This window comes from Populus alba, chromosome 10 (assembly GCF_005239225.2).
Source record: "Populus alba chromosome 10, ASM523922v2, whole genome shotgun sequence".
Taxonomy (NCBI): Eukaryota; Viridiplantae; Streptophyta; class Magnoliopsida; order Malpighiales; family Salicaceae; genus Populus; species Populus alba.
In genome coordinates, this window is record NC_133293.1 from 1465631 (window position 1) to 1537719 (window position 72089).

The window sequence follows — 72089 nt, forward strand, 5'->3', positions numbered from 1 at the left end:
CATAACTAACATTGTGGCTTCTCTGAACTGATTAAATTATGTCTTCCATTTTGTGTATATTTTACCATATGACCACGGCCTCTGTATTTGTAATTGCTTGCATTTAGAGTGTAGCTTGTGTAGTTGTGCCCTCTACTGCCATTATATTTCCTTCCACCACCCCTGTTATTAAAGGAATAGGCATAATTGGCTGTCATTATGGAAATTTGATCTTCTGAGCTTTGTTGCTCAAGCCGATTTTCAAATGCTAAAAGCATACTGTGAATAGCTTCGACTAAGATTTTATCATCTCTAATGTTGATAGCAGTTACTACTGCATTATAGTCAAAACTAAGTCCTCTAAATAGATTCATGACTTGATCTTGTTCGAATATAGGTTCTCCAATGGTTGCTAGACTATTTGCATCTCATTTCACCTTCATGATGTAGTTTATCATAGACATAGATCCTTATTTGTGGATTGCAGTTCAAGCCTTAGTTGCATTATTCTAGCTCTTGAAGAAGAAGAGAAGTTCTCTAATGCATTCCAAACAGACTGAGAAGTAGTGTGTCCAATGATTTGTGTCATAATAACTGGTGTGAGAGACGAGTAGATCCAGCTAAGGATTGTGCGATCTTGTCTCCTCCAAGCAATAAAGGCTGGATTGATTACACCTGCATTTAATTCCTTCTCTGGACAGATAGAGTTACCATCTATGAAGTCCTCAAAACCATTAGCAAAAACAATATTATCAATTTGAGATTTCCACAAAACATAATTGGTTCGATCAAGTTTTACTGGTAATGCATGGTTGAGCTGCTAATAAGATGAAGTGAGTGCATTTGTTGTCATTTGCCCAGATCCAAGAGGACTGGAGGTTGAGGAGGACTGACTTGAAGCAGAAATCTTGGCTGGATCAAAGAAAGGAAAGAAGTTTCTCTTTGAAGCTCTCATACCAAGATAGAATTTGAGAATTCCTTCTCTTCTACTGATTGTATTTCTTCTCAATGATTCTATACATGCACACACCATATATATATATATATAGTCTATTACAACTACAGACTGTCTTGACAACTGTCATAACTAACAGCCTGTCATGGCAGTTAGAGTTAGTTACAATATAGTTAGAGTTAGTTACAATGAGAAGAAGAGATAATTAACAGAAATCCTAATGTAACAAGTTCTTCTTCAGCTCTTCTTCTCAGCTAACTCTCATGTAACTAATTCTTCTTCTACCGTTGGTTTATCAGGCTTTGTTCAAAAATTTTCTTTCTAACTAAAATACAAAGCATTGTTGTATCTAAAATAATTTGTGGATAAATAAATAAAAAAACTAATCTTAAAAAACTTTGGTTAACAAAAAAAATTAACATAAAATATAATATCTCACATTCAAATATTTCAAGTATATAGTGAAACCTAGAGAAGTGAAAATTGGATTCATAAAGTAGCAAAGTTTTTAGAGGATAAAAACTCTAGGCTATATAAGCTTTGAATTTAAACTACAGGTGCGAGCTAGATTTATTCTCATTATGTGTTAATTTTAAAATTATTTTTTATCAATTCAGTTTTATGAATAACATGTTTGATTAGTAACCTTCCTCCACTGAAATATTTTTTTAAGGAGAAAACTATTTAATTTTATATTATTTCAAGGGTAGGTTTTTAAAAGTTAAAAGAACATGAACTTAATTTTGGTAATTAAAAAAATTAATTATGCACTAATTTTAATCTAAAAAACCATAGATAAATTTTAGGGGGCTAATTGTATTGAGATCATTTGTGTTAAGTCACAGGCAATAAGACAAAGTGTGAATCTTTGATAGTAATGTTTCTTTATTATAATGGACCACAGATTTTTTCAGCAATTAAGTACATCTTTATTGCATATTTATTGTGTTTGTAATTTAGTGTTTATTAAAAAAAAGTTATAATTTTTAATTTAAATGAAATCAACCATTAATTGATCTGTAGAAGCAACATGCTGAAACAAGTTCATATCTTGTACTTGCCTAGCTAAAGAATACAAACATGTCACCTACGTCAAAAAGAAAACGACTGGACCCCAAACTTACGAATTTAATTTTAATTGTTTGTTAAATATTTTTTATTTAGAAATATATTAAAATAATATTTTTTTATTTTATAAAATTTATTTTTGATATTAAATATTTAAAAACATTAAAAAAATTAATTTAAAATGTTAACGAAATCCAAATTTAAAATCAATATCAAACACCTCCTCATTGCATTGGACGATGTTCATGATAGTGGGGCCCATGAAGTACAAAAATGACCAATACTGACATAGATACGTAACTGCAAGCCTTGCCAGCTAAATTGACTTAATTCAAATCAATGCAAAAAGAAAACATAATAATAATAATAATAATAATAATAAATAGAGGAAACTCCTTTTAATATCACTTGATTTGGTTTAATTTTTATTAAAAAAAAAATTAATTAAACAAAAAAATAAAAATCGATTCAAACTTACTCGTTTCGGTTCGGTTCGGTTTTATTTTTTAAAACAAAAATCGGTTCAAACCGATTTGGCTTAGTTTTTCAATTTGACTTGGTTTTGTCTCGTTTTTTTCGGTTTTGCTCGATGTTTTTCTGGGTTTAACTTAGTTTTTTTCTTGTATTGTTCTGTTTGGGTTCAGTTCGATTTGGTTCGATTTTTGCAATTTCAGGCTTATAAAATCAAAATCAAACCGGTCGGGTTTTTTAAAATTCTAATTGGTTTAATCGGTTTTTTTCATTATTCAAATTTTTTAGTTATTTTTTTTTATTTTTCGGTTTAATTGATTTTTTAATTTTTTTTACTCACCCTACTTGATTCGCATGAAAATGAATATGAGAAATCCATCCCCCATTACAATTAGTCGAGAATAGGTTCACACAACTTTTTTAGAAAACCTTGTGAATTAAAAAAATTAAAAAAATATATGTTTTCTTTTTCAGTTTTTTTAAATTTAAAATTTAAGAGTAGTGTTTAAGATTATCTAGAAAACCTTGTGTTTAAGAGTAGTGTTTAACATTTCTTAAATTCGAGTAAACGTATCAAGTTAATGTAAAAATGTGTTCTTAAGATTATCCAGAAAAAACTCCCGTGTGTATATATATATATATTAAAGAACTCTAAAAGGCGTGGGGAAAGCATTGTAGCTTCCCCACGCCTTTTAATTATACTTATATATAATAATAATTATTATATTATTATATTATAATATTTATTATTTTTTGTTTTCTTTTTTTTTCTGTATTTGTTTTGGTTTTTTATGCCTTCATGGGTTTTTTTTTTTGCTTCTTTCTTAGTTTTTTTTTCCTTTTAATTTTTTTTGTTTAATTTAATTTGTTAATTGATCCCGAGTTTGACGGGTTAACCTGGTTTGACGAGTTAACTAGATATTTTATTTTTTTTGCTTTTTTTCTTTTTAATTAATTTTTTTCATTTAGTTTAGTTTATTAATGTTAAATTTTTTTTCTATTTAATTATCAGATTTTCATGACACGTATTCTAAGCTTGACAGGTTAACCCAGTTAATTATGGGTTAACCCGTCAAATTTTTTTTTCTATTTAGTTATTAAACTTTCATGACGCGAATTAAGGTTTGACAGGTTATCCTGATTTGAAAGGTTAATAACAATTCTAAAACGCGTAACTTTTCACTGTAGCTAAAGCTCTTTTTTTTTTTGCAGTTTTTTTTTTTTTTTTTCTTCTGTGGCATTTTTTTTTTTGTTTTGGTTTTTTTTCCTGTAGCAGTTTTTCCTTTTTTTTTGTTTTTTTACATGTTTTTTTTTTAAAGCGTGGGTTTTTCACTGTAGCAGCTTTGTTTTTTTTTTCCTCGCTTTTGTTTTTTCTGTTTTTTACATATAATGTATCACTGTGCACACAGTGAAACACTTGACTTTTTTTTTTCATTTTTGTTTTCCTCCTTCTTTTTTCTTGTTTTGCCCATGGGTGTTTTTTTTTTTTTTTTTTTGCTTTTTTTTGTTTTTTTTTTTTTAATGAATTTTTTTTGTTTAATTTAGTTTGTTAATGTGAAAAAAAAATTAATTTAGTTATCATACTTTTATTACAAGAATCTCGGTTTTTTTATATATTAAGCTGGTTGAGAACTTAGTTTTGTAGCTTTTTAAAAAAAAAAAAAAAAACACTATGGATTACTATAGTGTTTTTCCCTTATATGATTTTTTTTGGCTGCAGTGTTTCCCCCACATGTTTATTTTTTAAATTATCTTTGTTAAATTTATTTTTTTAATATTGAGTTAGTTGAGAATTTAGCTTTAGTTTTCCCCACGTTTTTTTATTATAATTATTATTATATTGTATTATATTATATGACTGTTTTTTTCTTTTGTTTTTTTCTTTTTAATTTTTTTTAATGAATTTTTTTTGTTTGATTTAGTTTGTTAATGTTAAATTCTTTTTTATTTAGTTATCATATTTTCATGATACAAATCTCGGGTTTAATAGATTAACCTGATTTGACGAGTTATTTTTTTTCATTTAGTTTAGTTTGTTAAAGTTAATTTTTTTTCTATTTAATTATCAGACTTTCCATAACACGTATCTTGGGCTTGACGGGTTAACCCGGTTAATTCTAGATAAACCCGTCATTTTTCTTTCTATTTAGTTATTAAACTTTCATGACGCAAATCTCAGGTTTTACGGGATAACCTGGTTTAAAGGATTAACCCAATTAATTCAATTTTTTTTCTTTTTCTTTTTCTTTTTCATTAGTTTTTTTTCTTTCTGTTGATTTTTTTTTCTTTTTTTTTAATTAATCTATTTAATTATCACATTTTTATGACACGACCTTATAGTCAGATCCACATCTAATATTCTTGGGTCCGGTGTTACAGTCAGGCTCACTTAAACTTGGATCATGCAAGTTTAATTTTATTATTAATATTATAAATATTACTCTTAGGTCAAGCGTTGCAGCCAAACACAAATTCTTGGGTATAACTTTGCAGAAAAACCCAAGATTTTTATTTTTTTTAAATATTTTTTATACAAAAAAAATGACCCGCAGGCATCGCGCTGGTATCAAAGCTTTTATATATATATATATATATATATAATCATTGTCAAGCGGACGAACAACATCACCATGTGTATGCTAGCTAGCTAGCTAGCTAGCTAGGTACGTAGTCGGCAAGTCCCAGCACTCTATTATTATTATTATTATTATTATTATTATTTCTTTTATAGCCACTCAAGTGGCATTTGGTTGTTAACAAATTATTTTGAGGTTAAGTAAGCAGATCGATCGATGTTGGAACCCTAAAAGAAAAAGGGAAATCCAGTAAGTATTGATTGCATTATGTGCATGTGAGGATGGTCCTACAGCATCTTCATTAAATTTTAGTTATTCGGTGGAGAATTAAGTAGATAATAATGATGCTGGAGAATTCTCAAAAAATGATGGAGAATTATCAAGTTTTTTCTTCTTCTTCAAAAGCAGCCCTAATTAATATTAATTTCTAGCAGGGTGGGGTAGTGTGGGGCATAAAAAAGTATTTTCATTGTTGATAGTTCACTAATATTTTTAATTTTATAAAAATAAAAAAAAAATCCAACATATTTTAAATATGGTATATTAAAAGTGTCAGTATTTTTTATTTACGCAACCAATCTCTTCCCTAAAATTTTTAAAAACTAGTTGGGATTCTTGGTGATCATAATAGTACATTGTAACTCTTGTCCAATCAAAAACCTCTCGAACCCATTTAGAAAGGGTCGCCATGACATTGAGCTCTGGTGAAAGGATACGACAACCTTCACAATGAGTTTTTTAAAATTATTCAATGGTTTTTCCATGCATGTTTATTTTTATTTTCTTTTAGTTAAATAAAAAAAATAAATTTAAAAAAATAATTATTATACCCATCAGTGTCTATGACTCGAGTCGCAGATCTAGCGGGTTAATCCTAGTTGATTTGAATCAATCCAAAACATATTAATCTCAAGATATTAATAAAAAGAGTTACAATGACACCTTCTTAGGAAAAAAATCTTGAAACCAAATTGGGTTTTAATGGGTCATATTTGGACTTATTTCAAATCATTCAATTGTTTTGTGTTTTCTCCGGTTGCTTTTTTATTTTTATTAAATGAAGAGCATAGAACAAAAGGGTTATATTTCTTTTAAACAAAGCATGAAAGGAGGAATTGTACTAGCAAATCATTTAGTTTATGTGGAACGTCAATTATAAAAAATTACTAGCTATATACTTAAATAAAATACTTTTAAAGAATTCCCTAAAACACGAGATCAAGTTTTATATTTTGCATCTATATCTTAGTATTTTAATTTTAGTCTTAGTTTTAATAAATAAAAAATTAATATTTATTGACTCATATAATTCTCAATCTATTTTATTACACATATACATCAAATTTTAACTTTACAATTTTTTGTTTTCTCCTTAAGAACACATTATTAATTCCTAGGTTATTTTTATGTTCAAAATTCTTTTAACCCCGATCCATAGTAGCTGCAGAGTGCAGATCACTGACTAGCAGCAGTATGAAATGCTATTATTATCAGTTATGAAGTCATAACATTGTTTTGTCGTCATTTAAATGTGTGATAGTCGTAATAGAATTTGTTGGCCTCAATAACACTCAACATTAAAAAAAAAAGTTAAAAAATATATTTCCATTCTATTTTTTTTAAGAAAAAAATAAAGATCATGAAGCAGCTTATTTTCAAGACAAAATAAAATTGAGTTTTTTTATTTATTTTATAATAAAAACATCTTCAAATTAACCAGCTTGTACAAAATTAAATGACAATGTGACATTAGTATGAATTCTAGAAATAAAACCAACTTCTTTTTATCATCAAGTTGAACAATTAGTGCCTTATGATGCTTCTCCTCTACTTTATAAGTTTTGGTTCTCTATTCAAATGTACAAACATATCATTCAGATTATCCTTATTAATTTATATAAATTATCTCTACCAAGATTTATCAATATCAAATTATATGCATAGATATCTACCTCGTCATAATAAATCTTATCCATATATTTTCTAACAGAAAAATACTTCACAACATTGGGTTATTTTTATTTTTTTTAGTACTTTAATCCATCTAATTTTATATGATTTGGGGTGTAGTTCTAATGATAATTTTAACTTGTCAATTCTATGTTCACTAATAATATTTTTACAGCTATTATTATTAATAATCAAATCAAACATGTTTTTATTTATGGTTTATCTTATATAAAATAACTTTTTTCATTGCAAATCTTCGACAACTTTTAGATCTAACAATATCTTCTAAAAACGTAGATATGCTCCTTTCATCGTCATCATCATTGTTGTAACCTAATTTTAGTTCATTTGTTTTAATTTAATTTTAAGAAGGTTAAAATTTGAAATCAAAAATGATTTCCAATTAAAGATGTAATTTATCAACTTATAGAAAAAATTAAGGATTGTAATGTATTTTTGTTATTCTCTTCTCAATTTTCAGAATAATGATAGTTATTTTTTTTGAAATTTGATTTTGAATTAAATTTAAATTTAAAAAAAAAATGTTTGAGACTTTGTTAATATATATATATATATATATATATATATATATATATATATATATATATATATATATATATATTACGAGACTCCTGTATTTATTATAAATACGCATCTCAGTACATAAAAATAAAAAAGAGAGAGGGGAAGCATTACAAGAAAAACTAGGGGAGCACAATACAGATAAAAAAAACCTAGCAGCCTCCATCTCTACCATTGAAGACGTCAACGCCAGCCAAAGAAAACACAAAACCCCTCATCCCTCTACTGTAAAACGGCCATTGTTGTTTTCAATTCCTACTCCTAAGCTTCCTCGAGAACCCGAACTTCCAAAAAAGGAAGACTGAGACCGAAACTTCAAAATTTAATTCCTTTAGTTCGTTTGTCTGATATGGCATGATGGCATAGTACAATAATGCATGTTTTGGGTTTATGGGCTACATCATTTATTAACAGGTTGGGCTTACGTTTGGACTTTTTTTTTTGGGTTGACCTTGTTTGTTTGGACTAAGTGCAATATTTGAGCTAATGGGTTTTCGGGCTTTAATGGAATGTTTTATTTGTCAATTTCCTTTTTATTTATTTTTTAAAATTAATCAATGAGAGTTTTTTTTTCATCAAAATTTTATTTCAATAGCCAAACTAAAAAAAAATCATTGCTTTGCATAATTTAGCATAAAACAAATACCAGTAGCATAAAAAATATATATTGTTTTTGCATGTATTTTTTTTTTTTTTGGGCTTGATAGTAAATTTATGGAGTCTATTAAAAAGCTTAACCCAAAAATAATAGTCCATTGAGCCTCCATATAAAATGCCAAAAACTCATCTCTTTTGAAAGGATCCAAATCTCACATTTGTCATTCTTGCGAGTCAAATAGCCATTTTAAAAACTCAATTCAAAAGTGTTCGAGAAAAGTGGATTTACGACAAGTATCAATACTAGTATTTAATGATGTCAAAGTCAGAAAATATAAACTCTGAAATTTATTATGCTAGAGTAAAAAATATTAAATACAATATTTATTAACATCAAAGTCAGGAATATCATACCTTTTCTTCACATAATATTTATCAATGCTAAAGTTAGAAATATTTGTAGTCGAATATTCACAAGTGACAGAGTCGGGAATATTATAAGCAAACCATCAAAAACAAAACAAACCCTTAACAATTTAAGACAAAACTAGCAATGCATTATACCTTAGGTAAGACGCTTAAGGGGTAATAATATTTTTCATTTTGCGTAACCAGTCCTGTAACATAGAATCTCTGTAAACTAGTTAGGGTTTCTAGTGATTTTAATACTAGATGGTAATTTCTTAAACAAAACTTTTTCTCTCTGAGAACAAAATGCTAGATATATGTTCTTTTCACATTGAAAATTATAAAGGTTGCCACAATATCGAGTGCGACAATCATCATCATACTTATACAAATCTTCTTTATCATCTCCATCAGGTTCGCACATCTTACCCTTATTTTTGGAAGGTTCTTGCTAATACTACCCTTTAATGATGATGATTGATTTCTATCTCTCGAGTTATGATGTTCTATCTTGGTCAGAGAAGGCTTTATAGCCATTATAAAGTTCATCTTCACCAATAACCTCCATATATAAAAATAGTTATTTATGTGGATCTTCAAGAATTAGTCTGGAGTAAGGCCTATCCCAAGATAAGTCTCTAAGTACGTTTATCTCCTCTTTGCAGAACATATTTATACCTCTTATTATCTAAACTAAATAGTCCAAGCTATTTGATGTTGTTGTCATTGTTAGCTCCAAACAATTTAGCTTATGCTCATGTGCCTACAAAACTCCCTAGATAGCATTTATTTTGGCGCTCTAGGGTGAATCGTTTCTATCATCTTTTTCCATAAAAAAGAACAACTTGATCTGATATTAATTGACATTGCATGTAACATGAATTAAAAAATAAGAATGTCAAGCTTTAAGGTTACAACTCAAAACTATAGAGAAATAGGAAAAAAAACTTTGATATTTTCTAAAAAGTTTTATAATTCAGTAATTTTATATGAAAAATAGTCTCCATTATTGTTTAAATACAATAAAAGTATTTTAATTTTGTAAAATTTTAATTAAATTAAAAGTTTTATTTTAAATTATCTAGAGGGAAGAAATGGAGGCAGTGGCCCCTGTGTCACCCACGGTCAACTCAGCCTCCCTAGCCATCCAGCTGTTAGCCCTAAGTCAAAGAAAAAGAAAAGGAAACAAGGGATAAAGTGAAGGGAATTTTGCAAGTTATTAATTAGGCGTATGGTGAGCATGTGCTTCAAGTTTGGCGAAATTTAAAGTGTTTGGAAGTGTGAGTAACCTTTTCAAATAGTTTTTCATGCCGAAAAGCATGTCAATAATATTTTTTATTTTTTAAAAATCATATTAACGATCTAAAAGCGCCATATTGATCTAAGGTTATTTTTATCAATTTATTTTTTAATATTTAAGTTAATTTAAAATTAAGTTTTTTATTAAAAAAAAAATTATCACTAAGAGTTTAAGCCTTTCAATCCAAGTTAACTTAAGTGAATTAAATATTTTTTTTTTATCTCAGTATTATATTAAAATTTTATTTAATTGATAGTTAAAATCAGTTTTTTTTTTAGAAAAAAAAAAAAAAAGGCATGTTTTATATATATATATATCCTAAAAAAATTATTATGACCCGTGGTATGGTTTAAAACTAACCCGGTCCAAGAACAGTAGAAAAAAAAAAATTTAAGGGTCATGGGTTTTGGCCTTCACCCGGAAAAGTTGTGTCATGTCATGTCATGTTCGAGTGGGCCTCGGTTCCAGTTTCTTATAACGAGGCCTCACCTTCTATCATTTTATCATGCGTACGTGGCGCAACGACTGCTCATGATTCAAACCTTCCAGCAAAGATGGCCATTTCAATTTGGGACCCACGAATAGAGGGAGCGGGATTCAATTGAGTTGTAACTTGTAAGTGGTAAGAAGATATTCCTAACATCAAGATTCATGAGAATGAGAAGGATTTATTGATTTTAAAAATATATAAAAATATATAAAAATATTTTTTTAAAAAAAATAATATTTTTAACATCATTTATTAAAAGATCAAATAACATTAAAAAAATTAAATTTTATAAAAGATAATTTTTTTAGCAAAAATAAATACATACTTCATCGATACTATGATAGTTTTATTTGAAAAAATAATTTAAAAAGATGTTACAAATTATAATATTTTAAAATTCAAATTTTTATTATAATTTAAGATGAGAAACAAATTTAAAGCAACGAAAAACAAATAATTTTTTAAATTATGAGTTTAAAAACAAGTCAACTACACCAGACTATAAATACCAAAAACAAAGTAGAAGGTTATTTTTTTTTAAAAAAAAAAAAAAAACAGGTTAATTTTATTATTTAAAATTATGTATGTATAAAGTATTTCAAACAGAAATTCTACAATGATAATGATAAGATGTAAATACTAATATTTATAATATATAAAAAAAAATAGAAGTAAAAAATGTGATTTTCTCTATATTTTATTTATCAGAAGTGAAAAAAAAGTAGGTTTAGACAAATTAAATAAAATACAAGCCACATGCCTGAGATTTTCTCAACACCCCTCGTTTCATCGTAAATACTATCTTTGGCTGGTGGATTACAAGCTATGCATCCTCCAACAACTCCACAAAGCAATCTTCGTCCATCCTAATTCGCTGCAAATAACAGGTTTAGAGTTGGGCATGAAATGTGTTTATAGTTATTTTTTAAAGTATTTTTTATTTAAAAATATATTAAATTAATATATTTTTTTATTTTTTTTAAAATTTATTTTTAATATCAACACATATCAAAAATATTTAAAAAATATTAAAAATATATTAATTTGAAAATAAAGAAAAAAATAAAAAATATTTAAATCTTTTTAAAAATATATTTTTAAAATACAAACAGAATCATGAGCTCACATTAATTGGATCTTCAAGCACAATCATAAAGACGACTTAAGGAGATCAAACCTTTATTATTCCAAAAACAAAAGCACCACCACAGCTCGTCCCTCCATGCTCAACCACTCTACCACCATCCCAAATACAAGCATCTCCACCTTAAACCCAAAAAAAAAAAGCCCTCCAATATTATGACAAATAAAGCTAAAATTCATCCTTATTTTACTTTAAATTGTATACAGTATAATCCACATGAGCCATGACAAAAAAAATAAACACGTACTTTTGGAGTAGAACTGTATTTTCATATATTTAATGTATAGTATAATTATTTTCATGCCCTTAAAAATAATAATAAAAAAAAAACACGGCTAATATCTTAAAGACATTTTTAGATTTTCACATCTTTATACGATGTAATTACCATATAGCCCATGTGTCAACTCTTTTGTCAAAGGTCAAGGGGCATTTAAGTTTTTTAATCTTGATTTTCTTGGAATTATTCTATGAAATTAAGGATATTATGATCTTTCTATAATTAAAAAAAAGTATAAGCGTGCTAGTAAGTTGGAGGTGCTCGCACCCTTCAAGCAACATGTGTGGGGCCCCTCGGTGGCCGTTGGTAGTCTTCCACAACAGCGTCCAAAGCATCACGCCATCCTCTATACGATGGACCGGTACGTGTTGGTCTCCATGACAAAGAAGAGCTCTTTCGATAATTTTTCTTCTCCTCCCTCTTTTCTCTCTCCTCCACCTCAAAAGTGTGCTAAACTTGTAAAGTAGTCCTCAATCACTTAATTGTATCGAATTTGATTATTTTTTTTAATTTCATCTATTGACATTTGATTTTTTATATATTTTTTAATCAAATTTAATCCTCGTTCTTTTGATTCCTGTTTATTTTGCTTTTAATTTTTTTTATTGGATTTTGTTTTTTGATTTAATCTCTAATCATTTGATTTTAATTCTTTTCTAATTCTCATTCTTATAATTACAATTTCTTTTATTTTGAGTTATCTTCTTGATTAATTGTTCTTTTTTGTATTTTCATCTCTTATTGTTTAATTTCATTAAATTTTCATATCATATTTGGTGCTTATTTTTATCATGTTTTTAAAACCTGACTTGAGAGCCAACCCAATATGTCTTGCGTCACGATTCAAGTCAAATAACTGGGGTTTTATCGAGGTCAAACAGATTTTTTATTGTGCAGGAAGTAAAAATGACATTATTTTTATTAAAAAAAAATTAATGGTAAAAGCAAAATTAATGGGTGTTAACATGATTTTTTTCCTAGCCAATCACTTGATCTTTTATTCAACTAGAAAGTAAAAATGGTATTATTTTGATTAAAAAAAAAAACATAATGGAGAAAAAGTTGAATTATAATCTTCTTTGTTTTTATTGGTCTTTCTTTGTTTCGGATTTTTTTTTAGGTTCTGTTTTTCAATTTTATCCCATTCAATTTGATTTTGTTTATATATATATATATATATATATGGTAATCATTTTCTTTATTGTTGCTTTTTTTTTAATTTTTTTTGGTATTTTTTTTCAATTTTAACCCTCAACATTTTATTTCATTTCTTCTTTTTTTTTTTTAGATTTAGTTCTTATTTTTTTAATTACTTTTTTTTTATCATTTTCTTTATTTGTTTTATTTTCCAAGTTTATCCCTTATCATTTTATTTCATTTGTTTTTTATCCAATTTTGGTTCTCATTCTTTTAATTGCTTTTTTTTTCTTTTTTTTATTCTATTTTTTATTAAGTCCCTCATTATTTTCTTTCATTATTTTTTATATCATATTTGGTTTTCATTGTTTTGATAACTATTCTTTTTTATTCTATTTTTTTTTATGATTAAGAATTTTGTTCAAGATTTTTTTTTTATCTTCTGTATGGTCATCTTGGTCTCATGACTATAGTTGTTGGTTTCAAAGATTAGTCTGATTTAACTTTGGTTTTTTTTTTAATTTTTTAATTTCATCCTTTGACGTTAGGATATTGACCATGAGCTATCTATTTTTTTTCCCTTTACTTCCTCTAAGGTTATCTCAGATAGTGAATTAGTCAAGTTAACCCAAGTTCACTCAAGTTATCTTCGATGGAATATCTTTTTTATGTTAGAAAAAAAATTGATTCACCCCGTAGCTTAGCGCAAGCAAAAAAATCTAGTAAGAATTACTTAAGAGATCAGGGTTTTGCACAGTACACTCTTATTGTGCACTATGCACTCTGGTTTTTTTCATTTTGATTATCAAATATTTTTCTCTTTGATTGCACTCTTTTATAGTCAATTTCTTATATTTTTTTATGGACCGAAATAATTAAAAAATAGAGGAATAAAATATAAAACATGGCAAAATATAGTCGCTAGGTTTCAAAGAGAAAAGAGAAAGTCACCGAAAAATGATTAGAGAGAGAGAGAGAGAGAGAGAGAGTCATTGGTTAGTCATATTATGATCACAAAAATATTATTTTTGGTGTCAACGGGTTTTATTTGATGAGATAAATTTCATTGAGATGAGTTTGTTACCTTTATTTTGTTGGGGGAAAAATCAATGTTGACAGAGAATTTTTTCTTTTGGTTTGATTGTGTTTTTAAACATGTTTTTTTTTGGTGTTTTGAGTTAATTTATTAGTTTAATGATGTCATAAGGATGTTTATTAGTGTTTTAGATAAAAATAAGTTGTAAATAATATTTTTTAGGTTAAAAACACCAGACTAATTTTCTGACCACCTATTCGATGGTAAAAAATTGAGCAAGTAAGCAACAAGTTGTTTGTCTTTTTTTTAAAAAAAAGCAGGAAGTACAACATATCATCACCGTTTTTGCCAACACAAAAAAAGAAGAAAGAAAAGAAAAGGCTAATTGCACAAGCATAGCCTTGCAAGCCCATTTTTTTTATTATAAATAAGTTCATTCCAAATAGCAAATTATTAAAAAATAAAGAAATAAAATTATTAGACATAACTTGTTCAATAGCCTTTATTGCAAGATTAAATAATTTAATCTATATTTATCTCTTCATTTTACAGTTTAGTCTTTGGTAATCATTAATGAGTTTTTATCTATTTACTAGCATAGATAATTATTAATTTATTTAATTAAATACATGCATTATTTTTTTTTATTTACGAGTAAATTTGTTTCTTGATATAAAAAAATAAATTGAAAACATCTATATATATTTTTTTTTGTGTCAAATGTTTTTTGATCCATTCCACGATATAGCTTGGCCCACTAACTAGTTTCATATCTATATGCCATGTAACTATTATTTGGAGATATGCTGTCAAAGTAAAATAAGAAGGGCTTTGAAAATAGGGCCGTTCTTATTTTATATCTTCTTCTCTCCTCTATTTTCATGTCTACTCTATCAAAAAATACAAAGTGGTTTGTCATATTTTTTTACGTTAATTTTAATCCTTATTATTTTGATTTTTATCTCCTTTCTTCTTCTTCTTCTTCTTCTTTGTCATTTGAGATTTTTTAATCACTTTGTTTTTTTTATTTTTTTAATTTGATCCTTTTATATTAAATTAATTTAAAATTATTCTTAGTGATTTTTTTTGGCTGATTTAACATGGCCCCAGCACTATATCAGCAATAGGTCTTGATGTCAAGTCAATGCTAAATTTTACAAAATAAGATTAAGTTTTATTTATTAAAAAAATTAAAACTTTTAGAACCTGATTTTAAACTAAACCTTCATCATAGGAAATAAGATTCATCAGGCCTCCGGGATGTTTTTATAATCATTATATGAGATTACCAATCAATTTATTACGGTCTTTTGGGCGTTTTATAGATGTTTCCAGGTAAGAAGATGGTTTAAAAAAAGGTTTTTGTGTCAATTTGATCGGAGGCTAGCTTTTCACCCACTTTGTAAAATGATTGTACGGTGCTGCTAAAGGCGCAGGCTCCGTGATCATCCCACGCCCCTTTATCAGTAAATATATGGCGATCATAGCAGAAAATGGGGCGCTGTCGACCGCAATTGTCTACCACTGCGCATGACAGGATGGCTTATTTGTTTTGAAAAACACTTTAAATATTTTATATAAAATCTTTTTTTAAAAAAAAATAAATTCATTAAACTCGATTGAACCTAAAACTTTAATTACAAGTCTTATTAGTTAATTCCAGATTAATTTAATACATAAATAACTCAATATTTACAAAATAACATGTTAACATTAAATATTTTTTAGTAAGGCCAGATTTGTATCAGGCCACGAGGCTTAAAGATAGACAACATAATCAGATTTTATGGAAAAAAGCACATGGGTGTTATATTAAAATTATAATTATTATAGTTTTTTTTATTAAAATTTTCTTTTGAAATTACGAGTGATGTTTTTCTTACTCCTGGGAATCACGCTGATAGTACTTAGATATTTTCTTACTAAAAAAATTAAATCTAGCCAGCATAATAACACATGGACATATCTAGTTGAAACTAGAATATTAAAAAATATATATATATATATATTATAGTTTGGATCCAAATAGCAAATTATTAATAAATAAAAAAGCACACCTCTAAATTATAAGACCGATCTCTCAACAAAGAATTATTGGAAAAACTGTTTAGAAAATATGGTTGAGATTATGGTTGTGGTTGATTTTCAAAGTGTTTTTTATATCAAAATATATTAAAATAATTTTTTTTTATTTTTAAAAAATTATTTTTAAGATCAGCGCATCAAAATGATTTAAAATAAAAAAAAAATTAATTTTTAACAATTTTTTTTTTTAAAAATATGAATACAATCACATTTCTAAGCTATCTAGTTTAGACAAACTCAGATTTTTTTCTTAACAAGAATGAGAGAATTTCATTAATGAAATGAAATGTACAAGAAACCTTAGTACAAACTGAAACTAGACAAGACCAACTCCCACATTAGGAAACTATTAGAATTCTAAATTTTTGTTGCAATGTATCATCGAACTCTTTTTGGATACGGGAAAAATATAAATAAGTTCATTCTTAAAAGATAAATAACCAATATTTTTTATTATATCAATTAATTTAATTTTAAAGTTATTCTTCCAAATAAATATTTATAACACCTCGCTACATCAATAATCACTAAACTTTTTTGTTTTTAAGAACAAGATTTACAAAAATGCAAAAAATTTAGTGTTGAGGAGTACCTAGTAGTATCCTAGTTACTATTATTTTTGAAGAGAAAAAAAAAGAAGAAGAAGAAAATTAATGACCCATTTTAGAATTTTTTTTTCTATTTGTTTTTATTTTTTTATTTTAAATTATCCAAAAAATAATTAATTATATATTATTAATTACTTTATAAACACCTTAAAATTCCTTTCTTTTTATGCATGCTTTAATTTTATCAAAGACAAATTATTCATAATAATACTAAATAGTTAATTTTATAATAAAAAAAATTATTTTAACTGTTGCCAATATCATCATCTTTAAAATTAACATTATTTTGAAAAGTCTTTTTGTTTAAATTTAATTTTTTTATTTTTCTAGATTATTTTGATGTACTAATATTAAAATATTTTTTAAAAAAATTTTATTTTAATATATTTTAAAATAATTTTATTTTTTTATAAAAAAAAAAACAACCATAATAAAGATTGATTGGGCAGACAGGTGGTACTGCTGGCAAGATCACTGGCTTCAAGAAAAAGAATCTGTGCTGAGCTGTGAAATTGTTGAATCGTAGCAGCAGCTAGGATATCTGCTCTGCCGTCTATACAGCAACTAGCCGTATGTATGAACGACACATAAGCCTGGAAAAAAGTGATGTCCTTTTTTCTTGTTTATTAGCTCCATTCTGCTGCAACGTTTCATCCTTCTTTCATGTCTATCTTTTATTTTTATTTTGTTCTTTTCATAGTTTAGGAGGTCACTTGCTTGTGGAAAACATCAATGTCTACTACCTCGCTGCTTTTACCAAGCATCTCTTGCTGTTATCATTTGTTGTCTTTTTTCTCTCCATCCAATCCGGAAAGGAAAATTAAATCATACTTCTTTCTTTCTTTTTTTTTTTTATTTAAGAAAAAAAATTATTTAATTTTTATAATATTAATTAAAACATATACTAAAAATTGCTCAGCTTTTCACTGTAACAATCCACAGTGAAATGTTGAGCTGTAATTTTTTTGTTTATTTGTTGAGCTATTTTTAAAAAAAAAAAACTATTTTTTTCTATGCCTTTTAGTTTTTTTTTCTTCTTTTTTTTATTTTTCTTTTAATATTTTTTTTAATTTAGTTTGTTAATATTGATTTTTTTATTTAGTTATCAAACTTTCATAACACTGATCTCGAGTTTAACAGGTTAATTTGGTTTCACGAGTTAAACTAGGATTTTTTTTTTGTCTTTTTTAAATTAATTTTTTTCATTTATTTTAGTTTGTTAATATTAAATTTTTTTCTATTTAGTTATTAAACTTTCATAATACATATCTCAGGTTTCACGTTTAACTTAATTATAAACTAAAAAAAAAAAGGTTTTTATTCTACCTCTTCTTACAAAGCACTATTCATTAGAATAGTGCTTTGCTTTTTTTTTTTTTTTTTTAATGGGGGTTAATTACTTTAGATACAATAACTTCATCTAAGCTAGATTTCTATATGTTCTTCCTCTCCTCCTCCTCCTTCTCTATAGACAATTTTACATTCAAGAAACACGTAAGCATATCGATAATTTTTATGGGTTTTCTTCTTAATGACGGGTCAAATTTTGTAATTGCCCATAGAAAATGAAACCTTTATTCGATAATCAGGTAAGCTCGTTCTTTCACTTCAAAGATATTTCATTTTCATGACCATAAAACTGACGTGGCTTCTTGAATTAGGTGGCGATAATCTTCTTTCAGAGAACAACTGGCTGAGTACGTGTCATGATTGCAGACATTAATCAACTTTCGATAAGCATGAAAATGAAGAGTAAGAGAACAGCCTACTGTGTATTAATGTCGTGTGTGCATGGTTTAGTATTCTCTCATGCAATGCTTTCTCTCGTGTTAGTCTATGACAGGTTAGGTCTAACTATGGGATAAAAGTTGGAAAAATACACAAAAAGGATTGACCCATCGCTGGCTATTAGGGTTCGATAGCGTGTGCTGCCTCTCCCGTGCATGGTCAAGATTAATAATAGAGCATACAATAAAAACAAAAACAAAACTATACTTAATTAATTCATAAAACAAGGATTGAAAACGACGTCCTTTTAAAATTAATAATCTCTACGAATTAGATGCATTAGTGTGACGAAGAAAATTAATAAGCAACATTACAAGAGAATTAGAAATGTATTTAACGCCTTAATGGAGTTAGAGAGTTCTCTGATTTGATTTTAATTTTTTTGAATAAATATTCTAATTTTTTTTTATCGTGAATTCTAATATTTAACCTTCTGAGTTTGAGTTTCCATCAAACTCTTTTTTTATTATTTTAATTTTGATCATAATTATATATTTTTAAAATAAAATAAGTATTTTTTATGTAATTAATTAATCATACGTTACTACATGATTTGGAAAGCACCCTTTACATGTTTTATCGCTTTCTTCATGTATTTTTTTTTTATTAATGTGGATGTCCAAGTTGATTTATTCACATCTTAACTTAATCTCATCAGTTTTAAAATTAAAAATTATATAAATCTCTAATGATATGAGAAGACTCGAACTTATAACTATTAAAAAAATAAATTTAAGATCTGATCATAATTATTTCTAAAAATTTCCTTGTATCTTTATCATTATTACTAGTCCCTACTAGAATTTTATAAGACATCATATCATGAACATGAATTGTAATAGAAATCTATGAAAACACCCTTCATCCCTATCTCCATGAATTTATCCTAAAAGTAATGTCAAGCAAAGTTAATGTAGTATATATAGAATATTATCATTATCATTATTATTATTATTATTATTATAAACACAATTCGGGTACGGAGATCCGTCAAATTTAAGGATACTTTTTATCTACTTTCGTGATGAGTCTATCCCGGTCTCAGCCTTTATAGACATAAAAATCATTTTTTACCTACCCTCATTCAAACAAATGAAGGCTAGGCCTTATGAACATAATTGCAATCCGTATTCGTGAAGCCCGTCTCTATAATTAACAAAAATAAAAAAATTACATTAATCAGAATTGTGACACTAATACCTAAGTGTTTGTTTAGTAATTTGATTGAAGATGATTTTATAAAAGTTTTTTTTAATTGTTAATATATTTAAATGATATTTTTTAAAAAAAAATTTATTTTTTATAAAAATACATTAAAAAACAAAAAAATATATTAATTTAATATATTTTAAAACAATAATTTTAAATAACAAGCTTAATAACTTTACCAAGATCAAAATAAACGAGTTATGACACTTCCGAGAGATAATATTAGTGTTTGAGAATGAATTTTAATTTATTTTTTGTTAGAATTTTAATATATTTTTAAATTGTTTTAATTTTGATGATTTTAAAAAATATATTATTTTAATATTGTTTCAGTAAAAAATAATAAAATAATAAAATAAAACACCTTACTTTAACGTACCCTCGAAAACTGAATGGTGGCAGTAGAAGCAGTAAATAGGAATTCAAAATATATCAGAGTAGGTCCAATAAAACAGAAAAGGCCAAAAAAACAAACGATAAGAGAAGAGTAATAAAGAAAATGGAAAATGAAATGGAAACTAGAAACAGGTACGTGGCAAATAACGAGCACTATAAGTCAAATCGTCCTTGGTACATCTTCTTCTTCTTCTTCTTCCTGGCTGTGAATGGACCCGCCAATCCATCCCTTTTTTACCATTCCCTTCTATTTATTTCCCTAAAATCTCTCCTAAATTAGAAGGAAAAATGAAAAACACTTTCCTGTTCCTTCACCTCCACAAAACCACAATCCTTTTCTGAAGGTTGATTTTATAATGAGATATGGTGGGTTTAAGCATAGTTTTGGAGACCCCGGAGAGTGGTAGTGCCCTGCAAGTCATCAACAAAGTTACCATGATGATCAACAGCAAACCTACTTCGCCTCCTCGTCTTTCTTCTTCTAGAAATCATTCCCCACGCTTCTCTTTTCCAGTCCCCACTTTTCTTGATCGGTGTTTCTTTTGTGGACAGAAACTCTCGCCTGGCAAGGATATCTACATGTACAAGTAAGTAATGCGCTGGATCTTGCTGGTGTGTTTATTAACCTTCAAGACTTCATATGTTCTTGTTTCTGTACAGAACCCAGATCTTTATATCGTTTTTTGATTTGAATTTATTCTTGATTTGTGGAGTATAGAGGAGACAGGGGGTTTTGCAGTGTGGAGTGCAGGTGCAGGCAGATATTTATGGATGAAGAAGAGACACTGAGGAAAGAGAACTGCTCATTTGCTGCAATGAAACCAACTGGTGCTTCTGCTTCTGCTAAAACTGCTTCTTCAACTGCTGCTTCCCGTCACCGCAAAGGCACAAGGAACCGAGAGGGTGGTTTTGCGTACTGATGAAAGCCTTGACGATACAGGTCTTTTGTTTCCAGTTTTGCCCTTGTTGCTTTTTGTAATGACATTGCTGTCCCCTGCCGATTTGCTCCAAGCACAGGAGGGTATGTAATTATAAGTTCTTAGCCCCCACGTATCTATGGATGGAGCCCATGGGTTCCTTGCCCAGAAAGTAAGGACAGTAACGTATTTATGGCCATCTAAACGTGATTAATTGATACACCGAGTTCTGGTTTTTGAATCAATTTTTCATATTTTATTAATTACCAAGGTTAATTAGATTTTTCATTTTCTTGGGACAAAAACAACATATATTTGAAAAGATAAATAGATTTATCTTTTTAAAATCATGTTTTTTCAAAATCACTTGTGTAGTTAACCTGCTAAAACGCAAATGACTCAATATTAAAACCTGAGCGCAATTTGATCAAGTTTTTTTTTAATTATTTTTTAAAATAATCTTAGTTCTTTTTTTAAAAAAAAAGATGTAGTTTTGAATAAATATTTTTTTAAAAAAAATTGACTCCAATCATCTTGCTAATTTATATGTTAAACTCACTCATTATTGATGATATAGACATCAATAATTGTAAAATACGTGATTATCTTTCTTACGAGTGATTAGTCTTGTTTTAGTGTTTAAGATGTCTTTCGATTTCTTTGACAAGAGCTAGGATAAGAGAACAATGGAACTTAGTTAAATTATTGGATTCTTCTGATCGGATGCGCATTTTAGTATAGTTGTAGAGGGGATACAATGGATTACGCACTGAGAGGGAACAATTTTGTAGTATGTGATAATGCTGGTGGATCCATTCTTGGATTTCTAACAAAATATACATATACGATAAAATGTTAAATTTAAAATTTATTTAAGAATTTCAAAGGTGTTGATAAATAAATCTAGAATTGTTTAAGATTTATATGAAAATTATTTAAAGATTATATGTTCTTTTTATCTTTGAATGATTGTTTCAAGCTTAAGTATAGCAAATCACAAATTATTCAAATCTTCAGCATCTAATGGTAATTTATATAAACTACCAATAAAAAATCTTCTAAACTCTTTTAAGAGAGAACGATTATAAGTGTGTTTGGTATTGTGGTAACTGTTATAGTTGTGGTTTAAAAAAAATTATTTTATAAAATATACTTTTAGTTGAGGTTGGTTTGAAAAAATATATATTTGGTTAAAACTGTGGTTGAAATTGAGGTTGAACAAAAGGTAGTTTAATGTGTTTGTTTAAGAATGCTTTTGAAATTGAGGTCATAAAATAATTTTTAAAAATATATATTAATATTGATGGTTTTTAATTTAAATATTATAGATTTAACTATTACTATTATATCATGAAATAAATAATACTTTATATAAAATATTTTTTTAACACTAGTTTTTCGAATAAAACACAATTAAAAATAAAAAAAAAAATTATTTTGTTAGGTCAGACTCGATTCAATGCATTTTTAGCTTTGAACTGGACTGGTTCAGCCGGAACAGTGGAGCTCCACTATTCACGTAAATAGTGGAGCATGCCTCCACTGTTTATGAGTTTTCCTAGCACAAAAAACAGCTCTTTGCTGCTTTTTGTAAACCTGTGGTTGTGCCACAATTAATGGTAGGGCCGACCAGTATAAATATGTTGTTTAGTATTACCAAACGGTTGAGTTGTTGTTGTTGCTTCAAACGCAGAAGCAACCACGTAAACAAACAGACCTATGTCTTAGAGTTTTAGCTCTTTTTTTTTTTTTGTGTTTTAGATATTTATGTATTGTACTTTACTCACCCTAACATCACTACTCATAGGAAATAAAAGGTATAGTGTTCTATTTATAGGGAAATCTAAAAACCCTATAAATGACATATATCAATTTTACCCTCAAATAATATCACATATTATTTTAGATTAATTTACAAAATTTATTCAATAAAGTCCTTACTTGATTGTTTCTAGGTCTAGAATTATAATTCTTTGTATTAATTACATTCTAGTTTTTAATTTCTAAAGTTTATTTACAATCAAGTTACACTTGATTAATTATCTCTTTTTAATTTCTGACCAATGGTTTTTATATGTGTGACTCATTCGGTTTCTTAGTAAATTGACCCAAATATAAATCACAATCCTAAATAAAATAGAATTAAATAAATAAATTTATTATTAATTCAATAATTGATTGATTTATATTTGAAGATCAAATAAAATGTTTTGCAACCTGTCATGATCCCCTAAATATTATGAAAGTCATAAGAGTTTTGACTTAACCTTTTAATGATCAGTTTCTCAATGTAATTATTATTCATTCATCAATAATGTTTCGATTTACATGTTATAGAATGGAGTGTGTATACTCTATCAAATCATATTTGTTATCAACACTATAATCATTGATTATTTAAATAAGATTTGAAATTATTTTCAAAAATTTCATTCCACATTTAAAAGGGATTTACAATCAATATTATTTGAAAATAGATTAAACATTTTCTTTAATTCACCAAATGTTATGAATCATCTCTTGATTACTTAAATATTTTCATATAGTTTATGTTATACCCAATATATGTTCATTTATTACTCTTGATTAGGACAACTTGTATCATGATCAAAATATAACATTCTTTATATAAAATAACTTAGTGATCTCAAGTATAAGGATCACTTGCACAACCATCACATGAACCTTTCCATGAACACAAGTGATCTCTCCATATGGAATTCTCATGCATGTTAGTTCAATGTACATATTATTTGACAAATATCTATATATTAGTTCTACGTATTCCTCATACCTTAGTTTATGAGAATAACAATTTCATTTCATAAAGAAAAGAACTTAATATGTATCAATTTCAACAACTCTAATTAATATATATTTTTAATAGAATATTGACAAGGAACATTTAGGAATAATACTTTGATGCAATAGAAATCCTATAATTATAACAACTTTATAATTTTTTTTTGCAAAATATTTTTATCCCAAAAACTCTCTTTACTTTAGATTATTAATAAAATATTTGATGAATATTAAAAATAAATAAGTTTTTATTAATAAATTAAATATATATACATGCAAAAAAAATCAGAGCATTTTCTCGTTTTCCAACTCAAGTAAGATGAACTGAAATGAAGTGAGAACAATAAGATAACACAAGGCGCATAACCCAGTTGAGATGCACCAATCTCGAAGAACACGGGATAGTTAGGGGTGATCATTTTCGGTTCGATTCGGTTTTTGCCTAAAAAAACCAACCAAACCGAATTATATTTTTTACAAAAAAATCAACCAAAACCGAACCGAAACCGAGTCAAACCGACCGGTTTCGGTTCGGTTTGGTTCGGTTTTTTATGTTAAAAAACCGAGAAAACCTATAATATATTTTGGGTTGTTTCTAATGGGCTTTTAATTAAATTTTTGATGGGCTTGTAATTAATGACAATTTTGTCTACTTTTCTTATAAGATTCTTAACCAAATCAATTCTTTTTTTGGGTTGTTTTTTACAACTGAATATTCATTTGTTGCCTTCCTAATAATTTTTCATTTGTTTTGTTTGAGGGGGCAGGACTCCTGCTGCAGATAAGTTTAAATAACGCATACCAACAAGTTAAAAATACAAATTACAAAGCATTGCCTTCAAAGGGCTTAACAAAAACAACAACTAACATTATCATAAAATACTCCAATAGTCCAATTATCACCATCGAAACCTGAAATTAAAAATATAAAATTATAACTTGATGAATTAAATTAGAAGATATAAAAATAAAAGTATTCCACATCAGATTTGAGCAATTTTCAAGAGAAATTCCAAGCAATAGAATGAAAATAGGAAGCTGAACAGAGAAACAAAAATCCAAATAGAAGCAGAAACAATTTTTCATATAAAGAATAAAATCAATATGATTTTCCACCAACACGTACACTGAAGAACAAAATACATATAAAGAATCTCTCATTTCCTTAGTTATCAACGAAAATAAAGCACAAACATGGGTTTTCAATTCTTTCTACGTGGTTTGGAAAACAGTTTTACATATTCTGCACTTCCTCATATTGTTGTTGTCAATTTGACTAATTAGAAGAAACATAAAATAATTAATTTGCAATTCTGACTAATTAATTTGCAATGCTGCAAGCACTAGATCAAAATATATACATTCCTTTCAGTGCTTAAACATGGGTTTTCAATTATCAACGAAAATAAGCACAAACATGGGTTTTCAATTCTACAAACATTCCTTTCATTGCTCAAGAATAAAAACCCAATTAAAGCAATCACAAATATTTACGCAAGCAATACAGGAAAATAAAAACCCAATAAAAAACTACAAATGGTTACCTTAGATATGGATTTTTGAGCATTCAAAACAACAACCGTGTCTCTGACCTCTGCATTGAAAAGCAAATACAATAAATATAATAGAGGATAGACTAATTAATTAATTAAAACGGAAAAAACATCATTAAAACTTACTGCAATAAAATCGAACTTTCTTCTCGAATCTACAGTAGTATAGTCCGTTTTAGACCCAACATCTTATCTGCAACCATAAAAATAAAAAAATGCCAGAAGAAATTCAGCAAGGTCATTAATAAATTATGATCTTGTTGTAGAAGGGGCTGAAAAAAATGACAATGAGAGAATGTTGACAGGATGCATATGTGAAATGTTATAAAGATTCAGAGAAGTACCATGTGTATGTGATCTTGTATAGATGAAGAGGAAAGGCCAACTAGATAGGTTCTGCTGTTCTGGAACACGTTGATCTATTGTTGAGACTTGAGAGGCTTGATTGGTTTCAACTTTCAAATTTCAGCTGATGCTTGACGTTTCTCTGGTTGTCTGTGTTTGAGAGTCTAAGACTCTAAGGAGAGGGGGGAGCGGCCCCGGGTGCTGGTGTTAGGATTTCAGCTGATGCTTGGCATGTCTCTGGTGTTTGAGAATCTAGGGAGAGGCGGCGATTGCGGGTGCTAGGGTTAGGATTTAGCTGAGCGTGTCTCTGATGTTTGAGAGAAAGAGAAGGGGCGGCCGCACTGCTAGGGTTAGGTTACTGAAGGCAAAGATTTTTTTTCTATTTATAGTATTTTTTTTTATTAGAACCGGTTCGGTTCGGTTTGGGTTTACCGGTTTCAACAGCACAAAACCGAAAACCGAACCGAACCGGAAGTTTTTATAAAAATTATAATCGGTTTAATCGGTTTTTTTTCTCGGTTCGGTTTTTTCGGTTAATTTTTGATCGATTTTCTCGGTTAAATCGGTTTATCGGTTTTTTTGCTCACCCCTACGGGATACATGTTCTTGAAGCGGGACAACAGAACATCCAGTACAGGACAAGGATTACTTTCATCTTTGACCATCTAAAAGCTAATTTTCCTCTGTACGGAAATCTCACACAAACTCTCATGGAGGATTTCAGGAAACTCAAGAGCATGATCATGAACAGGTGAGGTGCCACTTTCATGGTGAAATCAGAACTGAAGGATGCATCCATGATCGCACTTCCACTCCCAATCATGCAGAGGATAAGAAATTTCTTTTGCTTGCCAATGTCTGTTTATAAGAATGGAGTATTTTACAGCTGAGATTACTAGCTCCAACATGAATCATTCCAGAAGTTATATTTAGAAAAAATGAGAAGCTCAGCTAGGCCACAGCTCAAGTTGGACAGCAGCAAGATTAGTACAGATTCAGGCTGATTAGTACTGTACCTGGTTTTAAAACAAGAAAACACACAAATATATGCAAACCTATTTGCAATCCAGGCAAGTAAGCAGTAGATTTTTCTTGTAAAACCCTAAACACTGTTTATTTCCTCTGTTCTGCGTTGTTGTTCTTTCTCATATTCATCCATATATTTGTTATACAGCACCAAATGATCGGCAATGCAGCCCCACTGGAGGCAGTGTTTAAACTAAAGCAAGTCAGATGCCTTCAACAGCAGCTTCAAGATATAACTTTTGATTTTCTTTTTGATAAACTGAAACTTTGAGATGCTTTGTAAGCAGAAATATTAATCAATATCCCGTTTCCAGTAATCCATAAAATATACAGTTAAAATAATCAAAACCTTTGTCCATAAACTGAAAAGGTCATCAATTCAAACAAAAATCTAAGGAGTTACGCTTGAATTTAACATATAATGCCCCTGATTGATTAACTATTTTTTGTTGATTCTAACAAAAGTTAAGCTCTAGCACAAGCTCTGTTCAAAGTGAGTTCCATCCAGATCATCATGTCATGAAAACACACATGTTGGATGTGCTACCTATCAAGTTGTTTGATTAACAGCCATCTGAAGTACAAAAAAGAAAAAAGGAAAATTCACAGTGTGCATCTCTCGAGCATAGATGCATCAGTTTCGCTCTAATGCCAAGTAAATATGAACCGAACAAGAAGACCCATCATAATCAAGTTCAAATATCCTTATCAAACTTTTGACCATAATATTTTTGACAGAGTATAGACTCAAATGAAATTCAAATAAAATTTCAATTTCAAATAATATTAAATAAAACAAATAATAACCAAACGAACAGGGATTAATCAATAAGAAAGAGAAATTTAGTAGCTGATTTGAAAAATTCTAGGGTTGACGCAAATACCGAGAAAGAGAGGGGGGGAAAGATGGAGGAATTCAACTAGGCGCCACACAAGGTTATGACACCATTGTAGGTGAACGAGGAATTCAACAGTGGGGGGAAGAAGCAGACAATAGCCGCTAGGGCGGTGGTCGAGAATCCCAAAATCCTTTTAACTTGATGAGGCAACGAGTGCGGTGGATGCATGCAGAGTCAGAGCGTATAGTACAAAGAAGCATTAGATAGAGTTATGGTGAACAGAACGGCCGTTGTAAATGCTCATCGGCTGCCACAATTAAAGGTTCTTATGTCATTGCTGTAGTGAAGAATGGTGTGATTGCTAAGAAGGGAAAGGGATGCAGTTGAATTTGCGATAACACGTGATTTTAGACAGTTAGGTGTAGAAATATTATAACTAAATAAAGATATATTTTAGATAAATTACGTAAATAGTTTAATAGATATATTTATTGACTAGTAGGTTATATTTAGATTTAAAAGGCGGTTTTAGTCGTGTTAAATTAAAATAATGATTTAAATAATTATAATTTTTTATATAATTATTAAATTACACATAAATTTTTACAATATTTTTTAAAGGTTATTTTTTAAAAATTAAAGTCTCATCTTGAGGCTTTGGTTTTTACAGTTTTTGTGATTTTATTTTTTGGATTTTATACTTTATTTCTTTATAGTTTTGGATTCTTATTTTATTTTATAGTTAAAATAGGTATTTTTATTTATTTAAAACTTTATAAACCTTATGTGGATGATTCAATTAGAAAAAATAAAATATGCAACCTTAAAATTTTCATCCGCACACTTTACACTCATTAATTTTATTTATTTTTGTTATTTTTAGCTTCCACAAAGCATGATGTGCTCATAGAAATAGCTGACGGGGCTTATGCATCCTTAGTCGCATGAAATAGAAAACTTTTTTTTTATAATTTTAAAATCCAGCCTGAGTCAGCCTGAGTCAGCGGATTGATTCAGGATTCTGCTTATTCAGAGCTATAATCTAACTGGGTTGAAAAAAAATAAAGAAAAGAAAAAAATTTTATAATCCAATTGACCCGACAAGACCCGATTAAAAACTCGGTTGCAACATGTTGACTTTTTTTTTTAATTAAAACATCGTTTTGATTTAAAAAAATAAAATTGATTCGGACGACCTGATGACCCGATCAAAATCCCAAACCCAAATCTTGAATTGACCAGCCCCAAACCGGGTCTGAAAACTATGCTTTCTGCTGCATATGATGCATATGATCCAACTGGAGAGAGTAGCTTATTAAGACATTGAAACTCATAACAGTACCAGTTTTTGGATATAAGAACAGGGCTGGATCCCATTTTTGTCAATGTTCTGCATCTCTGATTTACAATAATAATTTGAATATTTTAGTTGGAGATTCATATGGTTTACAATCTGCAATTCTTCCAGGGAAAAATAAAAATAAAAATAAAAATTGTAAATGACCTTTGCCTCACTTCTCTTCTGTTTTTTGGGGACTAACAAATTACATTATATAAACTAAAAGGCTGAGAGATTAAGCATATGATTACGATTGTAGATAAACAATTATGGATTTTTCTCGGTTAAGCATCTGATTGCAATTTTAGATAATTAATTATGGGTTTTGTATAATCCTAACCATTTAATCATCAACACAAGCAGTATAGTGTTGCATTCACGTTAAAAATAGCAAAAATTCTTTAAAAAACAAATATTCTTGCAAAATGGGGTCAGGTTAAAAATGGAATGCATTGATGAGATAAAGGAGCTTTGAATCAATGAATTTCTTTCTCATCTTCATTTCAAATCGAATAAGTTTTTTTAATTTCTTATGGCTAATTTATTTTTACTAAATGAAAAATATAAAACAAGAGTTATATTTCTAATGAACCAAGCTGGAATTAGGAAATTCAGGGTTGAATAAGAAAAACTTTAATCTTGAAACTCCCTTAACCTGTACCTATGCCGGCACCGTATAGTGTTTCTCTAAAATAACCACAGAACATGTATAACGTCGCCTATACAGAATTAATAATATCATTATACTACTGTACCCTGAGTCCCTGACTATAGAAATCAACTTTTCCATATATTTTGCCAGCATAAAGTAGGTTCAAACCAAGGTTGATTTTGACACAAAATTTCCTTACCATGGATTATACCTGGGCAGCCTGTCATAACATGGATAATGGATGGTTGCTGCAGAAAAGTTTGATCAACTGTACTCTCCAACATATTGGCATTGAAAAGGGCACCTCACCTGACCAGAAGACTTGAGTTCCTCTTCAACTGCTGAAAAACGTTTTCTGATTCATTGTCCCCGACTTTGGAAGCCTCAGAGGACGTTTTTCTCAGCAGCATCGTTGCTGAGTGCATGATTCCAAGCATCTTCTCGTACTTTTATTATGCAATTTTACAACCGCTGCAACCCGAATAAAAGATGATTCTCAATGTCAGTGTAGAAGAACGTACCACGTTCTGATTAAATGAAAGCTTTTTTTTTCTGGATATCACAGAGATTGTCTTTGATATTGTACGAAGAATTGGTAGCAACTCACTAGAAAATGTCTGTCTGGCCTGGATGATCGATCAGATAATTCATGGACTGTTCTTGAATTCCCTCCATGTAAAGCTTGCAACTACAGCCTAAAGCCATTATCCAGAATATCTATTCTAATATAAGGAACCCTTTTTCTGTTATGTACATGAATTTCCGGCGTTTTAGCTTTGTGCTTCGTCATCAGAATCTAGCACAACTCTGTCTCTCTTCACCCTCTTGGCATGAGGAAGGGCACCTCCATTCTCGCCATCAGATGCGGATTCCTCCTCAGACAAAGGACTACCAGACTGAGAGGACAAAACCTTGTCTGATTCATTACCTTCATTGTCTCCAGACTCAGGTGGTCCATTCTCAGCAGTAGCAGCAGCATGACAGGCAGGCTCGTGATTGGGTTCATCTTCTTCCGTAATAATCTTCCTTGAATCTATTATTTTGAAATCCCTGGAAGTACTACGCTTGGCATGCCTCAATAAATTGATTTTGCTCACCTTGCTCAGCTGGATTAGATATTTTTCACAATCTTCTATCTGGTAGATCAAGTCGGGGATGCACTTATTCTCCCTCTTGATCTTGTTGGCAGTACACTTGCTGTTAGCATTTTCTTGCTCCTGCAAGTCCAATAGAGCCCGTCAACAACCTTTCAAAAGACGACCACAATACAAAACTACATGTGATCAATGTGACAGGATGTGATTGGAAAAAAGATTGACTGTATACTATAGGACTATACCCTTTGCATCTCTGCAACAAAGTCATAAAGTGGAACGGTTAGCTGCTTGCAAGTTAGTTCAACAAGCTTCTGGAAAGCAAGACTAGGTACGAGCTGCTTGCATCCCTTGGAAGCAATCCTGAGCCTTGACATCTGAGCTACATGCTTGTAAAATTTTGCAGTCAATCTGAGCAAATGCTCTGCTTGAGGTTCTGCATATATTACAGCAAATGAATATACATAACAAAGACAGGCTAACAGATAATGAGATTCAGTTGTCTGTGTTAATGCATGCTCACCCTTGAGATTCATCGAAACAAAGCAAGACAGTACTTTCACCACCGCTTCAGCCCTTGAGTAAAGGTTGTTTTCGTACTCCAATCCTGTGATACGTTCTTCGTTCTGACTAAAATGAATGCTTTTTTGAGATACCAGAGTAAATATATTCAGTTTTTTGATGGCCCAATCCATATCAACAATAATTGCTTCGATTAGTTTCTGTATACAAGAAATTATGCTAGTGCTCGTTGACTGGTTTATGATAGAGTGTGATCCAGACACCTCTTCTGTGTTACTTGTCTCTGATCCAGTGACTTTTAACAGCTCCTTGGCCATGTCTTGAGCTACAATTAAATCAGTTGGTGGGGAGCTTAAAGAGATAGCAAGGGCAACCACGCTTCTTGCAGCCTTGGAGTTCTTTATGACATTGCTTTTGCAGACATGAATACTCCAGGCTCCATGAGAGTTCCTCTGTTTGCGGGGCAGTTTTTCTCCAATCACCAATAGCATATCAGAGATAATCTGAGAACAAATTGTGCACGAAACACTGTTGCTTTAGAACTTGATACAAATTAGATGAAAGCATAAGTTTCCTAAAATAGTGCATATAGAGGCACGATATATCACATTTACCTCAAGTTCATGAAAATACGATTGTGCAAGAAGCTCACTGAACAATGGCTTCAAAACTTTGACAACAAACAATTGTTTGATTCTAATATGCTGATCGTCAATCCTGGAGGCTTCCTCATATTTATCATCCAATTCAGGATACTCTAGTGTGGATACTGACACCAAATCCTCAAGCAACCCAGTCAAATGTGGGTTCTGCAAACTAATTGTGACCAATTCCTTCATGCATAATAAGGCTAGATGTAGATATCCTTTTCTATCTTCATCTTTTATTCTCTTTTCTTTTTTCTTTTCATCTGTCACCAACTTCTTTCCTGATTTGAGCAAAAAAATTAACTTCAGCAAAGGAGGTCCCATCAATTTAATTTCCCCATATATCAAAGTCCTCAAAGGATTTTCTTTCGCCACAGTTTGGTAAGATTTTATGTGATGAAGGGAATGGTTCAAGATAAAAGCCATAATCTTAAGGCATGTTACTGGCTTGCTCGATGACAACTGGCTATGGTGCTGGGATGCTGCAATAGTTTTAGAGCATTCAGTATTGCATAGCTTAAGTGCTGTTTGCATTAGCTGACAGAGGCTTGAAGTTGTCAAGTAAGGAATTCGTTCTTGAGTCACTCTATTGTTGCCAGGTTCAATATTACTAGCCATGCCAGGAGCAGGAGCAGTAGCTCGCAAATTCCCCCTTTTGATACCAGTGCTCAATCTTGTACACAAATCCTTTTCCAGTGACTCGTGAAGATTAACAAACCCAACAAGTTCCTTTTCAAGATCCACCTTCTCTATGTCTGTCGCATTATTCAACCTGGTTGCGATAGTGTTCACTACTACTTCAAGGATGCCCGCTAAAATCAATGCACAGCATTTTCTTTTCTCCTCTTGAACAGATGCCAAGCTATCGCCCTGAATGCGACTCATGAAGTCTAATCCAATATGAAAAGAGGAAAACCAATAATCAGAATTTTCCTACTTCGACAGTAAAGCTACTATGAAGTATAACAACATTGCCAAGTCCACCACAACTATAGGGACTTGATCTGAAACAAAGAAAATATAATGTTGGCCAAAAGCCTAGAGACCTTCCAGATTTATCTTCTTTAGGAACTTCTGGATCTTTAAAAAAGCATTGGAAAATGATTCACGAGAGAGATCACTTCCTAGCTGCAAAATTTAACATTGATGATGTTTTATTAATCATTATTCTCTACAATGATCGCATTTCAAGGAAATAGCTATAACTAGTTCTATTGAGAAGGACTTACCTCATTTTCTTGAGAAAGGGAAAAACTAAAATATGGCCTCGAAGAGTCTGGACAATCAGCTTTACCGTGTGGCTGAAGGAGTAAAATTGAAGAAACACAAGACATTAGAGCATCTAGAGGCTCTTCAATGACAACATTGCCACTCAGTGATTTAGTGCAACGACTTATTTCAAGTTGAACATCTGCATCCTGCTTATAACATGATTCGTGTCAGGTAAGGAACTCAATATCCGGTAACTTAAAATAATAAAGACCTATGAAGTCAGAGTCTATGAGTTTTCCTTCTCTGAACTTACATAACAAACCAAAAGCTTTATACAGGATAGCAGCTTACATATGGCATTCCACCTTAACATGATTTAAAATAAATCCGATATGTACTGACAATAACTACCTCCTTGAAAAAACAACGAAAGTGGGGCAAGAGAAAATCAAGCACAGGTCCCCCACATGATGGGTCTGCCAAGACCAGCTTCAAAAGACCATGATACATGACTTCCTTGATTTCAGCCTGGAGACAGCAATCCAACTTTATTTAGAGGGGAATTTGACGAGAGTAAAATGAAATGAAAAGAAACATGATAGGGGGCACATGAAAATAACCTGTTGATGAAGACATCTCTGCAGCAAACCACGTAGCTCCTGGAAGAGACCTCCATCCATGATGCATGGTATTTCAGCATGTTGGCTGCAACTTGCTTGGCTTGATGTGTCTTGAAAAGAAAACGAGCCTTCTCTCTTGGCTTCCTTATCTGCAAGTATAAGATTGAAAATTGCATTTGTTGCAGAAAGGCGAACGGCATCTTCCCGTCTAAACATGGCCTTGCGGACAACCAAAATTGTGTAATCCTGCATTATTGGGAAACAAGAAAACTAAAACTTCAGGGAATTCAATAATGGTGGGTGTTAAATACAAAGCACCTAGAACATGTTCCAAACTTGTACACCTACAAATCCATATTAGGATTTCATGTTCGCATATGGTTTGGTATGAATCAAAATATAGATATATTATTTCACATGTTTGCCCTAGATTTTGTGATTGATGGTCTCTCCGCGGGAGAGAAACATAAAAGGTGCTGAATATGAGAAAATATTTACCCGAAGATCACGACTAAGTTTGATGAGAGGCACAAGAGCAGCAACAAGATGAGTGGCAACCTTGCCATGCATAAAAACAAAATAATCCAACAATTCCTTCAGACGAGAAGCGTGTTCCAGCATCAGGTAAGGATAACTCTGGACTAGATGACCAAGCAGTCTGCAAGGAAAGCTTAATACGTTATTTTCCACAAAGCAGAAAGTTTCCCATTAATCTGTATGTAGTTACCTGATGATTGGCATGTTCTTCTCTGGCTTCAAAGAAAGGATGCGACATTTGCTTTGCTCAATAATCTGAAACACGTTACAAACTAATCACTCATATTGCATTACATTAATAAAATATTGGCTGATGCACAAATAACTAGAAAAGGCTGCTTGATTTTATATTAACTCGATTAGTGAAGAATCGAAATAGCTCACAATTAATGAACTTAATATGAGATTGGAGGGAAGAAGTAGAATATATTTACAAACCAAAGTAAATTTTCAGTTTCTTTTTACAATCTTCTCAAGCAGAGTATTTTCATAGTAATAAAATCCGTTGGCCACAGTTGTAATAACCTCATTTCTTGCCATCTCATGGACCTCGAATAGAGTTTTCAGCATCTGAATACTAAGCTCCTCGATGCCCAATATAGCATTAGAATCCCAGAGCTCTCTAACGTTTCCATCTTCCAATGACTCTAGCAATTGAAAACTGAACTGCACGATAGTAGGCACAATGTGCTCTCTTCCATAGTTGCTCTCGTTAACCTATAGACAAAAAGGCAGCAATATGAACATCAAAATATCTTATTTTTTAAGTACATCAACATGCACAGATTATGAATAGAGAGCAGAAGAAACTAACAGCTTTTAATAAAGCTTTTTCCGCTATTTGGACATTCTGCAGACACTCTTCCTTGAAATCATCTGGCAACCACTTACAGTTTCTGAATGATGAGAAATAAGATGAAAGTAAATTGTTGTTATAATGAACATATCCAGAGAGAACCACATGCTAGGCACAATAAATTACACATATTGAGATGCATGGAAATCAATTGCCCAATTACGCAAGTCAATGGAGTTGATGTCGACAATCTATTGCACACTGTCTCTCTATCTATCATGCTAAGATCACCTGCCCATCAATGATAAAAATTCAAGCACCTTATGAACATCCTAGAACCTATAAGCAAGAGCCTGTAAATTGTCTTGCAGCCCCACAGAGATGCAACAAGACAGCAATTAATCAGCATTTTTCCTTTGAGTATGCAATTTGATATACATTCAACAAAGGAATAAAATCTACACCAAAACATTACAAAAAATCATTGGCATCTCTATTGAGCTTACACACTTTGCTATTTGTACAATAGAGATGTGTAAAATCAAGACCAAAATACCATGTAAGTTCAAATTACGAATATTTTAAAGAATTTAAGCTCCCTCATTTGCCAATAACAACAGAAGATGCTATATTTCACCAGAATCAAAATGCTACAGATGATATTTGATATACATAAGTAGTATTAAACCACTACTCATAATCCAGGAGGCCCATGACGCATGCAGAAGAGAAATAACCTTAGGAAATATCACACACCTTTCTTTCTTGACTGCCACAGATTAAAATACGAATCATCAAAACAATGCTGAAAATTTTGAAGGCGTTAAATTCTTACTTAGCGAACTTGTGATCACGATAAGCAGTCAGCAAAACAGTTTTCAGTATTCCCAATGAGCTCTCACTAAACCTTCTAACCCTGGCAACAGACAACAAAACAGAAATAGTAAAACGGTTAAGAGCCCTAAAATCCAACTTCACAAGCCCTATAACTTCTTTCCCCAGTGAAGGATCCTGCTTCACCGCAAAATTAACATGAAGCAAAACAGTCCCTTCAACTTGCCTAACAATCGAACTCCCTCTTTTCGGGCCCCCAAATTCAGACCCAAAAAACATAACAATCCCTTCAATCACCTCCCTCTTATTAAACCCTTTTGATGTTAAAACCAGTAATTGATAAACAAGCGAAGGCAAGTCCTGCAAATCCACTCTTCTCATTCCCTTAAACACCTTCTCCAAAAACTCCCTCCCTCTCACTTTATCAATAAAACCTATGAATTCCCTAACTAGAGAAACCATTTTAACCAACAACCCCTTCGACCATTCACTCTCAATAACCCTGTCCAAAATCAAGCCTACAAATTCCCTCCCATTCTCATCAATCATCAAATTGAAACAAGCAGGAAGAATATCAAGCATCTGGGTGTCCTCAAAACTCACTAGTTTTGAAAAATTAAGCACGATTGACTCGGAGATGGCCTCTAAATCTTTGATTGGGACATTATTCAAGACAGTACTGAAAAAATGGATGGTTTTGAGGGAATTCGAATCGCGGGGGATTTGAAAGGAGAGAAAGAGATTGGTGTAATCAGCGAGGAGAGAAGAGAGGAGAGACGAGAGAGAAGGAGTGTGAGGAGAGAGGGAAATGAGAGAGAGAATAGAGAGTGTGTATTGACAGATTGGAAGAGAAGGTGAAGGGGAGAGAGTGCGATTATGGAGGTAAGAGAGGAGTGTAGGGTGAGATGATGTGGAGAGGATGTAGGGGTGGAGCTGGTTTTGATTTGCTAGGTTTATGATTTCGGCGTCTGTTAATTGTGGTGGCTGGTGTTTTGAGGAGGCGGTGGCTGTGGCTGTGGCGGTGGCGGTGGTGGTCATGGTGGCTGTGTTCTGTACACGGTTGTGGAGGTGAAGTTTCGTGGGAGTTTTTGATTTTGTTTCTCTGGAGATTGGGTTTTGGAGGGTTTGAATTCTTTTTTCTTTTTTTCGCTTTGCGCGGGAAAACTTCGACAGGCAATTTCCAGGTTAATTATAACCTGACTCTATTTTTATAAAGTAAATAATTCAGTCCCTTTAGTTTCAAAAATAACTATTTAAATCTTTGCCTATTTTTACTATAGTTATAAAACCCGGCACAATTCAAGACTCTAGTCACGAGTAAGATAAATCAACTTGAATTAATTTGGGTCAATAGCACATTGCAAGATTTTTTTTAAAAAAAGTTAAATCAATATTGTTCTAAAGAAAAAATTAAAAAACAATTAAAATAGATTTCATTCATATTTTAATGGGTCCTAAATTGATTATATTTGACTGAGTTAACTTTCATCTAATTCAATATAAAACTTGGCCTGAAATCTGGTGGCATTGAGTTGACCCGTAAAATCAATCAAGTTTAATAACATTTATTTTGACTATTAAATGGAGAATGAAAATTAAAAAAAAAATGACATAGATAGAATAAGCTATAATTTACTCTACTAAAATGATTAATCACCTAAAAATAACCCAGCATGTGCTTGTGGGTGTTGCATTATTTTTTTTTTTTTGTAAAAGTACAAGGATAACTTTGAGTATTTTTCATCTTTTGTATGTGATTTTTTTATGTGGTTGAAAAATTAATTTATTATTTAAGAGAAAAAAAATAGAAATATTATGTCATTAGACTCTATTTAGTTTTTCTGTAAGTGAGCTGATGGCTACAAGAATATAAATTAATGAGTATTATACTATGTTATGATTAGGGAAAAACAATTGTACATTTGATTGCATGTTGTTTTATTTCATACATTGAGGTAGAGGCAATTTATCAAGAGTAAAATAGTAAAATAACAATGTAAAGGTATTCAAGTATATTAATAATCAAACATGTGTTTAAAAGGTAAATAAATTATTATTGTTTTTATTTTAGAATAGTTTATTATTTTATTTATCAAACAAAAAATAATTTAATAAAAAATAGAAAAATATTTATTTTGTCTATGAAACAAATAATATGAAATTATGTGAAATTAACTCGGTTATTTTTATTTATTACTTGCATTAAGATGATGTTATATGACTTGAATACAATCTACAAAATATATATATAAAATCCAATATAATAAAAATATGTCCCCCTCTTACTATAATATATATTTGCATTGGATTCTAAATATAGTAAAAATTATATCCATGTATAACTTTTGTCACACTAATTGAAACTATTGAGCTTTTAAAAAAATATAAGTCACAACACTACCTCTTTTGTATATACTTTTATCTACAAAAGCCCTAAAAATATTCATGTACCTTTTAATGTAACATGAGAAAATAATAATTCTTATATATCTTAGTCCTTTTCATGATATATTGTCGTAGAATTGAGTAGTCATTTATAGCTCTTGACGCTTTTAGAGCCAACTTCAAAGATGTGAGGAATGATTAAGCTTTTAAAATGTATAATTTGAGTTTCCCTTTGATTTCAAGAAGTACATTCACAAATAAAGTTAGAATAAATATAAATTATTACTATATAACATCTTAAGTTTTAGTCTTAACATCAGGACCTTCAATTCCTATTATAAAGAATTTCAAGCCCTAACATTAAAAAGTGTCAACTCTACAATTAAGAAGTCTGAACTCTACAATCAAGAAATCCAACTATGCAATTAGGAAGTTCAATCCCTTCCATCATGAACTTTCAGCCTTGTGATCATAAATTTCAAGCCTTATCACCAAAAAGTCTAAACCTTGTAATTAAAAAATCCAATCCTTATCATCTAGAAAATATCAGCCCTACCACTAGGAAGTTGAAGCCTTGCAACCAAGAAGTTCAAACCCAATAATTAAAGAGCATTTATCCTGTCATCAGGAAGTTCAGGCCTTATAATTAAGAATTTCAAGCCATATAATCATGAAGTTCAAGTTGAGTCTCAATCATAACACCATCGGGCAAGTCTTATAGTTAGGTAAGTCAAATTAAACTTTACAATTAAGGTAGCATTTCATTTTCATGTTAAGGATGGTCGCCTCTCATTTTAACACATTTTAGATTACATGTTAAGGTTAGTTGTTTCTCGATTTGATCCATTTAGATTTCACATTGAGGTTAGTCTCTTAACAATTTTGATCCATTTAGATTTCACGCTAAGGTTGGTCATCTAATGATTTTAACTCATTCTAGATTTCATATTAAGGTTGATTGTCTCTCAATATGACTCATTTAAGTTTTCTATTTAGGTTAGTCGTCTCTTGCGTTGAGTCATTTAATTTTCTTATCAAGGTTGGTCGTCTCTCAATTTGACCTCTTTAGATTTCATGTTGAGGTTGATTACCTCTCAAGTTGACCCATGTAATTTTCTAGCCATTTAATTTTATAGTCAAGATTGGTCGCCTCTTGAGATGATCTATTTAAGCATTCTTAAAACAATTCTTTTATTTTTCAATGTTTTCTTGTAGTTCTTTATAAACTTATCGTACAAAATCAAAAGAAAATATATTTATCAATGTTTTTGTATTGTAAGTATTGCAAAGAAGTGGAAACTTTCATAACCCATATTTGACCCCTAGTTTTTTCAGCATCTTAAAATATAAGTATCTTCAAAAAAGTTCTTTTGATACTATTTCATAATTTTTGGCACTTTTGTTGTATTTTTTATATGTTTAGAAAAAAAAAAAAAGATTGGGGTGTGAAATGATGTACAATGAAGGAAATGGGGAGCAAAATGATAAAGAATCAAATGATATAAGGGAAGATCATTCAAATAAGTGAAAAAAAAAAGTAAATAGGAGAATCAGACAAAAAAAAATAAATTAAGTGATCCTAATTCAAGAAGTAAATAATGTAAATATTATAAATAAATCATATATCAAATATTAAGGGGACTACACATAAAGATAAAAAATAAAAATAAAAACCTCTCTATAAATAAAAGAAAATGACAAAAAAATAAAGCTAGCTTACAAAAAATTTAAACCCTAACTACTCTCTTCATCTCCTTCTATCTATGTCATCATGATAGTCATGTTAAGCTTACTTCTTAATAATAATGATTCAAAAAGAAGATTGAGGGTGAGAAAAGAAGCAAATTGAGAGAAAAAAAAATGTATAACAAAATTAATTGTCAGAATAATGATTCTTTTATTTCTTATTGCTCACGTTTCCTACACCAGTATCTCTATACAACTTGCAACCTCTAGTTGCCAAACGAACTATAAAAATTATTAACTAATAGCTAATATAATTAACTATGCATATGGCTATCTTTTTTACTAACTGATTAACTGCTCCCCTATTATTCATTTCTCACGTAGAGAATTCTACTTCAATTGTTTCTTCCTCCTGAGTTTAAATCTTGCTTAATGATTAAACGTAACAATACCTTCCTCATTAAATGATTCTTGACCTTAAGAATCTATATTAAATTCTGGAAATAGCTTTGATAGTTCCTTTAGTTCTTTCCATGTTGTATCTTCCTTTAATAGGTTTGGTCATTTTATGAACTTTTTGTCTAAAATTGACATAGGTTTGACCTTGACTCTTCCTTCTTCATCTACTATTGGTGGATTTAAAGTTGTTATTGCATTAGTTTCTACTTTTTATTTGAGCAATGACACATGAAAGACAAGGTGAATGGAAGTTCATGTAGGTAATTGGAGCTCATAAGCCATCGCTTTTATTCTCTATATAACTTTATATGGTCTCTAAAACCTTGGATTCAACCTAAAATTCTTTCTAAGTGCAAGGATAGGTTATTTATAAGGCTGAATCTTAACATATACCATTTTTTCAACCTGAGATTCCCTCTCTTATATGTTTTTATCTTTTGACTACTTCATTATGTTTCTAGTCATTTCCCATTACAATTATAGCCATTAATCCAAGCATGCTTTTTATTGAACTATTTTTTCCACTACCACTTCTGATGTTATTATCTGCAAATCCATTTCCCAGACTGCATGGGGATAACTAAACAATGCCTGAAAATGGTTTCATTTTAATGGTTGAATGATAATTGTAATTGTACCACCATTGAGCTTGAGACAACCAAACATACCACCTGCTAAGATTATACATTGTAATGCATCTTAAATAAGTCTTTAAACATTGGTTGGCCCTCTTAGTTTATCCATCCATCTAAAAATGATGGGATGAACTTAATAGTAGCTTGACAGTTAATAATTTGAATAGATCCTTTCATAACAAACTAGTAAAAATTATATTTCTAATAGTTATAATTGTTGTATGAAGTCCATGGAATTTGTAAATATGATTCAATAATATCTGAGCAATTTATTGAGTCGTGAAGGGATATATTATTGCCATAAATGCCCATACTTATTGAATTTGTTTATTATGATTAGGATAATATTTTCCCCTCTGACTTTGGTAACCCTTCAATAAAGTATATCATGATCTTGTTTTAAATACCTTATGAGATTGACAATGGTTGAAGCAATCTATGATAAGGACACTTTCCATTTTTACATGTTTACATATGTCATATTCTTGTACAAATCTTCTTTTACCCAAGATTTTATAGAAGGCTAGTAAAACACCATATTGAGCCTCCTATACGAATTTTGCACTTCAACATGCTTTTCTATTTATGAATCATGTGTAAGATTGATTATTTTTTCTCTCAACTCTCCAGTACTAAAAATGACAGCTATATTCTTATATCTAAGAATTTTATTTGCCCATAAATACTCAGGCTAGTTTTTCTTGTTAAACATTTTCTCAACAACAATATTTTTGAATTAATTATCCCCCTAATAAGTATCGTTAACTTGGTCAGACCATGTTGGATTAATTATAGTTGTCAAACAACTAGTCAAAGTTCTCTCGGTCTTTCTAATTTTATCTTCACCCTTTCTAAACAATATATATGTTGTTATATTCTTTTTTACCTTTTATGTATTGAATTATATATCTCAATTATAGAAGTTTGGTTAAACGTTTCTTTTGAATTGGAGTGTGTATTCTTTGTTCCAACAAGAATTTCAAACTTTCATGATCAGTTTTAATAATAAACTAATCATGTTCAATGTAGTGCCTCCATCTATCTACTGCCATTAGGATTGCCATATACTTTTTTATAAATGGACAATTCTAGATGTTTTAGACTCGAAGCTTTGCAAATATAAGCTAAAGGTCTTCTTTTTTTTACACATAACAATTCACAATCTATGAACACGAGCATCAGTTTCTAACTCAAAAATTACATTGAAATCAATAAAAGCTAGAACTAGAGCTTCACCAAAAGTAGTCTTCAATTCTTCGAAAGCCTTTTATGCATTCTCATTCCATCTGAACTTGTTTTTTCCTTAATAGCTCAATTAATGGTTTGCTAATTGCTCGAAAACTTCTTATAAACTTCCTGTAATAACCAGTAACCCCAAAAACCCTTTTGATTCATTGATTGAAATTGATGTTGGTCAACTCTTGACTGCTTTAGTTTTTTTATGTTCAATCAAAACTCCATTTAAGGAAATGATGTATCCCAAATACTTAACCTTTTATTCATAAAACGAACACATTGTTCTTTTAACAAATAATTGGTTTCCCTTTAAAGCCTTCAATATTGCCCTTAAGAGTTGTAGGTGTAGGTCTAATAAAGAGTTATAAACTAGTATAACATAAAAAAAAATATTAGCACAAATCTCATTAGAAAATGTTTCAGCATTGTATTTATTAATGCCTGAAATGTAACATGGATATTTGTTAAGCCAAATGGCATTACTTTAAACTCATAATGATCATGGTGTGTCTTACAGAAAGTCTTCTTTATATCCTTAGTTTCATATTTACTTGATGGTATCCTAATTTATGGTTGAATTTTGAGAAAAAACTATACACTTTGTAATTCATACAACAAATCATCAATTAGAGAAACAAGAAATTTATTTTTGATGATTATATTGTCAAGCTGTTTATAATCTATACAAAATCTCCAGGTATTATCTTTCTTATTGACTAGTAGAACTGAAGAGGTACAAGGGCTGGAATTATGTTGTACGATTCCATTTTATAATATTTCCTTGACCAATTTTTATATTTCTCCCTTGTGTATATAAGAAATCTTATAAAGTTTGATGTTTATAGGTTTAAATCCAGGAATTAATGGAATTCTTTCATCTAAAGTTCTAACTAGTGGTGACTGTGTAGATTTTGCAAAAGTTTCCTCAAATTCTTCTAAAAAATTCTTCACTTCTTCATATTATTTAGCTATTGTTGGTTCATTAACCTTTTCTATTGAAAAGAATTGACTTATAAACCCACAAACTGCCTCTTTTAAACTTTTGTGTAGCGTGGTAGCTCTAATCATTTGTAACTCAGCAGCTTCAATCATTCCTTTTAATTTTATCATTCTTTTATATATATATATATATATATATATATATATATATATATATATATATATATATGATAATTTCATCTTGATAAAATCAAACAACATTGGAGAGTACACTTTTAACCAATCCATACCAAGAACAACCAAGTTAGCTTTGGATAATGAGAATTACACCTCCCTAGTTTCAATACCCTTCAATCAGTTTGGAATTCATGACCTTACATAAACAAAGTTAGCTTTAAATAATGAGAATCACATCTTATAACACTTCCATTTGCTATTGTTACTGCCAACACAGTAGTTTTAACTACAGTAACTTTAATCTTCTTAACCACTATAACATCTATGAAACTATATATGCTTTCATTGTCTATGAGAATAATTAAATTATTTTCCTAACAACAACCTTTTATCCTAATGGTGTTATGGGTATAATTACTAACTAATGCATTCAATAATAACCCATGTTCATTTATTTTCTCATCTAACCTCATAATCTCATTGCTCTATCATTTTGTTATTTTCAAGAATTCATTTTTTTCATCTTTTAACACATCCATTATATGAGTTCCCTTCACATTACATTGATGCCTAGGTACAAACTTATCTCTATATTTAAAACATTGGCCCAAACACCTTCTTTGTTCATATAAAGTCTCAATGTGTTTTAGTCTTACTTTGGAATCTACCTTAAAAGGAATAAAAGCTTTTGTTGGCATATTATATGATGCTCCTCTTGTTCCAAAAAAAAAAGAAGGTCTTGGTAGCACTAGCTTAGCTCTTTTTACTACTGTATAATTTGATTCATCTTGCCATTTTGCCTGCTCAAAAGCTTACATCAGTATACCAAGTTTTATAATTTTTAGCATAGGTCTTACATCATTCTTCAATCCACTAAGAAAACTTAAAATTTAATAAGCTTCGGGTAATGTTAGATTCAAAGCATTCATAAGGGACTTTAATTCAAAGAATTTCTCTACATACTTTTCCATATTTTTATCTTGCACTAGTTTGTTGAGTCCTTTCATCACATCTTTTCTATTATTAAATCTCATACAAAGTTATTTACTGAATTCTTCCTAACCAGCTAGATCTTCCCATCCTAATAAAAATCCTTTATACCACACCTCTACATTGTGTTCCAAGTATAAGAAAGCTATTTGTCGCACGTGTGCGGCGGCGCGGCGACCGTCCACCCTCAAGGAATAATCGGTATATGTATTCCTGGAAAATAAGGAGAGACAAGGAATTCTTGTCTCTATATGTGAAAATATGGACTGGGAGTCGCCACCTAGTATTCTGGTTACTAGGAACCTTAACTGGTCTTTAGAGATCGGGTACGGAGACTGGTTGCGTAAAGGGAAGGTATTAGCACCCCAACTACGCCCTACCTAAGGTAAGCTGCATTGTTTTGTCTGATAAAATCTAAAGTCTTGTTGTGGTTTGTAATTGTTCGGAATACGCATTACATGTAATGTCATACCCCAGGTTTGATTGTCCGGAAAAAAAGAATTAATATCCAGAATATGCATTACATATAATGTCATACCTCGAATACTAAGAGACAAACAAAATAAAGTTTTTTGTTGTTTTTGAAATTTTGGCCAATATTCTCTTGACTTTAATAAACTGGTTATTAAAACCAAAATGCATGCTAAAACATTGTTTTTTTGGTGTATGAAAAGTACAATATGATTTTTTAGCTTTGAGACACTTGGCCGTATGCACAAAAACATTTTTTCTCCTTTTTTTTAATTTTTTTGTATTTTTGGAAGTTTTTGATGAAAAACCGGGTAGTTTAATACCAGATTTGTATTTTTACGACATAAAAATACAACCCGATATTAATAAAAATAACATAAATCAACAGTGGGAACATCATAAATATTTTTTTAAAACAATAATATTTTTTTTCTATTTTTTTACAATGGGCCGGATCAGGCCCAATTGCATGGGTTGGGCCAAACCTGGCCCATTTACATGGGCTGGCTGACGTCCCAGCCCAGGCCCAAATGGGCTGGTTACTGTGCACATAGTAACCGGGTTACTGTGCACACAGTAACCAGTGAATTAATTAGCCAGTTACTGTGCCCATGCACAGTAACCGGGTAATTAATTCATGGCTTGCAGAACGTGCACAGTGCACGTTCTGCATGCAAGAAGATGAACAGTAAAACGAGATAAGGGGTTGAGGGCTGACCTGTGGTGGCTGTCGTTGATGGCGGAGCTGCTGGTGGCGACAGGAAGCGGCGCTGACAGTGGGGTGGCCGGCGGTGGCTCTGCGTTTTCCTTCTCTCTCTCCTCTGTTTTCTTCTCTGCTTCTTCCTTTCTCTTCTCTGCCTTCTCTCCTCTCTTCTCCCTCTTCTCCCTCTCTTTGCTTTCCCTTCTCTTCTCTTCCCCCTCTTTTTTTTTTCTTTTTCTTTTTTCAGCAGCCCTCCCCTGTATTTATAGGAAAACAGGGGGGGGCGAATGGTGGAGCGGCCACTGTTGGCCGCCCCTGCACTATCTGTTCAATGGATAAAAAGGAGGCAAGTGGGCGTCGAATGGTAGGCGTCTTATTGCGCCAAATCCGGGAAAGAAGTTCGGCGAAAAGTGGAGAAGAAAAATTCTTCTCCCCTGTTCTCTGCGTGCGCAGGGAAGAAGATGATGGTGCCGTTTCCAAACGGCACTGTTTTGCGTTTTTTTTTATAATATATTTTTTTTGAATTTTTTTATTTTTATTATTTTTTATGTGGGGACCCAAAAATGGGTTACAACAGTTGCCCCCCTCTTTACAATGCTTACGGAGCAAAGATTTGTGCAAAGTAAGTGTTGTAAAGATAAAACAAAATTGGTTTTCCAAAACGGGTCGTCTCAAAAAATTGATTGACCTAAAACTTCAACCGGACCCAAAGTCCTGTATGTGGTTGGGCTAAACTGAGATTCCTTTCGCCTATCCCCTTTAACCAGAACCTAAAATATTATGTGTGTGTGGTTAGGATAGATTGAGATTCCTTTCATCAATCCCCTCTAACCAGAACCAAAATCCTGTGTGGTTGGGATAGACTGAGATTCCTTTCGGCAATCCCCTCTAACCAGAACCAAAATCCTGTGTGTGGTTGGGATAGACTGAGATTCCTTTCGGCAATCCCCTCTAGCCAGAACCAAAATCCTGTGTGGTTGGGATAGACTGAGATTCCTTTCGGCAATCCCCTCTAGCCAGAACCAAAAAAACCTATGTGTGGTTGGGATAGACTGAGATTCCTTTCGGCAATCCCCTCTAGCCAGAACCAAAATCCTCTGTGTGGTTGGGATAAACTGAGATTCCTTTCGGCAATCCCCTCTAGCCAGAACCAAAATCTTGTGTGGTTGGGATAGACTGAGATTCCTTTCGGCAATCCCCTCTAACCAGAACCAAAATCCTCTGTGTGGTTGGGATAGACTGAGATTCCTTTCGGCAATCCCCTATAGCCAGAACCAAAATCATGTGTGGTTGGGATAGACTGAGATTCCTTTCGACAATCCCCTCTAGCCAGAACCAAAAAACCTATGTGTGGTTGGGATAGAATGAGATTCCATTCGGCAATCCCCTCTAACCAGAACCAAAAACCTCTGTGTGGTTGGGATAGACTGAGATTCCTTTCGGCAATCCCCTCTAACCAGAACCAAAAACCTCTGTGTGGTTGGGATAGACTGAGATTCCTTTCGGCAATCCCCTCTAACCAGAACTAAAAACCTGTGTGTGGTTGGGATAGACTGAGATTCCATTCGGCAATCCCCTCTAACCAGAACCAAAAACCTCTGTGTGGTTGGGATAGACTGAGATTCCTTTCGGCAATCCCCTCTAACCAGAACCAAAAACCTGTGTGTGGTTGGGATAGACTGAGATTCCTTTCGGCAATCCCCTCTAACCAGAACAAAAAACCTGTGTGTTCAAACCCTTTGTTTTTGAAGAAAGATGGTATATTTTCACGGGCAAGCTGCCCAACACATACTTAAGGTGGTCTATTTTCAGGGGCGACCAGCCCACACACTTACACTGACATTGGTTTATTTTCATGGACGACCTGCCCAAACATAAAAGTAAAGAGTGGTCTCATTATAATGGGTGACCTACCCAGATGGAAAAAATATGAAGAATTGGATGGTGAGGGCTTAAAGGCACACTCGAAAAGAGGTAGGGTTAGAAAAACGCACTACCAAAGGAGTTGAGGGCTCAAAGGCGCACTCAAAGGGAGGTAGGGTTAGAAAACGCACTACCCAAGGGATGAGGGCACAAAGGCGCACTCAAAATGGAGGTGAGGGCTCAAAGGCGCACTTAAAAGGAGGTGAGGGCTCAAAGGCGCACTCAAACGGAGGTAGGGTTAGAAAACGCACTACCAAAGGGATGAGGGCTCAAAGGCGCACTCAAAATGAAAGTTGAGCGCTCAAAAGCGCACTCAAAAGGAAGTAGGGTTAGAAAACGCACTACCAAAGGGATGAGGGTTCAAAGGCGCACTCAAAATAGAGGTGAGGGCTCAAAGGCGCACTCAAAAGGGAGGTAGGGTTAGAAAACGCACTACCGAAGGGATGAGGGCTCAAAGGCGCACTCAAAATGAAAGTTGAGGGCTCAAAGGCGCACTCAAAAGGAAGTGAAGGCTCAAAGGCGCATTCAAACAAATGGTAAGGTTAAAAAACGCACTACCTAAAAGTTGATACACTGATTGTCAATGTTGAAAAGCAAATGCATTATGATTGATATGCATGTATACTTACCTGAGAAATATAGGCCCCCATTTCTTCATGGTGTCTTTGTTTTCTCTCAAAAGTTGTAGTGTTGGTAGTAAACTTTGATGGCTTTTCCACTTTTGCTTACTCGGGTTACATCTTGTGATTTTGACCTTTGAGAATGGTTTGATGTCATCATACATCTTTGTCCTTCACCCTTTATCTTAAGGGTTACCAATTTTGCCCGACATTTTCCTTAGAACAGGAATCATGGAGTCAGCCCTACCATGTGTTTTTGATTGCCCCCCAGCTTGATCATGCCCCCCAAGTGTTCAACTTGGGTTTAGTTTGGGGTGAGGATATGTGAAAGTAAGTTTGGGTTTTTTGTACAATGAATGTTTTCATGCAAAATTTTTGGAACTTCCAAGTTATTCCAATCACAAAAATGATTTTGATATTGGTTCAAAATAAACTTGTTCTAAAAAATTCAAGCGATTCCTATAGACAGGTTTCTTGAAGTGATAAAAGCTTTTTGCTTTTGGTTAAAAGATGAAGTGACATCTAGTTGGTCACAAAAGGTTTAAATGTCAATTTGAGGGTTATTGAAAACCGAATTGAGTCAAAACATTTATTTTATTTGCATGAATAATGATTTGACTTGCACATGAAAGCACTACCTACTAATCTAGATTGCTTGCCTTTGATCAAAAAGGGCTTTATCAGGTATGTAATTTAGGCTTTGGCTATTGGTTACGAAGAAAAGGATATGTTGCAGGCTCAAAAGGTGTTTAAGGGATTTCACGACTAGGGATCAATTGTGCTTGTTTCCTGACCTTTTGTCTTTTGGATTTGTTTTTTTTTTCAAAATAGTCTTCATGCCCCCCAGTGTCGGGTTTGGGCTTTTCTCTTTGTTTTCTCCATTTTTGTTTGGTTGAGCACGATCATATCAGTTGTTTGTATGAGAAGCTCAAATCTTTTAGATCCTTTAGATCTTCTTCTTTTCTTTTCTTAACCAATCACTGCTTCATTTAGATGATAATGAAAGATTAAAAATTACATGATCAAATCCAGCACCCATCTTCACTGCTTTGTCTGGATGGGTACAAACTCTATTATTTTGCCCCCCCAGTGTGGGGTGTGATCCTAGTCAAGGTTATTTCCAAAAAACATTACTGGGCTCAAAATGGGACTGCAAAGGATATATTTTAGCCTTGTGAAAGGATTATCAAAGATGGCCTTTCCTCATCTCAAACTCATGCATTGAGGATCGATAGGTCTTGCTTTCATGCGCGTATGCCAAATGATTTATTCAGTCAAATAAAACTCAGCTTTTGAGTCACCTCATAGTGTTGTTTGTCTTTGTTGTCTTTTTTCTTTCAAGTTTTCTAGGTGTATATGTACCTATGTAAGGAATCACTTGAATTTTCAAAATGCATTTGTTTTGGACAAATATCAACACGATTTTTGTTTTTTTGTACTCACTTTGGAGGTCCCAAAAAATATCCTTGAAAACATATGAGATTATGTATGGGTTTGGAAGAAAGGAATACCAAAGGATTCTTCATGTTGTAGAGTTGTGAGCAAAGTTGCGCTCAAAATGTTATTTACATGTAATAACAACAAAGAAGAGTGTGATGTGAACACAAGAAAACACATGATCTTATTTCACAAGAGAAGCTCATTAACAGAGAAAGTCTTGTTCAAAAGCATTAACAAAAGGCAATAACAAGGCAGGCTTTGGTGAATATGTTCATAGGCTAAAACCTCCTCTCAAAAGCTCTGCGTAGAGGACTCAAAGACAATGCGGAACAACACCACGGTCAAAAGTTGAGCTATCATGTTGGACCATTGATGCTTTCTAATTCCCCAAACTTTCCATCCTAATATGCTTCAAGCATGATTAGGTAACGGGTTCGTATTCACATTGGGGGCATCTTCCAATTCTATCCACCCAGCCTTGATTAATTTGCAGAAGCTTTCTCTTGAAGGCATTGCAGGTATAGATGTTATGCCCAGTAATACCGGTATGGTATTCACAATTGAGTTTTGGCTTGTACCAATTAGGATAAGGTGGCTGCAGAGGTGTTAGAGGTTCTGGAGCTATTTGTCCAATGCTCAAAAGCTTTTGATACATCTCATTCAGGGGTAACGGTAGTGGAGGTAGTTGTTCTTGAACCCTTTGGAAATTTCCAATTTGGCTTTTGGCTTGAAAGTTTTGGGGTTCAGTTTTTTTGATGTTGGCAATTTGGGATGGAGTATGGTAATTTTGGGATGTATTTGTTTTACCCATGTAGCCATCTTCAACATGGTGAACCTCTTTTCTTTCGACGCCTCTTTTCTCGGTTGGTGCAGCAATTCTACCACTCTTGACACCTTGCTCTATGCGTTCACACACTATCACAGCATCAGTGAATTGTTGGGCTGAACTACCCATCATATGTTCGTAATATGGTGCTTTGAGTGTGTTGGCAAATAAAAAGACCATCTCTTTGTCCAGAAGTGGGGGATGTACTTGAGCAGCTAATTCTCGCCATCTTTGAGCATATTCCCTTATGCTTTCTTTATCCTTTTTCTCTATATTGGACAAACTGGTTCTGTCGGGCGCAATGTCCATGTTGTATTTGTATTGCTTGACAAAAGCATCCACAAGATTTTTCCAGTTGTGAATTTTTGTATTATCCAATCTCATGTACCAAACTCAAAGTTGCCCCACTTAAACTGTCTTGGAAAAAGTGCATTAGTAGTTTTTCATCATGTACTACCTCAGCCATTTTATTGCAGTAGGACCTGAGATGAGTCATGGGGCATTGTGTTCCACTGTATTTGATGAATTCAGGAACACGAAATTTCTTTGGGATAACCACATTTGGGACCAAACACATCTCTGCTGCCCGTACCGGGTCATATAAGTCTATCCCTTCAATGGCTTTGAGTCTGGCTTCCAGCGCCTCTATCTTAGCTTGATCAATGCTATCAGATGACTTAGCCTTGTGGGACTCGTTAGCAGATGCCTCCATGACTGTTGGGGATGGTGCAGGTGTTGTTGACTGCACAAATGTTGGATTTTGCTGAGGTTCTTGACCATGTTCGTTCATTCTTTCCTCAGGCTGAACTGTAGTAGGAGCCGGAACAAAGGTGATCGGTTGATTAGAAGGACCTTCATCAGAGGTATTCCTTAGTGTTTGCTTGAGTAAGCTAGTGAGGTAAGCCACACTTATTTTCAGAGACTCCAACTCTTCGTGCAAATAGGCCTCACGTTGAGCACGCTCTTCATCTTCCATGTTTCTAGCTCGAAGTCGGGTGTTGTAGATTTTTTAGGGACCTATATTTCGATCTGGCATGTATGCATGTTAAATGTATGAACATGTAATTTATATGATGCATTTGCCCTTCAAGGGGTGACATGATTTTTTATTTTTATTATTTTTGTATGACATATTCTGTAAAGAAAGATAGCACATACAAACTAAAGACAGGGTCTAATTCATGAATAGATTTTCTACCTGGTCTCAAAAGGGTCTCATATCTGCCCAGTGACGTCCTTCGTAAAGGCAGTATGGGGGCGTTGCAAAGAACAGTTAAGGCACGTATGCCCACCATTACCAAGCAGGCACTCAGATATGAGTTGGGTGTTTCACGCATCTGAACCCGACCAATAGTCATAGGGCAGATCGTTAATTCCCCACTTAACTTAGAAGCTTGTGTGTGCTTGAAAAATATAAAGCATGTGATGCATGAGGCAGTTCTATACAATGCATGAACAAATATGTACAAAATTAAAGCGCGTGAGAAATAAATAAAGGAAATGCATATTTAAAAATAAACACGCAAACCACAACAAAAAACACAATAAATCAGACAAAAACAAAGCTTAGTCCTCACTCCCCAGTGGAGTCGCCATTCTGTCGCACGTGTGCGGCGGCGCGGCGATCGTCCACCCTCAAGGAATAATCGGAATATGTATTCCTGGAAAATAAGGAGAGACAAGGAATTCTTGTCTCTATATGTGAAAATATGGACTGGGAGTCGCCACCTAGTATTCTGGTTACTAGGAACCTTAACTGGTCTTTAGAGATCGGGTACGGAGACTGGTTGCGTAAAGGGAAGGTATTAGCACCCCAACTACGCCCTACCTAAGGTAAGCTGCATTGTTTTGTCTGATAAAATCTAAAGTCTTGTTGTGGTTTGTAATTGTTCGGAATACGCATTACATGTAATGTCATACCCCAGGTTTGATTGTCCGGAAAAAAAGAATTAATATCCAGAATATGCATTACATATAATGTCATACCTCGAATACTAAGAGACAAACAAAATAAAGTTTTTTGTTGTTTTTGAAATTTTGGCCAATATTCTCTTGACTTTAATAAACTGGTTATTAAAACCAAAATGCATGCTAAAACATTGTTTTTTTGGTGTATGAAAAGTACAATATGATTTTTTAGCTTTGAGACACTTGGCCGTATGCACAAAAACATTTTTTCTCCTTTTTTTTTAATTTTTTTTGTATTTTTGGAAGTTTTTGATGAAAAAACCGGGTAGTTTAATACCAGATTTGTATTTTTACGACATAAAAATACAACCCGATATTAATAAAAATAACATAAATCAACAGTGGGAACATCATAAATATTTTTTTAAAACAATAATATTTTTTTTCTATTTTTTTACAATGGGCCGGATCAGGCCCAATTGCATGGGTTGGGCCAAACCTGGCCCATTTACATGGGCTGGCTGACGTCCCAGCCCAGGCCCAAATGGGCTGGTTACTGTGCACATAGTAACCGGGTTACTGTGCACACAGTAACCAGTGAATTAATTAGCCAGTTACTGTGCCCATGCACAGTAACCGGGTAATTAATTCATGGCTTGCAGAACGTGCACAGTGCACGTTCTGCATGCAAGAAGATGAACAGTAAAACGAGATAAGGGGTTGAGGGCTGACCTGTGGTGGCTGTCGTTGATGGCGGAGCTGCTGGTGGCGACAGGAAGCGGCGCTGACAGTGGGGTGGCCGGCGGTGGCTCTGCGTTTTCCTTCTCTCTCTCCTCTGTTTTCTTCTCTGCTTCTTCCTTCTCTTCTCTGCCTTCTCTCCTCTCTTCTCCCTCTTCTCCCTCTCTTTGCTTTCCCTTCTCTTCTCTTCCCCTCTTTTTTTTTTTCTTTTTCTTTTTTCAGCAGCCCTCCCCTGTATTTATAGGAAAACAGGGGGGGGGAATGGTGGAGCGGCCACTGTTGGCCGCCCCTGCACTATCTGTTCAATGGATAAAAAGGAGGCAAGTGGGCGTCGAATGGTAGGCGTCTTATTGCGCCAAATCCGGGAAAGAAGTTCGGTGAAAAGTGGAGAAGAAAAATTCTTCTCCCCTGTTCTCTGCGTGCGCAGGGAAGAAGACGATGGTGCCGTTTCCAAACGGCACCGTTTTGCGTTTTTTTTATAATATATTTTTTTTGAATTTTATTATTTTTTATTATTTTTTATGTGGGGACCCAAAAATGGGTTACAACACTATTTATGTCTATTATTGATCTATAATGAAATTCAGCTTAAAGAATTTCCTACTTTTCTTGAGTCAACCCTTTGGATTCTCTCCATTATAGCTTGACAATTCTAAATTAGGCAAGGTTACCTCCTATACCTTTTCTCTTTTGATTATTTATATGATGAGGAAGAGTTCCATCAATATATGTGTTAACTCTTCCCTTTCTATCAAACCTCCATTATTCTTAATAATACTTTAAATAAAGTTATGATAGAATTTAATTTTGAGTTCAATTGATCATTTTTTCTTGTGTTTGATCCTTTGTCATTGCATATAATTTTTCATTATTAAGCTTACTCCTTAACATTAATGATTTAAGACGAAGATTGAGGATGAGAAAAGAAGAAAATTGAGATAAAAGAGGTATATCATAATTAACTATCAAAATAGTGATTTTTATTTCCTTACTGCTCACATTTCCTAAACCAGTATTTATATACAACTTGTAGCCTTTAACTACCTAACCAATTATGACAGTTATTAACAAACATCTAATACAACCAATTATGCACGTGGCTTTATTCTTTACTAGTTGTTTAATTCCTCCCCTGTTGTTTATTTCTCACATGGAAAATTCTACTTCAATTGTTACTTCTTCTTGAGTTTAATGCTTGCTTAATGGCTAGACGTAATAGGTCATTGACATTGTCATAATTTAGTGCCCATCATCTCTCACCAAGCCAAACCTTAGTCATCGACAACCTCCATCTTTGTCAAAGATAGCTTTTTGCTACCTTGTTCCCACCTCCATCTTTGTTCAAACTAGCAACAACCTTATAATTCCACCTCCTTCATAATAATTGAAACCACAACAACCTTTTTATCTTGACACGTAATAACAGTGTTAAGCATACATGGCTAGAACCCAGCAACTATCAAATAGTCGAAATCAGAGTTTCCTTCCTCTCTAAAAAATCCTAAAATCATAACCCTTTTTAACTTAAAACCTATTAAAACCAATAAGTCCTTAGGCCACTAAATCTGCCTCAAAATAGCATAAATTGTACTTAAAACACCTTAGTAACAATCATTGTTGTTTTCCACCTAAAAACCAAGTTGATTATATATTTTTATAGATTTTAGTAGTGGAGCGTGAAGTAATGTAACACTAGTATAACACCTTTAACGCGCTAGTTCCAGTACCTTCTAGACATCTCTAATGACTCCTAAAGGTCAATTTCAAACCCAATATATTGATGTATTTGTTTTAAATGATTCATTGGATGTTTTGTTGATTTATGTATTTGCCTACATGCGGTTAATTTTCTATGTGTGAATTTATATTTTCTCATATATGGTCAATTATCCATGTGTGAATTTGTTCTTGTTGCTTTTGATTTGGACATGTTGATAAAATTTTCTTTCTATAACTCAAAGTTTTCCCAAGAGTTATAAATTCTACTTAGGTTTACCGAGTAACTTGAATGTTGCACTAAGGGTAATCAAATTTGTATTGTAAATATTGATGTAACATGTATTTGTATATTTATTGCCTTGTGTATTTGTATTTTGCTCCTAACTTAAATCGGTTTAAGTATCATAAATCCTAATTAGTATTTTTTAGAAGTTATATTAAAGGTAAACGAGTTGACTTTGTATATGAATACCAAGTTTTCATGTACTTTTATTTTCCTTAATCTTATATAGTTGAAACATTTCTTGTAACTTAAAATTTGGTTTAGTTATTGTAAATCCTAATAAGGTTTTTCCTCGAAGGTTGCCTTGAGAGTAATCAAATTGATCCTACATTTATGGTTCTGTTTTATGTTCTTACTTTTGACATGATAAATAATTTTAGGCTGGACCAACATGATCATACATAAGCCCATTAAAAGTATGAGGTGGCCTTCCGGTTCAATTTGAATATAACAAGAACGATGGATCAAAGTTAATTAATAATAACCATCCTTGTAGGTCTAGTGCCCTTGTTCAAAAAGTGAGTGTTTCTTGTTACTAAACCCATATCCCAAATCACTGCCCTAGATCTTAGTATTATCATACCTTAAATAACCAAAACATATATATCAGTTAGGCAAATCTTAGCATACATGCACAAAAGATACTTTTTATCATTAAAAACAAACACGAAACAACTTACCTTAGATATAATGTGGTAAGATGTTTGGGGTTTAATCTTTCATTTAACATAACCAACCCTTTTTGCATAAATCTTCAAAGACCAGTTTATGTTTCTAGTTACCTTAAAATTAAATGACGACTAATTTTTCTATTTTTACCCGTTTTACATATAGTTCGTTGAGATGTCCCATACGGCAACTTGTTATATATTATGTTTATATGGCATAATCAGATGATTTTTTTAAATAGCATTATAATTATTAATTTAAATAGAAATTATTTTAAATAAAAAAGTGTTTCTATCCAAGGAAGCTAGCCCCGCTCACCTAGCCTCTAAAAAGGAAAACCTACATGTTTTAGAAAGCCAAGCTCGCATGCCTAACTTTTTTATTTTAAAAAAAACAATTAAGGGCACAATTCATCATCCTTTCAACATGAAAAATTGTAATTGATGACCAATCATCTGCTACAACAACGACCATCTTTAGTGGCTTGAAGATTAGGGTCAATTTTTTAGAGCCCTAACACCAAATTTTTTACTTATTTTGACATGAAAATACCAAAAAATCCTTAAAACTTTAACATCTCATTTTCCAACCTAAGAACACCCTTATTCGATCACTCTAAAAACTAAAAATAAAATCAAACCTAAAAAACTTTACGAGCTCTAATTTTTTTTTTTTGCATGGTTAAAGAGCAAAACCACCTTCATTGAACATAATTTTCTAAAAAAACACCAAGATTATTTGTTGGAAGGTGGTTGACCAAATTCTTTCTCTGTCCTTTTTCTTTTTTTATGACTTTCTCATAATTTATGAACTAAAAAGTGATGAAAATGGAGATTGCGAATTGAAATATAAACACCAAAACTACATGAACTAAACATGTGAAAGTAAAAAAAAAATATAGGGATTAAAAGGAAATTTTAGGTATAAAAAATGCATTGTTTTTACAATGCAATCCACTTTGTTTTATGTCTTAATGAATAGTATAAAACACCATGAATTCACCCCAAATCTTTTAGTTATGTTCATAATATATATGTATGATATAAACGTGCATATCTCGAGTAATGTTTAGATCAAGTTTTAGGTTAACTTGGAGAATATCCATATCTTATTTAACATCCATCGAATTGATATTTATCGAGTTGAGAATCATTAATTTCAATACCAGAAAATTGGTCTAAAAATTAAAATTAAAAATAAAAATCAAATTAAGTAGAAAATTATAGGGCGTGAGTTTTTTGCTATAGTCATAGACACATTATATTGTGGATTGTTATAGTGAAATTATCATTTTGCCCTTTAGTTGAAAAAAATAAAAGCTTTAGTTATGGGGGTATTTTGGTCTTTTTCATATGCATATGGGTTATTAAAATATTAATCGGGGGTATGATAGTTTTTTTTCAATTTTTTTACAGTAAGAATATTCTTCTACCACAAAGGTCAAAAAAATTTAGAACTGTTGATGAAGGGATTTTTTTTGTCTATTCACAAACTTTAAAACAGTAAAAATACTTATTTACCCCCAAGGTTAAAAAAAAAATACTTGAGCTATTGATTAAGAGATTTTATGGTTTTTTCCCTTCTTGGGCTACAATTAAAATATATGCTTATCCTTAGAAAAGATAAAAGATAAGTTATGCATGTAGGGATGTTTTGGTCCTTTCACATTGGTTTATCTGTTATTTTCAAGGTAATGAGGGCATTTTAGTAATTTTACATTGGCTTTTTAATTTTTAATTCGGGAAAGTTGTTGATGCATGGGTGGTGTCCATACCCTTTGGTTGGCACATGCAACGCCACCCAATATCCAAATCCTACCTTTCATCGTGTCCTTAAAAGCACCCCTATGTCATCTTCCTCTTGATGTGGCGTGTGATGACGGGTGATAGATGGTTTGTCGTCACTAATCGTTTTTTCTCTTTTTTTTTTCTCTCTCCTCCAAAGAAAACATGTGTATGTCCTCTTTTTTTTTTTTTTTTTCGTTTTAGTCCTTATGTTTTTTTATTGCTTATTTTCATCCTTGGCTCTTTTAGAAAAGTTTTTTATGTTTTCAATTAGTCCTTAAATTACAATTTATCATTTTTTTTTTCCCAATCCGTTCCTTATTCTTTTGATTTCTCATTTTCACCTTTGGTTTTTTTTGTTAAAGTTTTATTGGTTTTCCATTTCATCATTTAATCAAAGTTTATGTTGTCTTACTTTTTTCAATTTAGCCCTTATTCTTTTGATTTCTTTTTTTCTTTTGTTAAAGTTTTCTTCTTTTCAATTTAACCCTTCAATTTAAATTTTTTTGATGCCCTCAAATTTATTTTTTATTTCAGTTTTCACCCTCATTCTTTTAATTACAATTTTTTATATGGTTGGTTTTTTTCCTATTACATTCGTCGGTGTTTGATTTGTTTAGGATTGAGCTTCATGGTTTTTTCTCTTGTCATGCTTCCGATCTAATGACACGAGTCACAAGTTTTAAGAGTTAATAGGTTAGAAATTCTTTTTTCATCATTTTCTTTTATGATTTTATTATTCTACATTATTATTTTTTAAAAAAAATCTGGTTTTGTGGTTACTTTCAATTGTTTTTCTATTTATTTGTCTTGGTCTAATTACCTAGACCATATGTTTTGCAAGCCTTTTTTTGATAAAAGTTTTTTTTTTAAAAAAAAATGATTTGCTTTGTATTTAATTTTTATAGGTTTTTTTTATTTTATTCTTTATTTTATTTTATATAGATAAGTTTTGTTTTGTAAGAAAACAATTATTTTGAAAATAATATTTCTAATATGTTCAGCCATGTTTTTTGTTTTCATTTTATTTCATTCACTTGGTTTCACATGTGTTTTTATTGTCTTTTATTAATTTTAATAAATAAATTTGGTGGACACCAATGAATAAATATCTTATTTTACGAGATTAAATATCTTGATTTATATACATCTCTTAATTAATTTATTTATTTTTTTTAGTTATTGTTAATGATTTTTTTTTATTTAATACATAGATGTTTAGATAAACTTTTTAATTTATAATTATAATTTTTTTTATGTAAAAATATTTATCAAAAGAAATTTATATATTTAAGTTTTTTTTTTTTTTTTTAAAAAATTATGAATCGGTGTAGAGTATGGGTCAAATGACAAGTAAAATAAATAAAATATGTAGGTGTAAATCGAAATAGTTGTAAACGACAACAAAAGAATGGCCGATTTTAAGGCCGGGTCAAGTGCCTGCACAAATCAAAGCAAATGGCATAGAAATGCGTGAGCTTCGGAATCATCGACGACCTCCAGCCATATCCAAATCCAATCATCTCTGGAATATTGCTTCCTATATATATATATATATATATATAAGAAACAACCAATAACCAGCTGACACGATCGCTTTGCTATATTTCAAATTTTCTTTTTTTTTTTTTTCCTGGAAGTATATATATCCGTAGCAGCAAGAAATAAAATAAAGAAAAATAGAATATCCAAATCTGGCTGCATTCGTGGCATGCCATCACCGAAACACGATCGTTAGGATATTTAGAACTTCGAGAATGAAAATAACATTAAAGAAATAGCAGCCAGCTCTCCATTTCCATAACGCGCAAGTATAGCGCGTGTATGCACGTTCAGCCGTGGATTCCACTGGTGTTTTTCTAATGGTATTATCACACGTGGCTGGACTCTTTTATACAAGGCTTACAAAAATAAAAAATAATAATAACTGGACAGGGACGTTCACTGCCTAAAGAAACGCGAGTGAAGCTAAGGGATTGGAGTTTGGATAGACGCAACAACAAACATGATTGCCCGCTTGCTATTTGTTTCTTTCTAACTTGAAACCGTCGCTCTCTGTGTGTTAAGACACGACACAACCTCGTTGAGACTCACAGGAAAAGAGAAAACAAGATTGAGAAGATCTCAGAAAGAGAAAATGGAAGGAAGCAGGACTAAGGGAAGAACCACAATTGAAGTTGGAGCTGATGGGGTGGCTTTAATCACCATCATCAATCCTCCTGTCAATTCGCTTTCTTTTGACGGTATCACTCGCTCTTCTGTTTTTTTTCTTTATTTGGTTCGAATTAAGTTAGATCTTGTATATGAGTTCGTTTTATGTGGACCCTTTTGATATTCAAGCTTGATTTCTTGTTTTATGATTGGGTGGTGGGTGACTAATTTTTATGTGTAGGATTAAGATTTTTTTTTTTTTATGAATTGGTGGTTGTTTTTGTTTCAGGAAACTGGATTCTGTTTACTACTTGGTCCATTTGATTTATCATTTCACATTTTAACTTCTGTTTACCAGGATAAATAAAAGATAATTTTAACAAGTTGGTGTGTAATTTGACAATTTAGGATGGCATGCTGCATCTTTTATGGGGTAAAGGGCCTCTATCCTCTTAATCTTGGTGTTATGATTGTATTTTCAAAGAATTAGGAGACTATCCTCGAGGCGTATTATCTCACTTTGAAAAATATTTACGTGATATGTGTAATGCTACAAGCCTGTTAACTTGGTTCTGATTTAAGCTAATGATTGGAAGCATTTGAAATTTCCTTTCGGGTTCCAGGTGTATTCTTATTCTACTCAAATTTGTGATACAATTCGCATAATATAGACTTGCTTGATGTTTCAGTTACTTATTTTTCAGTTAAACGATGTTCTTCAATGATAGTGATCAAATATGGAACTTATCCCTATTGCTTTCTGTCCAGTGTTGTACAGCTTGAAGGACAGTTTCGAGCAAGCTTTAAGAAGAGATGATGTGAAGGCGATTGTTATTACAGGTAACTATTTAAATATTTAGAGATCATTCATAAAAATTTCAAGGAGTTTGCATGACATCTCCAAGCATCAGAACTGAATAAGAATGTGAGATGCCAAGCTAACATCTCATGTTAATGATGCAGGTGCAAAGGGCAAGTTCTCTGGTGGCTTTGATATTTCTTCATTTGGAGGAGTTCAAGGGGGAAAATGTATGTTCAGTATTTTATATTTCTCATGCTCAAGATATTCTTACCTGTAACTCCAATAAAGTCCCCGTTATGTTTTCTCAGCGAGTGAACCAAAGCCTGGTTTTATATCTGTGGAGGTTCTCAGTGATACTGTAGAAGGTACTCTTTTGTTTATCCTTCTTCATTCCTGATGGCTTAAATGTCCTCAACAGAAGTTTCATCGACATATTTCAGCTATTTGAATAGTTGCTTTGCTTTCCAGCTGCAAAAAAGCCTTCGGTTGCTGCAATTGATGGCCTTGCCTTAGGTGGGGGACTAGAGGTTGCAATGGTATGTCTTGCTATATATTCTTAATTGTATCACTTTATAATTGATTTCTTTAGATTATCTAATATACTTGCTATGTCAGGCATGCCATGCTCGTATCTCAACCTCTACTGCTCAATTAGGCCTACCTGAACTTCAACTTGGCATAATTCCTGGTTTTGGAGGTATGTCAGCGAGATGTTTACATTTCTTGTTTTTTGAAGGTCCCCAGAATGACAGCCTTTTTCTGTTTCTAACATCTCAATGTGCTCTTTGTAATTTCAATAAAATTAAAATTTCTGCATTGTCGTTTGCAATTTCCTGTAATGGTCGGTGGTTTGCAATTTGGTTATTTTGATCAAGATGGTAACTGGTAAGGAAAATCTATAGATGACCTTTTTTTTTCTTGCATTGGTAATGTATCAGGTGGAAGGGATAGTAAAGCATAGTGCCCACTAAATTAGAATTGATGAGTATATAGAGTGAGTAATTGCTTTTGAAAGTTGTAAAATCTGCATGACATGACACCTTGGTGAATTTCAAAAGTTGAATGATAAATTTCAGCATAAGGATGTTCATTCTTGTAAAATCTAATAGCAGGTGTTTAAAGACAACATGTAGTAGGGAAATAAGAATGTTGAAATCATTTACTTTCTAGACAAATAGTGATAAATCAGTGATGATTTCGAGAGTGAGAAGTAGTTTTGATGGAGGACAAGGTGAAAATCAGTTGAGATGATATGGTGTGTGAAGACATGGTAACCATGAAATTGAGATAATGTGGCTCGTGATATGATATTCTCATTGGAAGGGATAGTGTTTGGTTTCCATCTTGTTGAGGCAAATGACCCAAAAAATGATTTCCATGGTCATGATATGAGAGCCTAATGACTATTCACAAAAACTAAATCAGAAATTTTCTCTCTTACATTATAGACTTGTCATTTATATTTTGTCGTTAAATATGCAAAAAAAAGAAGAAGAGGGTTTGTGTACAAGCAGCTCATTTAGCTCATCTTTTAGATTTAGCTCATCTTTTATCATTCTAAGTGAGTAAAACCTGTTAAAGAACTTGCTGATTAACAGTTGTAAACGCAAAATTGAAGGATGAAACTCATATCTTTTAATTAAGATTATAGGAATAATGGTTGCATTCTTTGGTGTTTATTGTAATTGTTTTAATTAAAAGAAAAGCTAAAATGCGTTCATTGTATGCCTTTGTTTATTGTGGATTGTAATAATAAAATGATGATCTTGCCCTTGAAAAAACTCTTAGAATGTTGCCTTTTTAGGGGTAAAATGGTTTGTAAATTTGTTCAGGGGTTTTATTGTCTTTTTATCATGTTTATGCACGGTAAAATGACTTTGCTACTTTTAAAAGCAAAAAATCATTCAACTCTGGTCAAAGGTCTTTTCAGGCATTTCACATTTTGATATACAGTAAAATTACAAATTTAACCTTGAAGTTAAAAATTTTAAGCCATTGTCATAGGGGGTATACTTGTATTTTCATATTGTTTTTTTCTTTTTTGTAATTGTTGGGTTTGTTAAGGGTGATAAAGTAATTTACCATTTAATTATTATTTTTTTGTTGAAAAAGCTATTGTTAGTTTATCGTTGGTGGCCCTTTCTCTCTGTTTTTTTTTTAATTATTATTTCTCTCTCCTACCCCCATAAAACTAAATTCGTCCCTGATTTTTGTTGGTGTTTCAGAATCCATCCTTTAGTTTTGATTTTTTTTTTTTTTTAATTTCAGTCATTTCTTTTTGGTTAAAGTTTTATTTATTTTCAATTTAGTCATTCAATTCTAATTTGTGTAGATGATATTTTTTTATTCGGTCCTTTTACTTTTGATTTTTTATTTTTATCTTGACTCTTTTTTTATAGTTTTTAATTTTATCATTCAAATCAAATTTATGATTTTTTTTTCAATAGTAATAATATTTATTTCAGTTTGGTTCTTCTTCTTTTGATTTCTTATTTGTTTTCTTTGCCTTTTTATCAAAGTTTTTATGGTTTTTAATTTTATCCTTCAAATCAAGTTTACGGTTTTTGTTATTCCAATAACAACAACAATAATGGTAATTGTAGTAGTTGTAATAACAACAACAATGATAATAATTATAACAATATTATTAATAATACTACTAATAGTGATGATAATGATAATGTTAATAATGGTGGTAATAATAATAGTTTATTATTATTATTATTATTATTATTATAGTAATAGAAACGATGAAACCAATAATAATGTTGATAATAATAGTAGTAGTAGTAGGTAGTTTTTTATAACAATAATAGTTGCAATGATAATAATAAGTGTATGATGATGATGATGATGAGTAATAACACTATTAATAGTAATGGCAATGATAATAATAATAGTGATAGTAATAATAATAACAAATGATAATATTAGTAGGATTGTAATAATGATAATGATAGTAATAATATTACTAATTGTGATGATAATAATAATAATAATAATAATAATAATATTTTATTATGATGGTTGTAGTGATAGTGATAGCAATAATTATTTATAGTAGTAATGATAATGGATAGTAACAATGCTAATAGGGCTAATAATAATAATATTGGTTGTAATGTGATAATAGTCGTGACAATAATAATAATAATAATGGTGTTGCTAATAATAGTGCTAATAATTATAACAATAATAATGATACTAATAATAATACGATTAACAATAATAATAGCAGTAGTAATAATTTGTTATAATAATAGTAATGGTGGTCATAACTGTAATAATAATAATGATTATAGTGATAAGAAAAAAAAAATAGTAATATTAGTGGTGGTAGTAATGATAGTAGTTATAACAATATTATTAACAATGATAATGATGATGATGATGATGGTAATAATGATAGTGATAGTGATCACGATAATAATACTACTAATAATGATGATGAAAATATTACTTATTGATAATAATAGTAATAGTGATAGTTGTAATGATAATGATAGTAGTAGTAATGATAATAATAATAACAATAATTATAATTATAATATAATTAGTAATGATTCATCATTCAAGGTTAGATTTGCTAGGAATTGAGCTTCACTGCTTTTCCATGTGTGGCATTTCTGATCTAATATCTTGGATTACAAGTTTGAAAAGTTTACTTGGCGTGACATCATCTTTTATTTTTTGCCTTATTGTTTTTTTTCCTGATTTTATTGTTTAACATTATTATTTAAAAATAAAAAGGGTCATCCAAGTTTCCTTTAAACCTATTAAATAAACCAATTTACATCGAATTTGTTCTCATATAGTTCAATTGGAAGCTTGCAATAGGCAAAGATCTAAGTTAAGGGCTTTAAAAGATTGATCTTCTTGCACGGGTTTAATAGCATTGCAAAAAAAATCCTTGCGCTCATAATGTTTTTTATTTATTTTATATTTTTAAAAAAGTGGTTTGGCCTGCGGTGGAGTAGAGCAAATGAACTAGTGTTTGCCTATTTGCTGTCAATTCTTCCTTTAAGAAAGATACAGTATACTTCTTGGATTTCACACATGGTTATTGATTGGACTCATTTTCCTCAAAAAAGGGATTTTTTTTCTTACTTCCAATCTCATGTATCTGATTGGCTCAGGAACACAGAGACTTCCACGTCTTGTGGGTATCTCAAAGGCCCTTGAAATGATGCTGGTATGTTGTAGCTAGGTCTTCTAGTTGCTTGATCCATGTGATTTCTATAGTTTCACAACTGTATAATATCTAACTAATCCTCCCCTCCCCTCCCTGCTCATAGACATCAAAACCAGTTAAAGGTGAGGAAGCTCATGCTCTGGGTCTTGTGGATGCTGTTGTTTCACCAAATGAGTTGGTAAGCACTGCACGTCAGTGGGCCCTGGATATCTTGGAGCGTAGGAGACCATGGGTTGCTAGTCTTTACAAGACCGAAAAATTAGATTCCCTTGGTGAGGCAAGGGAAATATTCAAGTTTGCAAGAGAACAAGTCCGGAAACGAGCCCCCAATCTCACACATCCTATAGTTTGCATTGATGTTGTTGAACACGGCATAGTTTCTGGTCCACGTGATGGACTCTACAAGGTCCCTTACCGGTCCTCATTTTTTTTTCTTCTTCCTCTAATTATAGCCAGTTAAACCGTGTGATAAGTTGTCTGATGTTGGCAGGAGCTTGAAAGTTTCCATGAACTTTTGCATTCTGACACCTGCAAGAGCTTGATCCACGTCTTCTTTGCTCAGCGAGGAACAACCAAGGTGCTAGTGCAATTTTACTCGTGGAATTGTTGGTTATCCATCTGCAATTTTCAGTAGATATAATATGGCTTCTACCAGCTATATTAATATGGTTTTGCCACCATTGATATTCTAGCAAGATATACATGGTCAAGTTTGCTAAGTCATCTTGTTGTAAAGTGTTTTGTGGATGCTCTTTTTAATCCTTGAAGTAAAAAGGTAGGTTCATTCATTCTGATTGAAGCCATGAGTTTCAGTAGAGAGGTTTTGTTTCTTGTTAATAAGTTCTTTCTTTGAGTGTGCACCAAAGTTAGTTTTCTCAAGAATTCAAGTGAAAAGAAATTGGTGCAATTGAATTTTTAGAGCTCTCAATACACGGAATGTGACTCTCTGGAATCTGAATTTGTGGAAGATATTTGTCTGTTGTTCAAGTTTGGTCTGGGCACTTGAACACTTCACATGCTTTCACTTCAAAATCTTGAGCAGCTCTTGATTTTGAACAGGTTCCAGGAATTACTGATCTGGGCTTGGTACCTAGACGAGTGAAGAAGGTTGCTGTGCTTGGTGGAGGATTGATGGGTTCAGGGATAGCAACGGCATTAGTTCTCAGTAATTATCCAGTGATCCTGAAAGAAGTAAATAACCAATTCTTGCAGGCTGGAATTGGTAGAGTCAGAGGTGGGGCTTGAGATCAGCTTTTAATTTTGTCATCTTGTAACCCAGCTCTCCTTTGGTTTTACTTAATGAAGTTTTATGGTTGTGACAAGCTATTCTTTTTTCATGCAGCCAATCTCCAAAGTCGTGTCAAGAAAGGAAGAATGACACAAGAAAAGTTTGAAAAAACCATGTCTCTTCTCAAGGGCGCCCTTGATTATGAAAGCTTTAAAGACGTGGACATGGTCATAGAGGTATACTTGTTCATTTGATTTAATTCTCTTTTGGTGCCATTGAATTTTATATCCTGAAACTAAACAACTTTATTTTGATTATTTGTTCTTGATGCTTGACACAGGCTGTGATTGAAAATGTTTCTTTGAAGCAACAAATTTTTTCTGATCTAGAAAAATATTGCCCACCTCATTGTATACTTGCCAGTAACACCTCCACTATTGACTTGAACCTGATTGGAAAGCAGACCAAGTCACAAGATAGGATTATTGGAGCCCATTTCTTTAGGTAATATCTGGTGTAGAGCTATCTTCTGTGATTTGTTAATGAACTGTGTTCTGACCGTTTGTTTTTGGCTTAACCAATCCTTTGTGCTTCTGATTCAGTCCGGCTCATGTTATGCCACTTTTGGAAATTGTTCGTACCAAGCAGACGTCTCCTCAGGTAATTGTGGATTTGCTAGATGTTGGGAAGAAAATCAGGAAGACTCCAGTTGTGGTTGGAAATTGCACAGGCTTTGCTGTCAACAGGATGTTCTTTCCATACACCCAAGCTGCTCTTTTACTCGTTGAACATGGAGCAGATCTTTATCAGATCGATAAGGTGATCACCAAATTTGGAATGCCGATGGGCCCTTTCAGGTAACTAATTTGTTGGGAAAATGTAACCATTTTTCCCTTGTTGCTTGTGAAAATATATTTCAGTTCATCTTGGTATTGCTTCATAAAATGTATAATTTATAATTTTTCACATTTTGAGCTCCAATTCTTTCACTTGTTCATGCAGGTTGGTTGACCTGGTTGGGTTTGGCGTTGCAATTGCAACTGGCACGCAATTTGTTGTGAATTTCCCTGAGAGAACCTATAAATCAATGCTTATCCCACTAATGCAAGAGGATAAGAGAGCTGGTATGTTTCCTACCTGGTTAATCAATTAGTTTCCTCCAGATGAAACATGAATAGAATGTAAAACTTTAGCTGCAGAAGCTTAGAAGCATGATTTGACTTTTTAATAGGATTTTCTTAATGACTGTTTGTCTCTGAAGCAATTCCATAATTACCATGTAAATTACAGGTGAAACTACTCGCAAAGGATTCTATTTGTATGATGATAGGCGTAAAGCTAAGCCAGATCCTGAATTAAGGAAATACATTGAGAAAGCAAGAAACATTTCTGGTGTTGCCAATGACCCCAAGGTATTATCTCTCGTTTTTCTCACTTACTGCTTGTAGTTTTAGGTGTCGATCTCGTTCCACCTTTATGGATCCTAACCTCAAATAACAAAAAGCATATGCTCGTGGAGCCATCTCTTGTTCATTCTGGGTCATTAATCTTTTTGTTACAGCTTGCAAAATTGCCAGAGAAGGACATTGTAGAGATGATATTTTTCCCAGTGGTGAATGAAGCCTGTCGAGTCTTTGCCGAAGGAATTGCAGTCAAAGCTGCAGACCTTGACATTTCGTCTCTAATGGGAATGGGTTTTCCACCTTACAGGTTTGGTTTTTACAGAGTGAAAGGGTTTCTTTCCACATTCTAGGCTCTTGCTTTAATCAATTTGTTTTATTTGGATCAGGGGGGGTATTATGTTCTGGGCTGATTCTCTTGGATCCAAGTACATTTATTCAAGATTGGAGGAATGGTCAAAGACATATGGAGAATTCTTTAAGCCCTGTGCCTTCTTGGCTGAACGAGCTGCAAAGGGTGCTCCTCTGGTGAGAGACCTGAATTTATGAAAAATGCATATTACATGATTAGAAAGTACGAGGAGTACATGAATCATAACATATCATGCATTGGTTCATCATCTGTTTTGCCCTTAAGATTGCATAGGACTCGTTGCTGAGAACTTATGCTGTAGAAACACTTTTTTTTTTTTTTGGAATAAAAGTTAAGTTGTATAGATCCAAAAAAGTACATGATTCGAGAGATATACCTCAAATATTACAAAAGTATTACAAAGGACCTAAAAGGTCAACAAAAAGGAAACAAGCTTGTACATCGAAAGAAAACATACAAAGCAGCATAAACCGTTCAGACGGTTGATGTAGAAATAATCAAAACTCAAGTAAGATCATCGCGCAACCGTAGAAACACCTTCATGCCAGATGAATTATACCTGAATTATAACATATTTCTCTCCCAACATTTCTGAAACCATACCCACCAGTTCAGAAGCAGACTTGTTTTTAATAACTGAAACAAATAAAAACCATGCAACAAGTTTGTATTCTCGATGGATCTTTTACACGATTATACATTGCTCTCGACAAGTCAGCTGTGTCGTGGCTCAATGAAGCAAGTGCCCATTTGCTTACCAACTAAAACATTTTTAGCTGATTGCATGGCTGTTCTTGCGAATCAATACTGGATCTCAAATGATGTTTGCTCTGTTTTGTTGCAGAGTTCTCCGGTGGACCAAGCAAAGTCTCGGCTGTAAGATCTTACCTGCCAGATGCATTGCCAACTATTGGAAATTCTTCTGTGGATGTTTCCCTTTCCTCCGTCGTGCTAGTTAGAGCTCTCAGTATATGAGCCAAATAATATACGTGTGATGAAATGACTATGCTAAGTTGACAAAATGTGAGAGCTAGACAATAATATTTATAATCAGGCGAATAAATACAAATTAGAATCTTAAAGCAAAGATTATTTTACTAACGTGGGAATGATGACCATTATTGATCTTGAGAGATGTTAATATATAAACAGTAAGCAGTGTGGTGAATCTGAACCCTGATTTGCCTCTATGCAGCTGATGGGGCTAATGGAAATTGCGTGATTTTTATTTGTTTCCCTCACCTGTGTTTCTTATTTCTGAGGTTCTGGTAATTATCCTTGATTTGCCACATTTTTTTCTGTTTAGAGCATAAAATATGGATGGTTATCTGTGTAGAAAATAATATTTTCAGTGTTTTGGTAAACATTATTTATTGAGGCAAGCAAGATAGATACAGAATGATCACTTCGATTTATTTGATAGATTATAGAATTAGACGTTAATATATTTTTAACTAAAAAATATATTTATACTTTTGTGGAGAACCTCAGGTTAATGATTGATATTCTCAAATCAGGGGGGGGGGGGGGAAGAGATTTTGATAATAAATAAACCAAAATTAAAAGAAAATGGTGGCGCCCAAGTCAAGCGGCTTCGAAATATATATTAACAGCAACACTTGGGTCCGTTTGTTTTGATATAGTTTTTGTGTTTGTGGTGTAAAAAATATAGTTAGATATTTGGTAATATATTAAATTATATTTTATATTATGAAGTTATTAAAAATTTGAGTTTGAAATGTAATTTTTGTAAAGTAGTTTTTATATATTTTTTTAAAATTCTATTTGTTTTTGTGTTTTGAAAGTATTTTGTTTTAAATATGAAAATTTTTTATTTTATTTTAAATTATTTTTTTTATTTTTAAATTATTTTGATGTGGTGATATTAAAATTAATTTTTTAAAATAAAAAAAATATATTATTTTAATATATTTCTAAATAAAATATATCATAGACAGTTACATTTAAATGATAAAACTGCATCACTCTATTTTTAATGAATAGCTTCACGACAAGTGCTTGCACGAGGACGCTATGAGGATAGTGGCGGGGGGCATGAGAAGGAACTCGCCATGACTTTTACCTAAGAAAGCAATTAGTACTGCAAAGAAGAACACATTTCTTGCTGCAGTCGGCAAGCAACGCAGCTACAGAAAATTAAGAGCTCTTGATTCATTACAAGTTATTGATATGAGTTGCTTACTTTAAAATATTTTCGAAAGTTTTTTAAAAAAACAAGTTGATTTTTTTTTTAATTAATATTTTTTTGATATTTTATTATTATTTTAATGAACTAATATTAAAAATAATTTTTAAAAATTAAAAAAAATATTATTTCAATACTTTTTCTAATTAAAAAATATAGTTTCATCTAACTAAATATTATGACCTTTTTTGGATTGCAAACTAATAGGTTTAGACTAGTAATCAGCTAACATGATCTAATAATAAAATAAACTCTTAAACAATGTATAATGAACTAGAACAAACCAAAATTAAAAATAATTATTCATAAATAAATAAAATAAAATAATAAAAACAAAGTTTTTATGATAAGATTCTTTCATGTAGCCTGAATCTTTAACTTTCATACATTCTTGATAGATTTCAATCCTAACTTTAAACACGTAATTCTTTTTTATTTAGATGCATTACTAGACCTATAATTTATGGTTGGAAAGTTTAAGATGTCCACCTTATACAATACAATATAAGATTCCTTTGTATAGTCTCATTTTTTTTCTTTTCTTTTGTCCTCTTTCATCTCTCCTAAAATCAAAATATGTCATAATTTTAAACGTTATATCTAGGAGTGAGTAAAAAAACTGAAAAATCAATTAAACCAAAAAAACCAAAAAAAAAATAACCGAAAAAAACTGAACTGTGAAAAAAAAACTAATTAGAATTTTTAAAAAATGACTGGTTTGATTTTATAAACTTGAAACCGGAAAAACTAAACTGAATCCAAACCCAAAAAATTGAAAAAACCGAGTCAAACCAGGAAAAAACCAAGCCAAGTTGGAAACAGTCGGTTTGAATTGGTTTTTGTTTTAAAATAACCGAATCGAAATCGGTTAGTTTGAACCGGTTTCAGTTTTTTTAAAAAAACTAGTTTGGTTATTTTTTTTATAAAAACCAAACTGAACCGAAAATGATCACCCCTGGTTGTACCTTCCCTTGGTGAGGTTTTTATCAAATTTTTTATTTTTTAAAATCTTTTTTCAAACAAAAATAAAACACTCAAAACTATTTTACATGTGTTTAATATTGTGGTATAAAATACTTTTTAAAAGCATTCTTTACATATTATTTTTAAAATTTTAGACATTAAAAATTTAAAATCATAAAAAAAACATGGAAAAGCATAAAAAACACTTTAAGAATCATGTTATAACTAGGGTTGAAATTTTAATCTGATTGATACTGACCCGATCTAAATAAGTACGAGTTTTTTGGACTCAATTGATAATAAATAAAGTATAAATATTATCAAACTCGATTTAAAAACTGCCCAAACCTAACCTAAAATATATATTTATATTAATTAAATATATTTATAGAATATCTAGATTTTTTTAATACAATATGATATGAATAATGTTTATAATTTAGAGTCCGTTTGGGGCTGCGTTTCTATCCTGTGTTTTGCAAAATTTTGAAATTGTTTTTGTTAAAATTGAGTGCGGTTTGTACTTTTTGGATCGTTTTGATGTGCTGATGTCAAAAATAATTTTTAAAAAATAAAAAAAACATCATTGACATGTATTTCGGCATGAAAAGCTATTTGAAAAGCAACCGCTTACCACACTGCAAACACGCTCTTAATCTATATATTCACACTTTAAATATATATTAACTATTTTAATTTTTTTTATTAATTAACAAATAATAGTAGATAATGAATACTTAGTTTATAAATATTTAAAAAAAATTATTTAATAAATTAAAAATAAAATCAAAAAATCAAATGAATGAATATCTACTACCACCTCATAATTAAAAAAAAAAAAAACCCTCAATGTATCCAAACCACATTGTTATCAGTGTGATAAAACGTTGTGATAAAACGTAGCCGAACCATCATAGCTGGAATTAATTGGGGATTGGGATGGTTTCTGGACTCCACGGAACGCATCTTCCACCTTTCATTTTTGGAAGTCGAGCTTTTAATTAAGTCAAGGCTGCACTGCGCATCGCACAAGTAACCTCACGCATGCTTCTCAATAATTAAAAAGAAACAAAGATTATATATATATATATATATATATATATATATATATATATATATATATATATATATTACTGTATTTAATTAGAACAATATTAATTAGGATGACAGTCCAGCAGAAAGCAGTGACAAAATCTTAATAGATATGATCATTCTTTAATGAGTTGCAATTCGACTGATATTAATGTTCTTTTTATTTAAAAATCTCAAGTTAAAACCTCTGTTTATATATATATATATATCATCAATTTGCAACTATGCCCTGACCCAGAGATGTTGAATCAATGGATATGTGGTCCCAATTATATTTCTTATCTCCTCAGGAGTTTGGAT

The 72089-nt window shown here is 31.6% G+C and overlaps 3 protein-coding genes and 1 long non-coding RNA gene across 6 annotated transcripts; 2 read left to right on the forward strand and 2 right to left on the reverse strand.

Moving 5' to 3' along the window:
* The first annotated feature begins 20252 nt into the window (after window positions 1-20252).
* On the forward strand, window positions 20253-21221 carry LOC118036957 (FCS-Like Zinc finger 15). The gene is made up of 2 exons (XM_035042827.1): window positions 20253-20646; window positions 20778-21221. The coding sequence occupies exons 1-2, from the start codon at window positions 20423-20425 to the stop codon at window positions 20977-20979; spliced, it is 426 nt and encodes a 141-aa protein (XP_034898718.1). The 5' UTR covers window positions 20253-20422; the 3' UTR covers window positions 20980-21221.
* A 3154-nt stretch (window positions 21222-24375) lies between these two features.
* On the reverse strand, window positions 24376-27935 carry LOC118036958 (uncharacterized). 2 transcript variants are annotated; one of them, XR_004685479.2, is made up of 5 exons: window positions 27587-27935; window positions 25676-26534; window positions 25458-25524; window positions 25323-25372; window positions 24578-24690 (listed from the first exon to the last, which is right to left on the reverse strand). It is a non-coding gene; the product is annotated as an uncharacterized lncRNA (long non-coding RNA). The 2 variants fall into 2 exon arrangements; XR_012170915.1 differs by lacking the exon at window positions 27587-27935 and having other exon boundaries at window positions 24376-24690; window positions 25676-27012.
* Window positions 27936-29051: 1116 nt separating this feature from the next.
* Window positions 29052-36957, reverse strand: LOC118036959 (uncharacterized). 2 transcript variants are annotated; one of them, XR_004685480.2, is made up of 14 exons: window positions 35796-36957; window positions 34979-35060; window positions 34690-34881; window positions 34355-34419; window positions 34126-34285; window positions 33628-33873; window positions 33419-33535; window positions 33025-33213; window positions 32842-32923; window positions 31763-32685; window positions 31150-31651; window positions 30872-31062; window positions 30140-30749; window positions 29053-30003 (listed from the first exon to the last, which is right to left on the reverse strand). XR_004685480.2 is itself a non-coding variant. In XM_035042828.2 (13 exons), exons 1-13 carry the CDS (start codon window positions 36830-36832, stop codon window positions 30303-30305), a joined length of 4233 nt encoding a protein of 1410 aa, XP_034898719.1. In that variant the 5' UTR covers window positions 36833-36957; the 3' UTR covers window positions 29052-30302. The 2 variants fall into 2 exon arrangements, 1 of the variants encoding a protein (XP_034898719.1); XM_035042828.2 differs by having other exon boundaries at window positions 29052-30749.
* A 22412-nt stretch (window positions 36958-59369) lies between these two features.
* On the forward strand, window positions 59370-68769 carry LOC118036960 (glyoxysomal fatty acid beta-oxidation multifunctional protein MFP-a). The gene is made up of 18 exons (XM_035042830.2): window positions 59370-59625; window positions 60302-60373; window positions 60497-60562; window positions 60644-60700; window positions 60804-60871; window positions 60951-61032; window positions 64472-64527; window positions 64631-64933; window positions 65018-65104; window positions 65587-65761; window positions 65870-65991; window positions 66096-66259; window positions 66358-66612; window positions 66758-66879; window positions 67046-67167; window positions 67317-67465; window positions 67545-67683; window positions 68373-68769. The coding sequence occupies exons 1-18, from the start codon at window positions 59520-59522 to the stop codon at window positions 68406-68408; spliced, it is 2181 nt and encodes a 726-aa protein (XP_034898721.1). The 5' UTR covers window positions 59370-59519; the 3' UTR covers window positions 68409-68769.
* The last annotated feature ends 3320 nt before the right edge of the window (window positions 68770-72089 follow it).

What these genes read in the sequence shown, in the direction of transcription:
- LOC118036957 (XM_035042827.1), top strand. Translation starts at nt 20,423, where the DNA reads ATGGTGGGTTTAAGCATAGTTTTGGAGACCCCGGAGAGTGGTAGTGCC. An exon ending in AAGGATATCTACATGTACAA is followed by an intron (nt 20,647 to 20,777) that starts GTAAGTAATGCG and finishes TGTGGAGTATAG; the next exon opens with AGGAGACAGGGGGTTTTGCA.
- LOC118036960 (XM_035042830.2), top strand. Translation starts at nt 59,520, where the DNA reads ATGGAAGGAAGCAGGACTAAGGGAAGAACCACAATTGAAGTTGGAGCT. An exon ending in AGGCCCTTGAAATGATGCTG is followed by an intron (nt 64,528 to 64,630) that starts GTATGTTGTAGC and finishes CCCTGCTCATAG; the next exon opens with ACATCAAAACCAGTTAAAGG. An exon ending in GTGTTGCCAATGACCCCAAG is followed by an intron (nt 67,168 to 67,316) that starts GTATTATCTCTC and finishes TTTTTGTTACAG; the next exon opens with CTTGCAAAATTGCCAGAGAA.
- LOC118036959 (XM_035042828.2), bottom strand. Translation starts at nt 36,832, where the DNA reads ATGACCACCACCGCCACCGCCACAGCCACAGCCACCGCCTCCTCAAAA. An exon ending in ATGAGATGGCAAGAAATGAG is followed by an intron (nt 34,420 to 34,689) that starts GTTATTACAACT and finishes AACGTGTTTCAG; the next exon opens with ATTATTGAGCAAAGCAAATG. An exon ending in TTGTTGCAGAGATGCAAAGG is followed by an intron (nt 30,750 to 30,871) that starts GTATAGTCCTAT and finishes TTGGACTTGCAG; the next exon opens with GAGCAAGAAAATGCTAACAG.